Source organism: Laetiporus sulphureus (genome assembly GCF_001632365.1).
Source record: "Laetiporus sulphureus 93-53 unplaced genomic scaffold LAESUscaffold_19, whole genome shotgun sequence".
Taxonomy (NCBI): Eukaryota; Fungi; Basidiomycota; class Agaricomycetes; order Polyporales; family Laetiporaceae; genus Laetiporus; species Laetiporus sulphureus.
The window spans coordinates 502,180-552,686 of NW_024468528.1; the positions used below are offsets into that span (position 1 = coordinate 502,180).

At 49.7% G+C, this 50,507-nt stretch overlaps 10 protein-coding genes across 10 annotated transcripts; 5 read left to right on the forward strand and 5 right to left on the reverse strand.

Annotated features, from left to right (window-relative positions):
- Positions 1-17,630: 17,630 nt before the first annotated feature.
- LAESUDRAFT_759235 (uncharacterized protein) lies at positions 17,631-18,073 on the reverse strand (the record flags this gene model as incomplete). The annotated part of the gene is made up of 2 exons (XM_040912570.1): positions 17,631-17,843; positions 17,897-18,073. The coding sequence occupies 2 exons, from the start codon at positions 18,071-18,073 to the stop codon at positions 17,631-17,633; spliced, it is 390 nt and encodes a 129-aa protein (XP_040764479.1).
- A 3,599-nt stretch (positions 18,074-21,672) lies between these two features.
- LAESUDRAFT_700121 (VHS-domain-containing protein) lies at positions 21,673-23,640 on the forward strand (the record flags this gene model as incomplete). The annotated part of the gene is made up of 5 exons (XM_040906401.1): positions 21,673-21,932; positions 21,979-22,342; positions 22,405-22,683; positions 22,737-22,821; positions 22,880-23,640. The coding sequence occupies exons 1-5, from the start codon at positions 21,787-21,789 to the stop codon at positions 23,638-23,640; spliced, it is 1,635 nt and encodes a 544-aa protein (XP_040764480.1). The 5' UTR covers positions 21,673-21,786.
- Positions 23,641-23,933: 293 nt separating this feature from the next.
- Positions 23,934-25,119, forward strand: LAESUDRAFT_679265 (ATPase V1/A1 complex subunit E; the record flags this gene model as incomplete). Its single annotated transcript, XM_040905698.1, has 6 exons — positions 23,934-23,987; positions 24,055-24,135; positions 24,193-24,275; positions 24,329-24,643; positions 24,708-24,795; positions 24,846-25,119. The coding sequence occupies 6 exons, from the start codon at positions 23,934-23,936 to the stop codon at positions 24,906-24,908; spliced, it is 684 nt and encodes a 227-aa protein (XP_040764481.1). The 3' UTR covers positions 24,909-25,119.
- Positions 25,120-26,810: 1,691 nt separating this feature from the next.
- LAESUDRAFT_653104 (glycoside hydrolase family 95 protein) lies at positions 26,811-30,419 on the reverse strand (the record flags this gene model as incomplete). Its single annotated transcript, XM_040904390.1, has 17 exons — positions 26,811-27,092; positions 27,150-27,266; positions 27,330-27,610; positions 27,660-27,725; positions 27,785-27,880; positions 27,931-28,039; positions 28,097-28,174; positions 28,237-28,253; positions 28,309-28,369; positions 28,487-28,564; positions 28,620-28,705; positions 28,833-29,518; positions 29,575-29,710; positions 29,766-29,801; positions 29,849-29,954; positions 30,112-30,194; positions 30,248-30,419. 17 exons carry the CDS (start codon positions 30,417-30,419, stop codon positions 26,811-26,813), a joined length of 2,490 nt encoding a protein of 829 aa, XP_040764482.1.
- Positions 30,420-31,662: 1,243 nt separating this feature from the next.
- On the forward strand, positions 31,663-33,521 carry LAESUDRAFT_725828 (uncharacterized protein). The gene is made up of 7 exons (XM_040908897.1): positions 31,663-32,036; positions 32,093-32,272; positions 32,324-32,452; positions 32,507-32,752; positions 32,804-32,914; positions 32,981-33,076; positions 33,135-33,521. Exons 1-7 carry the CDS (start codon positions 32,028-32,030, stop codon positions 33,144-33,146), a joined length of 783 nt encoding a protein of 260 aa, XP_040764483.1. The 5' UTR covers positions 31,663-32,027; the 3' UTR covers positions 33,147-33,521.
- Positions 33,522-34,671: 1,150 nt separating this feature from the next.
- LAESUDRAFT_725829 (uncharacterized protein) lies at positions 34,672-35,266 on the reverse strand. Its single transcript, XM_040908898.1, has one exon. The coding sequence runs from the start codon at positions 35,227-35,229 to the stop codon at positions 35,029-35,031; it is 201 nt and encodes a 66-aa protein (XP_040764484.1). The 5' UTR covers positions 35,230-35,266; the 3' UTR covers positions 34,672-35,028.
- A 2,598-nt stretch (positions 35,267-37,864) lies between these two features.
- LAESUDRAFT_653135 (glycoside hydrolase family 16 protein) lies at positions 37,865-40,331 on the reverse strand (the record flags this gene model as incomplete). Its single annotated transcript, XM_040904395.1, has 6 exons — positions 37,865-38,437; positions 38,494-38,706; positions 38,762-38,924; positions 39,269-39,523; positions 39,587-39,869; positions 40,124-40,331. The coding sequence occupies 6 exons, from the start codon at positions 40,329-40,331 to the stop codon at positions 37,865-37,867; spliced, it is 1,695 nt and encodes a 564-aa protein (XP_040764485.1).
- A 1,498-nt stretch (positions 40,332-41,829) lies between these two features.
- Positions 41,830-42,321, reverse strand: LAESUDRAFT_150504 (uncharacterized protein). Its single transcript, XM_040901362.1, has one exon. It carries the CDS (start codon positions 42,212-42,214, stop codon positions 41,960-41,962), a length of 255 nt encoding a protein of 84 aa, XP_040764486.1. The 5' UTR covers positions 42,215-42,321; the 3' UTR covers positions 41,830-41,959.
- A 6,330-nt stretch (positions 42,322-48,651) lies between these two features.
- On the forward strand, positions 48,652-49,110 carry LAESUDRAFT_759241 (uncharacterized protein; the record flags this gene model as incomplete). The annotated part of the gene is made up of 1 exon (XM_040912571.1): positions 48,652-49,110. The coding sequence occupies one exon, from the start codon at positions 48,652-48,654 to the stop codon at positions 49,108-49,110; it is 459 nt and encodes a 152-aa protein (XP_040764487.1).
- Positions 49,111-49,835: 725 nt separating this feature from the next.
- Positions 49,836-50,235, forward strand: LAESUDRAFT_759242 (uncharacterized protein; the record flags this gene model as incomplete). Its single annotated transcript, XM_040912572.1, has 3 exons — positions 49,836-49,901; positions 49,964-50,089; positions 50,143-50,235. 3 exons carry the CDS (start codon positions 49,836-49,838, stop codon positions 50,233-50,235), a joined length of 285 nt encoding a protein of 94 aa, XP_040764488.1.
- Positions 50,236-50,507: the final 272 nt, after the last annotated feature.

The window sequence follows — 50,507 nt, forward strand, 5'->3', positions numbered from 1 at the left end:
ATGGAAGGAAATGGGTGTGGAAGAAGCCAGGGGAGAGCCTCAGTGATAGGTTGGTGGAAGGGACCCAGAAGTTTAGAGGTGGATCCTTGATGATGTGGGGCTGTATGGGCTGGGATGGTGTGGGGTATGCCTGCAAGATTGATGGCAGGATGGATGCAGACCTTTATGTCAGCATTCTGGAGGATGAGCTGCAGAATAGCCTGGAGGATTGGGGCAAAACTGTGGAGGATGTGGTGTTTCAGCAAGACAATGACCCCAAGCACACCAGCAAGAAGGCCAAGGATTGGTTCAAAGACCATGATTTCAACACTATAATATGGCCCTCTCACTCCCCAGATCTCAATCCCATAGAGCATTTGTGGGGTCATCTCAAAAGGAAGCTTGCAGAGTATCAGGAGCCAACAAAGGGAATTACTGAGTTGTGGGAAAGGGTAGAGAAGGAATGGGAGGCTATTGGGAAGGAAGTGTGTCAGAATCTGATTGAAAGTATGCCAAGGAGGGTGCATGCAGTGGTGAAGGCAAAGGGAGGCTATACCAAGTACTGAAAGTACAAGTTTTGTAGAACCTGGATATGTGCCACAAAACTGTTGATAAGAGTGACCCTCAAAGATTAGTAGATATCTTGGGATCAAAATATGGTAAAAATATGATTAAGACTGCATTAGAAAGCCATGATAATACGCGTTCCAATGAGTGCTTATACAATGTAGTTGACCTATTGATTGAGGAGATATTTACTATACAAGTCGAAGTGAGCAATCTTATCAACAGTTTTGTGGGTCACTGTACATGGGACTGCCAAAGGTTAGTATGGGCAAAACAGTGGAGAGGTAGAGAAGGTGGGCTTGGGCGACAGAGATTCCACACTAGGTGTTGGTGAGCTGGTGTCACGGTACCACTGGACAAGAGATCAAAAAGACTAAAAAGGAACAGTCACATGGAATGTGCTGCCCTGATCCCCCTGATCCCAAAGAATCCCCCTGAACCCTATGTGGTGCAAGAGCCTATGACTTACTTAGTCGATGTGGCAGGCGCAGGAATGGGTGAGAGATATATGGGGGAGCTGGTAAGCTCAGTGGGTGCTACAGGTAGTAGACGAGGAGAAACAATCTGAGGTTTCATCCCCTACATGGCTGGTCTTATATACATGTACAGCGGGCTATCTTACCTAAGCTACCTATCTACGGGTATAAGCAAATGGCCGTACATGAAACAATGGGATGTCCAGATGTAGAACAATAAGTGGGAAGATCGATGGTTGCCGCAGTAACGTGTGCGAACATTGTGCCTATCTTGGTTTCCCTTTTGTTCTCCGGTGTGAACATTGTGCCTATCTGGGCTTCTGGCTAAACTAATAGGAAGCGAAAGGCCAACGCATAACAATAGTCCTTGTTCCCTTTGTTCCCAAATGGGTGCCTCTATTGTATCCTGGAATAGATAGGTCTGACCGTATCATCCATGGGTCTGGACCATAACATGTGATGTGGACTATCACCTGATCTTTACGCATCGCGTCTGTGGCTGAGTGGCATGAGATATTGGTGAAGCACGTGATCTGTGGCATGGGAAAAGTCACGTGTGGACTTTGTGGCAAAAATCTGTGACACTATCCCCCTCTCAAGGCTCATTGTCCCGAGGAGCCAAAACCTTTATTTCCCCTTCTAGTTGCACGCAACGGTTGGTAACTTCAGGAGGGAAGCCCTTCAGCATAGTACTCAAAGATTAGCTGGGCTATCCTATCCCCTGGTTTGACCGAAAAGATAAAATTCGTTGTGTTAATCAGTACGACCTTGAGTTCTCCAGTGTAATCAGGGTCAACGACTCCTGTGCCCACGTCAATTCCTCATACAGCTAGTCCGCTGCATGGAGCTATTCATGTATAGGTGTGTTTGGGAGGGTCAATTGTGACTCCTGTTCCTACCACAGCTCGTGAATGCGGAGGAATTTTGTGCATTTCTGCTGCATAAATATCCCATCCTGCTGCTTCATTTGAGGATTTTTTCAGTGATTTGACGAGATCTGTCATTTTATGATACAGGAAGAACTCGTCCAGATGGTCGGACATATTGATTCTGTGTGTGGAGATTGGTGCAACTTCATATGAGGATAGTTCGAAGCATTTTTCACTGAATGTAACAACCCTGATTGGTGCTTTGGCTGCATCTGGGTGTTATTGGTGGAATTCTTGAAGAAGCTCATCGGCGTTGGTGAGATTTGTTCGGGTTCCCATGTATCATCAAAATGGTCATAGCCTTTCCATTTGACAAGGTATTGGACCCTTTCCCTCATGACCTTCGAGTCTAATATTTTTTCAACTTCGAATTCTGGTTCTCCTTCGATTTCTATAGCTGGGGGCTTTGGGGGTTCGCAATGTGCAACCGTGTCTTGATGGTACATGATCAACTTGCTGGCATGGAAGACCGGGTGGACCTTCATTTGCTTGGGCAGTTCCAGTTTGAACGTGACTGGGCCTAGCTTCTGAAGTACTTTGTAAGGTCTGAAGTTTTGTGTGCCTAGCTTCGCAGATTTGACTTTTACTCTGAGGTCTTTTCCCTTGAGTAGTACACTAGATCTCCAACTTTGAATGGGACTTCTCCCTTTTTCTCGTCGAAGTACCATTTCATCCATGAAGCTGAAACTTCTAATGCTGCCTTTGCCTGTTCTTGTGCCTCGGATCGGTGGGTGAATAGGTGTTCCAATGAGGGATGACATATTGATTCGTGTATGTCTGGTGCCATTTTTGAATGTCAGCGGTATTCGACAAAGAATGGGGAAAGTGCGGTGGACTCATGGGTCTGGTTGTTATATGAAAATTCTGCCGTTGGCAGGTAATAGACCCAATTGTTCTGTCTGTGGTTACAGTACATGCGTAGGTACTGTTTCAATACCTGGTTAACCCTTTCTGTTTGGCCGTCCATCTGGGGATGGTATGCTGTAGACATTGTTGACTTTATACTGAGCTTCTGACAGAACTCCTGGAATAGTTTGCTCGCAAATTGAGTACCTCTATCTGAGATAATCTGGCGTGGCAATCCGTGGAGTTTGAAGTCTTTGTTATAGAATACGTTAGCGACTTGCGATGATGTGACTGTGTCATCTGTTGCGTAAAAGTGCGCTCGCTTCGTGAGTCTGTCTATGACGACAAGTATTGCCGTCTTCTTTTCTCCCCTAAAGTCCATGGCTGGAGGAAGTTGTGTGATGAGATCGACTGTAACGATCTCCCATGGTCCTCCTGGTACCTCATTTGGTTGTAATAGTCTGTATGGTTTTTCCCTAGAGTACTTGTTGCATTGACAACTATCGCAACCTTGTATGTATTGCTTAACCATTACAGACATTCCTGGCCACCAATAGTTCTGAGTAATAAGCTCCAATGTTTTGAACCTGCCTGGGTGTCCAGCTGGTAATGTGTCATGATGGAGCTTTATTAGGTCAAGGCGTAGCTGTTGATCTTTGGGGACATAAACCTTTCCGCGATGGAGTAGCAGTCCGTGCTCAAAGTTCCATTCTGCAAGGTTTTTCCCAAATTTGTGCTGTCCTGTAGTCAGAAGTGCACGATAATCTTTGATCATCATGTCGTCTGTGAGTGCCTTCTTGATCCTTTCCAGCAGTTGAGCATCATCAACTTCAGATGCGTGAGCGGGTCGAATCACATTGATAGCGAAAAATTCAGGTTTTAACAGCATTTGGTTCGAATTATCGCTGTCTACCCCCCTCTCATGGTCTGGCCTCCTGGACAGAGGATCGGCACGTAGCATTGTCTTTCCAGGTCGGTGACTGAGTACAAAATTGAATCGTGTGAGGAATAATGACCAGCGTGCTTGGTGCCGGGATAATTTCTGTGCCTGACGGAAGTATGTAAGGTTGAGATGGTCTGACCAAATCTCAATGGGTTCTGGGTGTCCTTCTAAGTAGTGCCAGTATTCTTCTAGTGCCCGAATGATTGCAAGCATTTCCTTGTCGTAAATCTCATAGTTTCGCTCATGTTCATTGAGTGACTTTGAGTAGTATGCGACCGGATGCCATAGCTTGTCTTCTCCCAGTTGTTCGAGTACCGCACCAGTTGCGTAGTCTGAGGAGTCAGTTTCTAGATGGTATGGTGCAGTATCGTTGAGGAGTTGTAAGATCGAGGCTGAGGTGAACGCTGTTTTGAGTGCACTGAAGGCTTGGTCTTGCTCTTCCTTCCATTGCCAGGGCACGTCCTTACAAGTGAGAAGCGTTAAGGGTCATGCGAGTTTCGCAAAGTCCTTGATGAATCGCCTGTAGAAATTCACGAATCCTAAAAATGCCTGTACTTGTTTGACCTTAGTAGGTGCGGGCCAGCCAAGTACACCTTCGACTTTAGCAGGGTCCATCTGTACCAAATTCTTGCTAATGATCATGCCAAGATATTCAATTGAGGACTGTTCAAAAAAGCATTTCTCCAGTTTGGTATATAAGTCATTGTCCCGGAGGCGCTGTAGAACTGCTTTTACTAGTCGTCGGTGTTTTTCGAGATCGTCCGTGAAAATGAGGATGTCGTCCAAATAGACTACTACCTTTCCAGTGTGAATTAAGTTCTCTAAGACTGTATTCATCATTGTCTAAAAAGTGCTGGGAGCATTGCAGAAACTGAAGTACATTACTGTGAGTTCAAAGAGGCCACGATGTGTGATAAAGGCAGCTTTTTCTTCATCTCCCTCCCTAATCCTTATGTTATTGAACCCCCATCTCAGGTTAAGCTTAGTAAATATACTAGCATGTGAGAGCCTGTCAATGAGGTCTGAAATGTGGGAGATTGGAAACTTGTTCTTCTTTGTGACTGCATTGAGGTTCCTGTAATCTTGGACTAGTCTCAGTGATCCATCTTTCTTTTTGACGAAGAAGACGGGTGCTGCTGTTAGACTCCTTGATCTCTTGATGTAACCTTTGGCCAACTCTTGGTCTATCCACGTGTCGAGTGAATTTCTTTCCTGTAAGTTCATAGGATATAACTTTGCCGGGCGTTGTAACAATGCCTCTGGAACAAGTTCGATTGGATGATCGTAGGGCTTTCTTGTGGACATTCGTTCTGACTGCTTCTTGGAGAACACATCGCCATACTCGTGGAAGTGTTTGGGGACATAGGCTGACCAGTAGTCTTTGTCCTGTTCTCCTTTTTGCGGTGCTCTATCCTGATTCCTTTTGGTGTCAAGACCCATAATGAGTGACACTACGGCTTGTGCATCAGGGTCTTTCGATAGTGACACTCATCTAATGAAGCTGTCCATGTCGTTCCACTTGTCACCTAACTCCTGGCAACCGATGAACTCCATCAGGTCTTCGATGTGGGGGATGTTTGTGTCTTCCAGGTTCTTCTCCTGGATTGCTACCTGTGAGGGTGCGCATCTGTGTGGGCACCGGGTGAAATCGACCATGAGTTTTCCCCAATCCACTTCAGGATTGTGCTCCTTAAGGAAACTCATGCCTAGTATAATGTCCTTGTGACCTATATCGGTAACCAGAAGACTTTGTTTGCTTGTATGATTTTGATAGTTATACTTAGAAGAACCCGTTTCTTAATGGTTCCACCCTTGTTGTGAGATGCGTCTGCATTATAAACCCTGATCTCCTTTTCAAGAGAGATCGTAGCAAGATTCAACTGATCAACCAGCCGCGGGTTGATGTAGCAAGAATATGCTCCTGAATCAAGGAGCGCCTCAGTCTGGACTTCCCTTACTCCCTGTTTGAGGTGTACAGGTAAATCGATCACATGTTTTGATGAACCAGTAGATGCAATGTATAACAAATCTGATACTGGTACATGTGAGATCGAGTAGGTACTGTTACATTGTCTATGGGAACTCTCGCCAGACCTCAGAGAACCCGTCGAAGAAAATCCTCATCATCTTCTACCTCCATGATCCTAGCTGCTTCGACAGTTGGCTCTGATTCTCCTTCCTTTTTTTTTCCCTTAGCATCATAGCTGGCGATGAAAGCGTGGACTGCTTCCTCTCTTGCCTTGCTGTCATCGGAGCTGGTTGCAGATGCCATTGTCGATATTGCCCTTGTTGCTTGCCCCCACTTTGGCATCTCGAATTTGCCTTTATACTTGGGGTCTGGGCACCACTGTTTAAAAACGAAGGGGTGTTTCCCACATCGTACACACAGCTTCTTTTCCAGCCATCCTTCCTGCTCCTTGGTAAGTGTGGATACTCAATCCATGACCATCACGTTGGGGTCTTTCAGGGCCCATGGTACTGAAGATGATGATGTTGTTGTCATTCCATGCTGGTCTGCCTTGTCGGCTCTGAACTTGGACTCCAATTGAAGACATAGGTCGAGGTATTCTGGCCATGTGATGGGGTCAGAAATTTCTAGACTGTCCCGTGTTACCATTGCTTGGTGTACGTCCTTGCTTCGATGTTCAGCGATATAACCGATGAGTGCAGTGTGCCCTAAGTTGGTCTTAGTGGCCTATTGACAGAACTGTTCTGCGAAGGATACCATTGTGGGATACGTTTTGCTGCAGATGTCCTTCAAATGCTGCTGTGCATCCTTGTCCGGGTCGAGGGTCCTGTAGTTAACTTTGAGAATGTCGACGAAGTCTGTCCATGTGCCAAGTGGTTGCCATGTCGCTGCCCTGGTTGCATATTCTGACATGTAGGTGAATGCACCGCCTTCTAAGTGCAGCAGAGCCGTGGTAATCTTATGTTCGTCATCATTAATCTCATTCTACCGCATCCATATACTGAGTTATTGGAGCCAGTCCTTCAGACTTCTTTTGCCGGAGTAGTGTGGAGGTTCAGCAATTTTGACGTGTGGCTTGTTCGAGTGGACCGTGCCAGATGTTTGACCTTGCATCACCGTGATGCTGCTTGCTTTGAGCGAAGCTAGCTTCTGTGACAAGGACTCACACTCCATGGACCAGCATCGCAATGCCTGCAGTGCGTGCGCACTTGAAAACAGCCCGAGTACTGTCCCATGCCCTCCCACTCATTTCTTCTGCTGAGTCTGTGGACACCACAGCGAGCATCATGCTGCTGACCCTTCTTGCACTGCTCGTGTGCAATACCACATTCCTTCACTTCCCATTGTCATTGCTTAATGATTCTTACAACCACACAACTGAATGTGGCCCACTCTAACCCACAGCTACATGGCCTTCTGGCCAACACACATTTTGATCTTTATTTTATCCAAGAATCTTGGTGGGGGCGCATCAGCTCAGACACCCCTCATGGAACTGAGTCCGGTGCCCCCATTTTTGGCACTCTCAATGCTGCTCCTTTCAACCTTGTAACCTTCCATCTCCCTCATTCCAAGCCCACCCCCAGGCCACAAGTCAGCTGCCTGGTGAGGAAACACCTTTTTGATTCCTTTTATATTACGCTCCGTTCAGATCTGTCCTCTCATCCTGACATCCTCATTCTCTCTTTCGTGTCCCGCTCATCTCCTGCTGACCAATTTCTGGCCGTTAACATCTACAATGACAGGCTTACAACTGGCCAATTCGGCCTTCATCACTTACTTTCTATCTCACTCACCCCTTCTACCCCAATTCTCCTGTGCAGAGACTTTAACATGCACCACCCTCTCTGGGCATGGGAGCACCACTTTTTCCACTCCACTATTAAAGGGGCAGAGGACCTAGTCCAATGAATGGTCGATCACTGTCTCGAGCTCGTCACTGAGCCTCACGTTCCCACTCACACCATCAGGGAAAACCCCTTCACGGGCACCGTCATCAATTTGGTGTGGGCTTCGATCAACCCCCGCTTCACTCTTTCTCAATATCCTGTCAAGGACTCCCCGTGGGCCTCTGACCATTCGCTCTTTACCTACATACACCATCTGCACCGAGGCTACCTCTAAGGAAGTTAATCTTGGCTTCTGCATGGATCCCTCCCTTTGCAATGAGTGGCTTGACACCCTTGATCGTGCACTCATGACTAATCCTCCCCCTCACAGCTACTCCTCTGCCCCTGACCTTGATCGGGGTGCAGCAGTTCTCCTGTGTGCCATCGACACTGCAAACATTACCACCTTTCCACCATGCACTCGTGCTCATCGACCATCCCAACTATGGTGGAATGACAGGTGTGATTTTATCCGACGACGTGTCCAAGAGGCCTCCAACCTAGAACAACGAGGATCCACCAAGCGCGAACTCCAACAAGCCATTCACACTGCATGGAAAGAATGGGCCATCACAGCCACCTCACGTTTGCAGCACACAAATCCCTGGCACCCAAGGGGCTGCACACCCTGGTGTCATCTATCATTTGCGCTCACAATGACATGCTCAGCCTGCCTGATGATATCGAACGGGCCCTCACTACTCATTACTTTCCTCCCTCTCCTTCTCTACCCCCTTTGCACCCCATTGTCTCCCCTCCCTATCCTGCTTTGCAGACATCCCACCCGCTCCTTGAAAGTGAGGTGTCTGCGACACTCTCTTCCACTTCTCTTCTTTCCACCCTGGGCCCCTCCGGCATGTCCTGGAGGCTCGTCTGATGGCTTTGGCTATCTAGCGTGTGTTCCGCTCTCTTTGATTTTCTGACCACATCCCTTGCAATCGGTCATCTTCTCTCTTCACTGAAGGTTGCCGCTCTGGTGTTCATCCCCAAATCCAGGAAGCTGGACTATATGACGTCGAGCACATACAGACTCATCGCGTTGCTGGAAACCCTAAGTAAGCTGTTGGAAAAAGTGGTCACCATGCACCTTAACTGACAAATTGGTGCCCTTAACCTCATTCCTGGCACTCAGTTTGGGGGCTGATCTCAGCACTCCATCATTGACGTGGGCATTTATTTAACTCACACCATTCACGCCACTTGGGCGAATGAGTTTTCTGCCTCCCTTCTCTGCATGGACATCGAGGGCTACTACAACAACATTTGCCACGATGTTCTGCATTCCATTCTTTTATCGCTAGGTTTTCCCACCAACAAGGTCTGCTGGATCTCCTCCTTCCTTTCTGACTGCTCTGTCTCCCCCAAACTTCAGGGGGAGATCAGCTCTTCCTATTCTGTCGCCACTCTCGGCATATCCCAGGATTCACCCCTTTCACCTGTGCTCTCTACCATTTATTCCTTCCCCCTTTACTGTGCCTTGGATCCTTTCCTCTATCCCCAGCAAACCATCGAGGGCTATGTTGACAATTTCACTTTTCTTATTGTCTCCCCCTCGCTGCGCGATAACGTGAAGCTTTTGGGTGATACCCTTCCCATCATATCAGACTCTCTAGACATGCTAGGCCTTATGGTCGGCATGCCCAAAAATGAACTCATTCATTTCTGCCCCTCTACCAGGGGACTAGCCTCTAACCCTCCCTTAATTTTTCAGTGAAAAGGTCGTCAGGAGTGCCTTGAGCCTAAACCGTACCTCTGGTGGCTCGGCCTGTGGCTTGACTGCACCCTCTCCTTCAAGCATCACATTCGTGTCATGGCAGCATGTGCACAATCCTGGGTCATGGCACTGCACCAGCTGTCACAGATTTTTGCCACAAAGTCCGCACGTGACTTTTCTCACACCACGGATCACGTGCTTCACCAATATCTCATGCCACTCAGCCACAGATGCGGCACATAAAGATCAGGTGATAGTCCACATCACATGTTATGGTCCAGACCCGCAGATGATATGGTCGGACCTGTCTATTCCAGGATACAATAGAGGCATCCATTTGGGAACAAAGGGAACAAGGACTATTGTTATGTGTCGACCTTCCACTTCCTATTAGTTTAGCCAGAAGCCCAGATAGGCACAATGTTCACACACGTTACTGCAGCAACCATCGATCTTCCCACTTATTGTTCTACATCCGGACATCCCATTGTTTCATGTACGGCCATTTGCTTATACCCGTAGATAGGTAGCTTAGGTAAGATAGCCCGCTGTACATGTATATAAGACCAGCCATGTAGGGGATGAAACCTCAGATTGTTTTTCCTCGTCTACTACCTGTAGCATCCACTGAGCTTACCAGCTCCCCCATATATCTCTCACCCATTCCTGCGCCTGCCACATCAACTAAGTAAGTCATAGGCTCTTGCACTACATAGGGTTCAGGGGGATTCTTTGGGATCAGGGGGATCAGGGCAGCACGTTCCACATGACTGTTCCTTTTTAGTCTTTTTGATCTCTTGTCCGGTGGTACCGTGACATTAGAAACAATCTGACAATTTTCTGTGCCCCTGCTTAGTGTCTAACACAAGCGGCCATGTATTTTCAGAGCAAGCAGTTTCAGCTGTAGCGCGCTGCTTTTTTGACAAACATTCCAATCTGATCTCTATTCGGCATGAGCCTCAGCAAGACTCTGAGCTGCCCAAGGCACCAAAGTGCAAGGCCACCCCCAGGATCGATCTCGATGCTCGCTACAAGCATCAGGAAACCAACAAGGAGCGAGAAAGGCTCCTCACACTCACGTCACTAGGCGCATCATCCATAGACAGGCAGCGTGCAGCAGCCAGGGTCGTCGATACTATACACATCATAAAGCACGGAATCATCCGCAAGCCTCACGATCGCACCCCACCACTCGAACGCTACAAGCCCAAATGTGGATGTCTCACCACAGGTAGTCGCAAGCCAGCGCCACCTCCAGAGCTCATTATCTCGAATGCAGTACCTCCCCCCGTCATCGCTCCCATCCCAGTCTGGCCACTGCTGAACTTTATAAAGACAAACACCGTCGCTCGTCCCATCTGCCCACTCCCTTCTAGAGTCAGGCCAATGATCCACATTGAGACCCTTATGAAGCAGCTAGACGCTACACGCTTCAGGCTCCAGCCTATACTAGGAGCATTCTCGTATCGTCTCAAGGACGAGCACCAAGGACCTATTTACAGCCTAGCCACAGAACTCGACAAGGTCTGCGCCAACCTACATACTGGAACACACATCTACATGTTCATCGAGAAGCAGGTCATCAATACGGTCTGTTTGGAGATAGGAAGCATCAGTTTCAAGCAGATAGGGAAAGAGGAAAGGCTGCAGGAAATCGCCAAGACTCTGGTCTTTATCTCAAAGAAGAGATACCTGCATTTTTTGTATTAGTCTACATATCCTTATATCACAATAGAGGGAGCCGATCATGTGTACGCATCCATGTTCAGGCAAAGAATGGACGATATACTCTGCACGAATGTTGAGGCAGCACATGATGGAAGTACTCCGCGTGCCTCACAACGCAATTCACCCGAGCCTGGGCTAGGACCTCAGGACTCTGCATCGCAAGTCAGAGGACCCATGTCTCTGACACCATCACTATTACCCACCTATGTTCCTCCCATTTGGGAGTTCGATGGCCATCAATTCGAGCATCTCGAAGATGCCCTAAGACAGTCAACTCTGGAAGAAGTCCCTGACCACATTCGTGAATGGGTCATTGTTGCAATGAAGCTCATGGTCAGTACCGAAGTCACCAAGGTCTATAACGTGCTCAGCAACAAGATGTACGAGCACAAGAAAGCCTTCGAATTGTTGATCCAAAATAGGAGAAGAACGAGCACCGGTTAAAGGAGGCAGTCCTCCAAATTGAAAACGGCAAGCTCCAAGACAGGATCACGGCACAAGATGCACATATAACGGTGCTCAACGATGAGCTCACAGGGACACAAGCAGCAATGCTTGACATAGAAAAGGAAATGATGGAAATCAAGTCCGCAAACATCAAGCTGCGGCACGAGCTAGCTTCACTCAAAGCAAGCGACATCATGGTGATGCAAGGTCAAACATCCGGCATGGTCCACTCGAACAAGCCACACGTCAAAATTGCTGAACCTCCACACTACTCGGGCAAAGGAAGTCTGGAGAACTGGCTCCAACAACTCGGTATATGGATGCGGTAGAACGAGATTAATGACGATGAACATAAGATTACCACAGCTCTGCTGCACTTAGAAGGTGGCGCATTCACCTACATGTCAGAATACGCAACCAGGGCAGCAACACGGCAACCACTTGGCACATGGACAGACTTCGTCGACATTCTCAAAGTTAACTACAGGACCCTCGACCCAGACAAGGATGCACAGCAGCATTTGAAGGACATCTGCAGCAAAACGCATCCCACAATGGTATCCTTCGCAGAACAGTTCTGTCAATGGGCCACTAAGACCAACTTAGGGCACACTGCACTCATCGGTTATATTGCTGAACATCGAAGCAAGGATGTACACCAAGCAATGGTAACACGGGACAGTCTAGAAATTTCTGACCCCATCATATGGCCGGAATAGCTCGACCTATGTCTTCAATTGGAGTCCAAGTTCAGAGCCGACAAGGCAGAACAGCGCGGAACGACAACAACATCATCATCTTCAATACCATGGGCCCCGAAAGACCCCAACATGATGGTCATGGATCGAGTATCCACACTTATCAAGGAGCAGGAAGGATGGCTGGAAAAGAAGCTGTGTGTACGATGTGGGAAACACCCCTTCATTTTTAAACAGCGGTGCCCAGATCCCAAGTATAAAGGCAAATTCGAGATGCCAAAGTGGAGGCAAGCAACAAGGGCAATATCGACAATGGCATCTGCAACCAGCTCCGATGACAGCAAGGCAAGAGAGGAAGCAGTCCGTGCTCTCATCACCAGCTATGACCCTAAGGGAAAAGAAAAGGAAGGAGAATCAGAGCCAGCTGTCAAAGCAGCTAGGATCATGGAGGTAGAAGATGATGAGGATTTTCTTCGACGGGTTCTCTGAGGTCTGGCGAGAGTTCCCATAGACAATGTAACAGTACCTACTCGATCTCGCATGTACCAGTATCAGATTTTTTATACATTGCATCTACTGGTTCATCAAAACATGTGATCGATTTACCTATACACCTCAAACAGGGAGTAAGGGAAGTCCAGACTGAGGCGCTCCTTGATTCAGGAGCATATTCTTGCTACATCAACCCGCGGCTGGTTAATCAGTTGAATCTTGCTACGATCTCTCTTGAAAAGAAGATCAGGGTTTATAATGCAGATGCATCTCACAACAAGGGTGGAACCATTAAGAAACGGGTTCTTCTAAGTATAACTATCAGAAATCATACAAGCAGACAAAGTCTTCTGGTTACCGATATAGGTCACAAGGACATTATACTAGGCATGAGTTTCCTCAAGGAGCACAATCTTGAAGTGAATTGGGGAAAATTCATGGTCGATTTCACCCGGTGCCCACACAGATGCGCACCCTCACAGGTAGCAATCCAGGAGGAGAACCTGGAAGACACAAACATCCCCCACATCAAAGACCTGATGGAGTTCATCAGTTCCCAGGAGTTAGGTGACAAGTGGAACGACATGGACAGCTTCATTAGATGGGTGTCACTATCAGAAGACCCTGATGCACAAGCCGTAGTGTCACTCATTATGGGTCTTGACACCAAAAGGAATCAGGATAGAGCGCCGCAAAAAGGAGAACAGGACAAAGACTACTGGTCAGCCTATGTCCCCAAACACTTCCACGAGTATGGCAATGTGTTCTCCAAGAAGCAGTCGGAACGAATGCCCACAAGAAAGCCCTACAATCATCCAATTGAACTTGTTCCAGAGGCATTGTTACCACATCCGGCAAAGTTATATCCTATGAACTTACAGGAAAGAAATTCACTCGACACGTGGATAGACCAAGAGTTGGCCAAAGGTTACATCAAGAGATCAAGGAGTCTAACAGCAGCACCCGTCTTCTTCGTCAAAAAGAAAGATGGATCACTGAGACTAGTCCAAGATTACAAGAACCTCAATGCAGTCACAAAGAAGAACAAGTCGTCGGGTAAAATCACACGTGTCATTCCACCATAGTTGGGATGGTTGATGAGCACGAGTGCATGGTGGAAAGGTGGTGATGTTTGCAGTGTCGATGGCACACAGGAGAACTGCTGCACCCCGATCAAGGTCAGGGGCAGAGGAGTAGCTGTGAGGGGGAGAATTAGTCATGAGTGCATGATCAAGGGTGTCAAGCCACTCATTGCAAAGGGAGGGATCCATGTGGAAGCCGAGATTAACCTCCTTGGAGGTAGCCTCAGTGCAGATGGTGTATGCAGGTAAGGAGCGAATGGTCAGAGGCCCACGGGGAGTCCTTGACAGGATATTGAGAAAGAGTGAAGCGGGGGTTGATCGAAGCCCACACCAAATTGATGACGGTGCCCGTGAAGGGGTTTTCCCTGATGGTGTGAGTGGGAACGTGAGGCTCAGTGACGAGCTCGAGACAGTGATCGACCATTCATTGGACTAGGTCCTCTGCCCCTTTAATAGTGGAGTGGAAAAAGTGGTGCTCCCATGCCCAGAGAGGGTGGTGCATGTTAAAGTCTCTGCACAGGAGAATTGGGGTAGAAGGGGTGAGTGAGATAGAAAGTAAGTGATGAAGGCCGAATTGGCCAGTTGTAAGCCTGTCATTGTAGATGTTAACGGCCAGAAATTGGTCAGCAGGAGATGAGCGGGACACGAAAGAGAGAATGAGGATGTCAGGATGAGAGGACAGATCCGAACGGAGCGTAATATAAAAGGAATCAAAAAGGTGTTACCTCACCAGGCAGCTGACTCATGGCCTGGGGGTGGGCTTGAAATGAGGGAGATGGAAGGTTACAAGGTTGAAAGGAGCAGCATTGACAGTGCCAAAAATGGGGGCACCGGACTCAGTTCCATGAGGGGTGTCTGAGCTGATGCGCCCCCACCAAGATTCTTGGATAAAATAAAGATCAAAATGTGTGTTGGCCAGAAGGCCATGCAGCTGTGGGTTAGAGTGGGCCACATTCAGTTGTGTGGTTGTAAGAATCATTAAGCAATGACAATGGGAAGTGAAGGAATGTGGTATTGCGCACGAGCAGTGCAAGAAGGGTCAGCAGCATGATGCTCGCTGTGGTGTCCACAGACTCAGCAGAAAAAATGAGTGGGAGGGCATGGGACAGTACTCGGGCTGTTTTCAAGTGCGCACGCACTGCAGGCATTGCGATGCTGGTCCATGGAGTGTGAGTCCTTGTCACAAAAATGGTAAAGGGGAAGTTTGCACTTACAGAAGCGCTCAGTGTGGGTCAAAGCCCAGCATCAGTTGCATTGGCACAGGACTGGTTTGTCCTTGGAGTGCTTTATGAGGAGTCGAGCTCTCATGAACCAGACAGACATGGATGGTTCACCATGGTTATCATGGCCAATCAAGAAATGACTACAGAAGTCCCTCTTGGGATCTTCGATGGAGAAAATGAGGGGTGCTCGCTGATATGCTCAATCGTGTCCTGGCTGTGAGCAGTGCTCCTAATCAAATCCCTAACTGGTGGAAGGTGAATCAGGGCTCTGTCCATCTGCAGTCTCTTTGGGCTACGGTCGCAGGAAACTTCCGATGATAATGCAGCAATGGGCAGCTGCAAGTCGTTCAGCTGTGATGCTTGAAACGGATCAGATCTGTCATGACTTCTGGATCAGTGAGTGTCGGACTCAGCTGTATGGATGCCTCTGACTGAGAAACAGTCGAAAGCTGAAATGTGGGGGTGTGTGGGCATAGAATGTGATTGGCGACTTTCGTACTCGCGAACTGTGGTGGGTGATGGTCTGGGCTGTGGCATGAGGGCTTGCTATATCTGAAAAGTGCTGGTGAAGCACTGATGACGAGGCTCTAATTGCCTCTGAACTAGCTCAAGTGCCGATGAGCAACCGTTAATTGCCTCCGAACTGGAACAAGCACCGACGATGAAGCTCTAAGTGCTTCTGACTGGAACAAGTGCCAACAATGAACCCCTGAGTGTCTTCAAACTGGATCGAGCACCGACGATGAACTCCTGGGCACTAGTGAGGCTACGGGGTACGATGGAGATGGAATCCTGGTTGAGACTCGTGACTGGTGGCGCGAGATACGAGAACGCGATAACGTGACTTATCTGGCTGAAACCTGAGTCGAGCTAGAGGCCACTGCTGAGAGTGCTGCCTCTCTCAGTGTTGAGAATCCCAGAGACGGAAAATGTGATCGCAATAGATGTAGACCTGGTCAGGCACAATGCCCTAGCGTAGACAAAATGAAAACTGAGTACTGCTGCGTGGGGAACTCCATGTCAAACTCTCTTATTATTCCTATGTACAGTGTAGATTATATAGCAGATCAAAAATGAGCCAGCTGGGTCACTGAAACATGTTTCCGATTCATTGAAACCTGTCGCAAAGCTCGTCCCTGCCCCCTCTCTATATCATACAGTCAGGGAACTGGAAGTCCGGCCCTGTCAGGGTCCATCAGTCTGCTACCCTATCTTCCATTCAGTTAGTGCACTTGTTCATTTTCAAGTTGCCTAACTGGTCACATTTTGCTCTCGTGCTGCACCTCATAATCGGCTATGCTTCCTCGTGGCTCGCTCGTCATTTTCGCGCCTCATGTTCACCTTCTGACCCCTTTATGCAGTTCCGTGTTCTCAGGCTGTCAGTAAAGTCTTCTTTGCCCACTCTGGACTGCTTCAGCTCAGTGTTTGTCTTTCCGGATCGTGGCGACTCGCTATCTGATTGTGCGATAGTCGGACGCAGTTTCTGGCATTTTCCGATCGCAGAATATCTCGGTGCATATCATTGCTCTTGCATGTCCTCCAGTCTCACAAAAGTAATAAAGGCAGGTATGCCATTGAAATAAGTGTGATTGAAGACTGGGTTAGTACAGAGTTCCACCATAATCTCTTCCCCGGTGAGCAGAGAGCCGCTCACTGGGTGGCATCTCAGGCATGCCAGAACAAAGAGTTTAACAGTGGGTAGCACAGGGCAGAAGCCCTGGAGCAGCATGACAGTGTATGCACCCATCAGGACTGGGGAAGCAGCATGAGGCTCAAGGTCTAGGATGACGCAGATGGCCCGCAGAGCATCTCATATGAGAGTATCCGGAGAGTCAAAAGAGAAAGTAAGGAGCACCTTGTTGGGTGCAAGGCGCATACCACAGAAAGTTACCTTGGACCAGGCATCAGCCTCCTGGATGCGTTGAGTGATGCGCTGGTACCAAATCACGGGTGCAGTTTCGCAAATGCATGTGACCTGCTCCAGCGTGAGTATGGTATGATAGGTTTTGTCTGTTGGTGGTGGTGGTGGCGGCGATGCTGTGGAAGGTTGGCAGCCTTGGCAGTAGGCTTGGTTGTGGCGGCATCCTTGCGCATGCTTCAGGTGGTGTCAGAAAAGGTCTTGTTGGCCTGCTTGCATGGACCTGCGAGGGGGCCCAGGGGTGTCAGCAGTGGGTGAGAACGGGCCAGAGTGGCTTCTATGATTAATAGGCATGCATCGATGGTGACGGTTGCCATGCGGATGCCTGTCTCAATGCCTTTCACTATGACGAACTGAATGTGGGCAGGCTCAGGGTTAGTATAGGCAGATGCACCCAAGGGGTCCAGTTCACTAGCACACTGGTGAATGACAGCGGTGAAGATGGTGAATGCCCCCTTGCCCATGTCAGAGTGCTGTGAGGTGGCGTTCTGGGCTGCCCCCACACAGAATGAGTTCTCTCAGGTCAAGTACATGACGCGGATGAGCAGGGGTCAGAACAAGTTCCCTCAAGCAGGCTACAGGCACGGTCTGTATGGGACAGGTACATGGCATGTCAGGCTTAGGGCAGAGTACGCAGTACGGGGAAGCTGCTCATTTCTATGCTACAGAATGGGTACACAATACGTGAGGCCCATCCAGGGTGAACCAATACACATCCGGGTACCTCATATCAGAACTGTCCACCAAAGTCCTCGGGGCACAGCGTGCAGTCAGAATCGTCCTCCAGAGTGACAGCGGGGTGAGTCCTGCTGGTTGGAGCACCACCGGGGGTTGGTAAAGAGTCGACAAGCATGCGCAGTTCATGGACCCATGGGTAGGAGTCAATCGAGTGAACGTGCAAACTGGACTCCACAAGGTCCGAATGAGCAGAAGCCGCCCAGTGCTACAAGAGGACCTTAGAGCAGCGCGTGCACGAGAGCATGTCGGTAGACATACCAAAAGTGACTGAACAGCAGTGTGCCAGTGATACCACTCAACCACAGCGGGATGCAACCCAGACGGGATATGGGTGTGCTCGAATGCCAGCACTTCAAGCAAGAGAAGGTAGCGACAGAGCCAGGTGGTGCAGGTAACGACCATAGAATCAAGCCGAGCTTGTGTGGTGTGAGACATGGCTGAGTGGGAGAAGAGATGGGAATGAGGGGCAAGGATGGGTAGAGATCCGGATGCAGACAGAGTCTCAGGGTGGGTCCTCGGACTCTAGGGGGTGAAGCCGATGGGAGGTCGTTGGAGGGAGCACCCAGTCTCGGACAGAGGGGTGAGGTCAGATTGGGGCAGCAGTGAACCATCATGATGGCAAGGCAAGTGAATGAGAATGCAGTTACGAGGTTGCGGGGGAAGTCAGCAGGACTTGATGTAGTGGAGGCTGAGTGTTGGGGTGGCGAACCAGGAGCTGGAATGAGCAGGTCTCTACTCAAATGAATAGCAAAACACAGGTTTGGAACATGATGTGATGGAGTGGTCGGCAGCAGCGGGCCCTCTGAGAGAACAAGAAATAGCAGAATGAGTCAATGGGTTAGGGGCCAAGCGTGGTCAGATACGGGAGCGAGGACCGAGGTGAGCACGTCCCAGAATTGCGATATTTAAAGAACGCGTAGATAGACAACAAGGGGACTGCTTTTCTGACCGTGTACCTACAAGACTTAGAATGCGAAGCGGCTTGCGCAGCAGCGGACAACAACAGGGACAGTGGTCTCAGTTCACCTCTCAGGCTTCAGCTCTACTATGCATCAGAGCTCTCCTCTTTGCTCTCACTGTCAAATATGCCTCACAAGCCAGGAGAATGCAGCAGCAGATACGGTACGCCCTCATTCTGAGATCCCTGTATTCTGTCCGGAGGCCATTAGACCTGCCCTGGAACCGTTTTACTGTGTGTACTTTACGTACATCACCTCAGGCCACATCCTCTATGCCCTTGCTGTCCTCTTGGGCATTGCTTTGGTTCATTTCTCCACCATCTTCTACATTTGGCTTCTGCATCGCCTCTAGACACAAACCTTCCATGCACTGTTCCCCCTTCATCCCGCTCAGTTATTTGCTGTCATTTCACAGCTAGCCGAGTTCTTGCAATCACAGCGCATGAGCTTCTCATTGTTGAGGAGCTTGTGGTGGATCTCAGCAAAGGTTTCCGTGAGGCTGTCAACTACATCGGTAACCCATCCACGATGTCCTCACCGATGACTGGATCTAAGGCCAGATGAGCCATGTGGTGGAGCCATCGGAGCAGCTGCTCCATGTCAGCAACAAATCCGTGCAAGCTAGTATCAGTTATTGGGATCGAAGTACTGTTGCTGGCCATAGGAGACTCCCCTGGGGGGGTTCGCTCTACAGTGGCGACCTCCATTTTGACGTCAGTTTGTTGTGCTGGTTGGGCGCTTGACAAGGACATGGTGGTCAAGAGACAAGAAGGGTTGCTGCTCTTGCTGAGGAGACAGGAGTAACATGCTGATACAATGCACGGTGCACGATGCACATTGTGATGGCTCATGACGGCTGCATCGTTGCACCAGTGAACTTCAGATCAAGAATATGAAAATATAGAGACATGCAGATATGTGCTGCATTTACATCAGGGGCATAAAAAGACAAGAAAAATGTGGACCTTAACATATGAGCAGTTTGACATGCAACACACCTGCAATTACTTCTGCAAGTTTATAATCTTCTGATGGACCTCAATGCATGAAAAATAGACAAACACCTTCAAGCTTGAGAGTCAGCTCAAGCTAAGTTGGGCACTAGTAGCATTGTCAATAAGAATGACCTGGCATAATTCCAAGAGTGGTACATGACACTTTGCAACATCAGCAATGACCTTTTAACTAATCATGCAACAGGACCTCTTTGATGCAGCTGCCAGTGGCAATATTGTGATATCTGCTATAGTGAGCATCTCTCCATCTAAGGTGTTTTTGTATGGCATGAATGGTGAATATATATAGTTAGGTCATTGACTTTGTCAGACTCATATATCTAGGCTTTTGCACCTCATCTAGTGTGGGCACGAGCTGAGCTAAGCCAAGCTGAGGTCACCAGACTCGCTATCAACTTGATGCTCTTGGGACGAGTCTCAAGTTGACTTGTGAATCCACCATATATAAAATGGAAGTCAGCTGGAGCAAAATGGACTGGAGTCTGACCCAATATGTGCAGTTGTAGGATCTCAATGAGAATAGCTAACCATGTGACAGTTCAAAATTCAACAACAATTATGAAATTTGATGTGTCACATTATGCTGAGCATTAGTTCCATGATGGTTTTTCTTACAGCAATCAACGGAATGCAGCCATCATGCATAATAATATAATGCCATCAGATGAGTCAGTGAGCTGTTTGAGTTCAGAACTCAGCTCGTCGCCCACACTGACCTCACCAATTTCAAAATAAATCAATAAAGGTGTTATTAGCCAAATGTGACATTGCTAGTACTGTCAACAATGAACTAATAATCATACATGCAATGCTATGTATGTTATGTCCACCTCAATGGTCCCTGGGGTACTCATCAATTGGCCGCATGAGATAACAAACAAAGTGGTGATCATTGAGCAGGCCAGTCCCTGTTGCCATATATGATATACTAACACCGGCCCTCTAATGCAACTTTTTGACCTTTTGAGTTCCTGTGGTCCATGAACTTATTCAATTGACTCCGGAACTATTTCACTAAATAGCTATGCTTCTCATGGACTTCATCATTTTTTTTCCATACTGCATATTTGTGATGTTCATAATACCGGAAGGCAACAATGACTGCAACAGCAGTGCAACAATTTTCTGAGGTGATGTAATGCAATCAGTCATGTTGCTGCAATGCTGTATTTCACATTCTGCCCGGCATGCTGATTCGACGAGCGCAGATTGTGGCACATGAGTGCCGAGAAGGGTGGCTGCCACGTGCTGGCACCCAGCGGAGTTCAGATCTCATGATCCTCTGTGGCGACTTTGTCACGCTGATGCTCACCTCTGCTGTTCTTTCTCTCCAGATATCCATCCGGGGGCTCAAAGGCCTCGAAAATTTAATGTACTATCTTTGACCATATATCACACTATGACTAACTCACTAAAGTGATCGGACATGAACTGCAGTGAGCCGAAGCCTGATTAAGCCCGCATTTTGAGCATGCAGGTCATGATCTACCTAGCATTCATCCAATCCTCAACTGAATGACACAGAACTCGGTAGACATAGTCATCATGTTTACAACCATATATAGTGAATTTTCCAGATTTTCGTGGGATGAGGAAAGCTCTGGAGAATGTGAATTGCATTACTGTCACAGTTGCATTGCAGGGCCACTGATAGTAGTACTCTCAGATTTCAGGATACCAAACTGGATTAAACAAAATTACAGATATATATGCATCAAATTACCTGATTTTACACCCAATTAGCCAAGCATGAACCCTAATTTTCATTGTCTCGAGTGCAATATACTTTTGTCTGCCTGGGCATGCCGAATGTAGGCTCTCAGTGTAAGACTCCTGTGCCTAGAATACATACTTTCATATGTCTTTGCAGCTTCTGATTAAGAGCTAGCAGAAGCTTCAAAATGGTCGCATTCAGCAGATATCTGATGACAATGTACTCCTTCTAGCTGTTAACTGTCGACAGAAGCTGATGATGTCCAACGCAACATAATTAGAAAAAGCACATCGTGAACGGGAGGCAGAGACGAGCATCGATCATGGATGCTAGCATTAAGAGAGGCACGGCGCTTCCGCGTCTTTGATTCCGCCAACTACGAAGGCACACGTTCGCTCTCTCGGAAACCTGCTCAAAGTCTCATCGACCATCCCGCAGGCTGCCAGTTGACCAAACGACATGCTCTCATCGTCCCCGGGGTGGTCATCAAATGTTAGCCCTGTCGAGTTCATCGTCACTCGGGCCTGCAGCCCCTCATTGCCGGAGCCGAACTATGCGCTTCATCTCGAGGTTGCGGAGTACATCAACCAGAAGAAGGCTAACACGTATGTTGTTCTTTTATTCAACGTAATCACTGCTCACGCTAGGTAGGCCACGAGAGGCGGCGATGACTATAGCGCGTCTGGTCAATCATCGGAACCCGCACATTGCCATGCTCGCCCTCGCTCTCCTCGAGACCCTCGTACAATCATGTGGATATCCCTTTCACTTGCAGATTTCCACTAAGGAGTTCCTGAATGAACTTGTTCGCCGATTCCCCGAACGCCCGCCACCATTTCCTGGGCCCGTCATGTCCAGAATCCTCGATCTCATCAACGACTGGAAGGAGGGAATCGCAACTGAGTCCAGGTGGAAGGAGGATTTGGGGAATATAAGGGACATGCATCGTCTGTTGACCTTCAAAGGATACCGCTTTCGGGACCGACCACGACAGCCTCCCATAGCGTCTGCTTCGGTGCGTCTCCCATTGCTATCTGCTAATCAATTCACACTTTCTTATGTCCGCCCTCTCTATAGAATCTCAAATCGGCGGATGAACTCGAAGCAGAAGATCGCGAGGCGCAGGAGGCGAAGCTGCAGGAGCTGATCCGACGCGGAACGCCGCGCGACCTCGCCGCAGCGCAAGAGCTCATGAAGACGCTGGCCGGTGCGAACCCCGACGCGAAGCCAGATTACCGCACTCAGGCACTGACGGAGCTGAACAAGCTCGAGAGCAAGGTCATCTTGTTAAACGAGATCCTGGACAACGTGGACACGGCGCGGGGCGAGAAGTTCGTGCAGGGCGACGTGTATGATGTGAGCGCCGTCCGTGCTGGAGTCGAGGCTGATGCGCTGATGATGCCCCGCAGCAAGTCGCGTCCATTCTCACTGCGGCCCGTCCGAAGATTCAAGGCTGGATATCGAACGCGGAGACAGACGATCCCGAGTCGCTCAGTGCGTTCGCCCTCTGGCTACCCTCTGAACGGGCGTACTGATCTGAATCTGTGCATAGACACCTTTTTGCAGATCAACGACCAACTCAACTCCGTATTATATCGATATGAGTGCTACAAGAAGGGCGACTACGCACAAGCATCGAACCCAGTGCCGCCTGAGCTGGGCGGCGGGCCTAACGAGCTGTCACTCATCGACTTTGACGACTCGGCACCATCAGCAAGCACCGGGGATGGCGCAACAGCATCGCGTTCGGGCTCAAATGTCACACCAATAGACGAACTCGCAAGTCTATTCGGACCGTCTCCTGCAGCATCCAGCGCCATAGCGCAGCCACCAGTGATGGGCATTGGAGCAGGCTCGGGCTCAAACATAGGAATGAGCACGGGTACCGCACAGCTAACGAGCATTTTTGGGAGAACGAACATGGCCGCACCAACACCATCAAATGGATATAACCTCGGAATGGGTATGGGGATGACTTCACTACCAATCCAATCCACGCGTCCGGGCGCAATCTCGCCATCATCTGGTCAGCAGTTGGGCTCAATCCGGCTGGGCACGCCTCAACAAAACATGTCTGCATCAAGTTCGTCCGCACCTCTGCCGATGCCAAATTACTTTGCGGATAATACCCGGGTGATGGGCACAGAGACGGGCATGGGTGGTCAGACGGGAATGCAGCCGCTGCAGCCTCAGCATATGCGGCAGCAGCAGGCACAACAGCAGCGGCCTGCGAGTACTGCGGGGGGTGTCCCGACAGGCCAGACACAAACACAAGCAAAGGACCCGTTTGCTGACCTGGTCGGGTTATTCTAAGTCGCGATATTGTTGTATCTTTTGAATTGTTCGGGTGGCGAAGTTCTACACGGACCTCTTGAATTGAGAAGTGTGGATTGTGTGGATGTAGCCTAGTAAACTGCGTGCTTTACAATCACTGGTTTCGTTAACAACGGTTCGTGATCAAGCCTTACAAGCGGTGGTACGGCCGTTCAATTGGCTTTTAGGCTGATGACTTCACTGTCACATCATGGGCGCTCGTTGAGTTATCACTGTACCACCTCCGAAATACTCTCGACTGTGCTATACCCCAATCTTGCCTTGCCTTCACCATGTCCTCACGACCGCTCAGCGAAGATGAAGTGATAACGGAGATGAATAAGATGGTCCGCACGTTGCGAGATTACCATGGGCCCCCGAAACGACCCTGACATTGCAGATTATATGCTGTAGGTTGCGTTTATTAAGCAGGAGGCGATGGAGAAGGCGCGGGAGATTAAGGTGAAGGCAGACGAGGAGTTTGCTATTGAGAAGGTACGCTTCTCCATTCAGGACCGGCCATACCGCGCAGCTGCATGCCCGCTCCCGCAGGCGAAACTGGTCAAGCAAGAGCAGCAAGCCATTGATGCTCAGTACGAGAAGAAACGCAAGGGCGCGGAGGTCGCCCAGAAGATGTACGCTTGTCGTTCTTTACCCCACGTTCCTCCCATCCTCACGTCGCCGCCAGCGCACAATCGACCTTGACGAACAAGTCGCGCCTGCGGCTGCTTCAGCAGCGTGAGGAACACCTCCAGGACCTTTTTTACTCCGCTCGTGAGATGATTCTTGACCTGGCGCGCGACAAGGCTCGCTACGTACAGTTCCTTGAGGGCGTAATCGTGCAGGGCTTCCTGCAGCTGCTCGAGGAGGAGGTCACTGTGCATGCACGCGAAGCGGACGTCGAACTCGTGAAGCGTGCCACAGAAATGGCAGAGAAACACTACACGGATATCAGCGGCCGGCACGTCACTGCGATTGTTCAGGCGACTCTGAACAAGGACCTGTAGGTGTCCTCGTCTCATGCTGTGTGATGGTGTTGACCATTCATGGATTCGTTGGTCGCTCAGTGCTGGCGGTGTCAAGCTCATGAGCGGAAATCAGCGCATCACACTAGACAACACATTGGACGAACGACTTCGATTGCTGGAGGATAGGGTGCGTTTCTGCATCAGAGGGCTACCGAATGTCGCTCACTGCATGCACAGATGCTTCCGGAGATCAGAAGCGATCTCTTTGGTCCCAATTTAAACCGCAAATTCTACTCATGATCGCTTACTGGTCATTGCCACCTGTTCAGTGTGTACCTACTCAAGGACTTGCAGCTTACACACACAAGTATATGTATGTACAGAATACCATTATTGCGGATAAAATAGCCGGTTGCGACACATATGTTCGCGCTGCTTATAGCACAAGACCCTATGCTCTCTGCTAGCATGATGGCATGGCAAACGTCACGGTATTGATTGGCAGTTTACGGTAAGTGTGCCCTTCGTTCAAGTTTTACTTTATAAAAAAATACTGATAGTCTTCGGACGGGAGGCAGATGCGTAGATGCTATGGATGTCGCTAGCATGCTGCCAGTCATGCACACATTGACCCTCACACTTTCAAAAGCGAGTACATACGATCGGCTGATTGTCTTCGAGGGCACATGCTGTCGATTCTCTGAACTGGAAAGGATACAAGTAACGCAGGTACCTGAGCGAGATGCGGCGAGTCTACCAAAGTCCACGGTCTGACATAAGCAGCGTTGCCATGCATTTGCAAGCCCACGTATCAGACTCTCAGGGACTGGGATCGATGATATGTTTTCGACATACGAACTAGACAAATCATTGGCTCGCGCCACAAGGACTAGACGTGATGCGACATAAGTTGGGAGTGTCTTCCTTTAGTCCTCTCGCGGCGGGCACGTCGCTATGGATTGTCTTCAGTTCTTAGTAGTACGTCCGCCTCACTGCTTCTCAGGATTTGCGCATTTTCTCCTAGATGGAGGCTCTCCATTTATACTACTCGGTCACAGGACTCGACAATACTGAATAGATGGAAAGCTGACGCAGTTTCATGCTTTGGGGCATGGAAAACTCTCCTCTTGTTGAGTATCATATCGGACCGCTCGTAACATACACTGATGACTTCAGATCGCATGCTTTTGGTATGCCTTCATGAGAAATATTGAGGACTTTGGCATGTACTGCCGTTGACCGGGGCTTAGAAACAAGTGTCGCCTCTTGATGTTCGCCTGGTCATCATCTGCTTCAGATCCGCGGTGGTCCTCTATCATACTGTCATATGTCAATGGTGAGCCGTCTTCAATTTAGTACGATTGACCAGAATTCTAGGCCTATTGTGCGGAGCTGAAGCTAAAAGTCGCAATCACGAAACTCACTGGCCCTTCGTAGGCCATTTACAGTACAGCAGACACGTGGTTCCCTTTGACAAAGAACATCCTCAGGAGGAACTTGAGCGGCTTTCCCGCAGCCACTCTCAAGGCATACCTTTCACTAAGTTATCCTGCTATTGTTCTTTGCTAAACTTGTTCTCTACTTGACGATGAACTATGTCAACTGAGTTACCATTGGCCTTCCTGGACACATCAGTGGATATATGTACTAGCCGTTCTTTCTCTTGAAGACAACAGCATGCTTTCACCTTGCCTCTCATTGCTCTGACGCCATCAGACTATCAGTTGCGCCAAGTATTTTTAGTCAAATGAACGCAAGCGAAGGCACAGGTCCCTGTGCTTCCTGGTGCCTTTTCCAAGCTGTGAATTGGCGCAGGCTTCGCGATTGGAGCAGTCTGTTGCCTCGCGGGTGCGCCAGTCAGCGGTGCCTTGCCCGGGAGTAATCGCACGTTGTACTAGATGGTCATCATGTTCAATAGTCTACTGGATTCACGCCGCGACCCCAACTTCATTTCAGAAATAAGAATGTCAGTGCCTGTGTGCTGGCCTGATGCCAAGTGTTACTCTCCAAGCGCGCAGATACGCGGTATTTCTCGATGTCTCCTTAAGATGACCCCTTGGATGACGATTTCGATGCACATTCGAATAATTACAATGACTTGAACGGCCTAAGATGAATTTGAATACTACGTGCCTGCTGAGGTCGAACTCGCTAGAGAATATGTCCTCAACAACGGTCCGTGCAGTGACTAAACCCAAAGGATTATAAGTTCAAAGTCTGTGTTAAGCCGCCAAAGGTAGTAAAGGAGCAAATTACGCTGCCATCATAAACGAGCTCGACTGGCCGCGAAACTATGTTCTGATCGACCTTGACGGCTACCGAAGTAAGCCTCGAATCAGCCCATTCTATATCTAGAGTCATGCCTCCCCTGATGCGTGCACCCTTGATGGAGCCCGAAGGCCAAACGCCTGGCAGCGCGGGCAGAATGGTCACGACCAAGGGAATAGAATATGATGCGACATCCGGCGCTTGTAGCAGGCCATTCTGATTGTGACAGGCGGTCATTCAACGCACGTCGCAGAAATGCTGTGGATGACGTACCAGGAGGGCAGCAGGGTAACCGAGGTTTGCGTCTATTTGAAATATTCCGTCGAGTACACCATCGGCGGGGGTGTAAATGCTGAAGAGGTTGTTCGCAATGTTTCGTTCAACTGCGTACTGACGAACACAATTTGTTTAGTTCTCAGAATGAGAGCAGGAGACGGCATAAATGATGCCCACAGAGAGCTCAAAGTAGAATCCACTGGCATTAGCCAGCTGCGCCCAGCATGCTGCTCGCCAAACTTTCTCCCAGCCTGCGTCAGCATCAGGACCTGTACCGTTTCCACGGTGGAATAGGCTGGTCTGCGCTGCGGCCAGCACGTCACTCTTGCTGTATCCCGTAGTGCTTCCATTCTGGATGGACTCGTTGTAGGATGTGATTGCATAGCCGGGATATAGACCGATAAGGTGGGATAGATGACGGTGAGTATCAGTCGGGGAGTCCATATCGACCTTCCATTCTGTGCTGTCGTGAGTGAAAACAAGGTATCATAGAGAAGATGAGCCGACCTTGAAGCTGTCCCCACCAGCCAATGTGTATGCCCTTGTCCATCTGTGCCCGCTTCGCTCGTACCTCTGAGGAACATCGCGCATCTCAATCGGGCGATCCTCATTTTGAGACGAGCACAGCTTACCTTCCAGGAATTCCACGTCATCATCTCCAGACGCGACATAGCCCTTCTCGACGGCATTGAAGAGCTGCCAGATGACCTGCTGGGCATGTGGGCAGCCTGGAAGCATCTTAGCGCAGAGCAATAACGAACAGCATGGACAAGCGTACCGAAAGTGATGGGGACTTGCTCAGGAGAATTGCACGGATTTGTTACTAAGGTCGCGTCGTTGAAGTGCAGATCCGGGATGAGCTTGTCCAGATGGAATTGTGCGACACCCTGGAAGGTGATGTTATACGACTGCGCTTTCTCGCATTAAAGAATGTTAAGCCATACCTTTAGAAGAGGCCACCCTTGGGACTTGAACCATTCTACATCATTGGTGTAGTCAAAGTGATCCCAGACATGGATCATCTGTGGATATCAAATGAGATCACTGAGGTCAATGTACATTGGCGCGCTCTATTTGCACTGACCATCCACACGGCGGATTCTGAATATCGAACGTTCAGTACGCTATGGAGGAAATGATCTACCTATGAACTCACCAGGATAATCAGCCCATTGTGCAGAGTTACTTTCCAACTTCATACCCGTATGACCAAATATCTGCCAAAGTAACAGATCGCAGGAATATCCCAAACTTTTGCAGAACACGTACGTTCATCTGACATGAGAAATGCACCGGTGTCAGATTCCACGAGTTGGAAAGCCCTCATAGCGCACCTCGTCATGAGTAACCCAACCACGAGAGATATTATACAGGATTTGTGCTGTTTCCGCACCTCGCGGCACCCAAGTTTGCTAATAGTACAGGACACAGTTTAGAAAGGCACCAAAAAGAGGACAACAAACTGACCTCTATATAATCAAACAATGGTATCACGACGTCCATATTGGTCATCTCGGCGAACCAATGGTTCATCTGTATATTGATGTTCGAGTCTAACGGATGACTGAGATTTGATAACGTTCATGTAGAGCAAAACTCTACATCTTACGATAATCTGTAACGTAAAGAACGTCAAGTCCAGTCCATATACCATGAGGCATGCGGATGAGCATAACACACCTGCACCCCAAGCGTTACTCCAAGTCTCCACCCATTTGCCCTGCAGATTCGGTGGCAATGTGCCACGAGCACTGCTTGCAAGCATGTATCTCCCAAAGTTAAAGAGGACCCATTCCAGATACGGATTTCCGACATTGTACTGGTAAGCATCCTTCAGCTGATCGGTGGGTGTCGCGAAATCAGGCGTCTGCCCCAGTGACAGGGAGAAGGACGACATGACTGAAGTGTAGTCTGCAACATGCGCCGCAAGCAGGTCGGCATACGTGCTATCAGAGGCATTTGTGCCAGAGAGCAGCGCGAGAAGGGCATCATGCGGATCTGGACCAGCGAACGAAAACCCATTCGCGGCATTGCCAGCGTACATGTCATAGTTCGTCCCGCCAACCCAAAAGATCCAGGCCTCGCTTGCATTCTCGACACTGATTGTTGCATTTGCTCCAGACGCGGTGCACGAGACAGTGGCGGAAGGAGATGCATACACGCGTGCGAGGACCTCGTAGGTCATGCCGGGATCGTTCACCAAACCCCTAACCATGAGCGTGGACTGATCGTAGCATGTTACGTTAGGCACAGGGAGCCCTGCGTCTAAGGCGATCGAGAAAGCATAAGTGAGTTCGGGTAGCGAATCGGCACTCGTGTTGAGATACTGAATGCACGCTTCGGCCGGATTAGAGCAAAATTGCTCTCTGGAAGTACAGAGAATTTCAGGACCGTCAACGTGGCAGTATCTACCGCCGCTCACCTAAAGTATGACGCGTTTCCTTGTGACCACTGAGTGCGTGCCACAGCAAGGTCAAGATCCAGCCACCGAAAGTAACCAGTCACATCGCCAGCCACGTCCAACGTGGTCAATAACGATGGAGCTGCAGCATATGAGCCTATTCGTGGCCTTCAGAAGGAATGATGGAGATATCAAAGTTATCTGATTCGCACCATATGCCCCGGCTAGAGTCATCAACTCTTCGATGTCTGCGAAGAGTTAGACATGTGGATCGCTCTGATATGTTGCTACCTACTGTTGATCGTGCCGTTTTCGCTTTCAAAAATTGCCGCACGATAGGCCTCCATATCCGCAGCCATTGCCGCTTGCTGCCAAGGAAGTTTGTTGCCACCGTTGTAAGACTGTCGACAGAGAGAAACGAAGTGTCATCAGCTACCTGTCATTCATTCTCGTAAACCACTAAAAAAGGATCCAGGCCTTCCAATACGCTGTAAATGGTCATATAGCGGCGCATATACCCGGACCAAAGGTTAGGTTAAGTACGAATCATGCGCTTACCGAGTTCTCCATAGGCCCACCAGACCAAAGAGATTCGATATTCACGTGCATTGTCTCCTGCACGGTCTCTCCCGGCACAGTGGCTAAGGTTCTATGATGAGGATCACAGCTAGAACTTTCCACAAAAAGTCCTTACCTGCAAGGTATCCATTGCCAATAGGCAGCCATTCACTCGACCACGCGTCACTTTGACCTGGAGATGTGTACCATAGCCCGTTCCCAGAACTCGGGAAGACAGCAGGTGCTGCCGCAGCAAGAGAACCGAGACACAGGTATATCAGGGCTGTCTTAAATGATGCGGATAGCATGACGCTGCACCTTGGACAATGGGCTGTGAAAGTGGGGAGAGCAACCCAGCGATTTCTAAGGGCACCTGGCTCATGGTCCTATAATCCCTGAGGCTTAAACGGACAATGAATAGGGCTTCAGTGCCTGAGCTCTTCCTTTGCCGTTGAGTGACGCCTCACATGACGATGAGCATACGTTATTACGTACAATATGTGGCCCGAAGCAACTCGATCGCACCCTGTGTCCTCGAGGAGTCGAGAACCAGCAAAGCGAAGCCTGTATACCCTCGAGACGACTGGACAGGTGGTGTCAGTGCCGGCCGAACCCATCAATGTCACTGCAAAGGCACCGGGGATGTATACTGTCGGGAGGCGACTTCCCGCGTAGATGCTGTCATCCCCATGTGAGTACATCGCGAATGAAGTGTCAAGTGACCCAGGTGAGAAGATGGTGGCCCGCGGACACCTTATATGCGACTCACATGAGTAGTTTTGCGGCGAATGCGAGCTGTTCAGATAGAACCACCGCTATGAACTTCCGACCACACGGGTCGTTATCGTCTGAACATCCCGCGAGGGTTAGATATCTAGGCTCAACAGATTATCAATGAAACTGCAAGCCTGACGTTGTTCGCGAGTCTGGACGCAGCACAACAACGATCAAGACCACCTGAAAGGTTAATCGTTCTGGTGAAATGAGCGTTTGACCCTGAGAGTCGGTTAGGAGAATCATTCAAGAAAGGCGCCACTATTGGCTGCTTAGTCGCCCATCAGGCAGATCGGGCCGCTGCATCCTGCAATGACCTGCATCTATTCCTGCGCAATTTCTTTTGAGTTCATTTCGCGAGAACTCCATGAGTTTAGTGGAAAGAATGATGCTGAACAACTAATTGTTTGGTACTGACAACTGGCAGAGACAACGAGTAGAAAGCGACCGTGGACAATAGAGACAGTCTTCACTATATCATGGAGAATCCACTGACAATTGGAGGAATAGGAGCTGGTATCCGTGATGGTAAGAAGATATCGTCCACAAGCTGCAGGCGAGCCGACGGTTATTCGACCTGCGGGAACCGGCACACCGCGTGAACAATCGGAACGCCCGTTAGACATTTCCTTGTTCAGCGCTGCGGTGATGCACAATAGAAGGTTCCTGGGAGCGCTGGAGGTTCGATCCTTGTTATTGATGCCCAGGCTGCATTACTGTACTGACCTGCATGTCTGCGACACAGAGCCATTGGTCGCCAAAGACTCGAAACGGAGTCTCGACCTTTTCCATGAAGCAGTGGATGAGTGCCGGAACGCTCTGCATTGAGAATTTTGTCCCCCTTCACGTCCTTAAAGACACCATTCCATTCAGACTCGTGAAAACACACGATTCGGGGTGCAGGGGCCTTCGCCGATCTAGAACATCACCTAATGATCACTTCTGATCGAATTCGAGACTGAGATTGTTCCCGCGGCGACACGAAAGCTCGGTCGAGCTGCATGCTTTAAGCGGCATGGTCGTCCCAACATTCAGAATGGTAAAATTTCAGCTGCCTGAAATCCTCCTGCGAGGACTCTATTTCTACTCTACGCCACTAGCTAGGACTTGTCATTCTCTATTGTCGCACCCCATAACAAATCATGGCCAACGTCTGTGCCGTTTGCAATTGTCTCTCCGCAAACCGAGACTGACGAGCTATGCATAGGAGACGATCGAACGCACTGGACTGCCAGACTTTCCAGAGACCAAGCCCCCTCATGCAGTGGACCGAGAGGTAGCTTCCGAAGGTTGTGTCGGTGATGTAGGGAACCTCAAGCTCATTGTATATCGGGTCGGATTTCAAGTCCAACGCGAGCTGCGCAACGACTTTGAACCATGGCTAAGAGTATGGGTAGCTTCCTTCGCATCTCTGTCACGACTCACTTTGTTATTTCAGTACTACAAGGCCAAGGTCGAAACCGCAGACTGGGGCAAGAGGGTCGCCCAATTCTCTTATCGGCTCATCAACGGCAACTTCGTCGAAGACTATCAGGAAGACCTACAGATGTCCGAACAGGGCGGTCAGGTACAGGATCTTCACTTTAACCGCATACTCTCTCACTAGCGACCTCTCACACAGGAGCTGGAAGAGATCGGCGGCCTGCTCTTCGACAAGCGCGGTGCTCTCCAAACACGTTGGCTCAACGGCCAAGAAGCCGGCACGAAAGCCTTTGGCCCTGAGATCAGCACTACTGGCGTGAAGATCGCAGTATTGAGCTGCACGGATAGCCCCAAGGGCGATTTTCTCATTGTCGACCAGCCCTTCCGTCACCGTGGCGTCGCCTCTTGGGCGCTTCAAACGCTCTTCCATATGTTGCATGAAGAGGTATGTCCGTCATGTCGCAGTTATTCACACATCAAACTCATGAACAAGCAGGGCGTCAAGTTCATACTGACCCGACCGTCGGTTCCTCTGATATCTTCGAACCTACAGGGTTCTTCCGCAGAAGCCCAACTGCTGAGGCGCAACCTTGCATTCGTCCGCAAGGTACCAACACCTCGCCCGCTCTTTTGCCGCAGTACGAGATGACTCACTCTCTCCTGCTTCGTACAGGCTGGCTTCCGCCGAGTCGGCACTTCGCCGATCTTCGGATACTTCCTTCAGGACGACGCCCATCCCTCCCGCAGCCTTCCTGCAGAAGCTGACGTCGTAAGCATCACCGCGTTTTCGGCCGAATGCCCCTGGCTGATTCACGTGTGACACACAGGACCCCGCGTAGCTCACCTCACGTCACCTAGAACGATCAGAAGGCGAGAACGAGACTGTCATTCCATCCAATTCCATTCATGAAAATAGATATGTCTCCTTACGACCCTCATGACCAGAGGATGATCGATACCACGCAGTCTGTTTGATGTATACCTGCCTCGAGCCACTCAATCCAACAATCTGTCCTTCCTGCGGCGCTAGCTCTCCCTGAGAGGCGCTTTTACTTACGTACCATCGTGCTCAATCGCCGAGATGACTCAGCCTTCGCTGTTCTGTAGATTAGCCGATGAGCAGCCCCGCGCTACGAACTGCCTGGGTGTATGTGATGGCGGTAAGGCCTCGTCCAGGCTTTCACAAATTGTTATGTATTGTGGGTCCCCTCGTCACCCTTCACCGTTGTCGCGCCAGGAAGCAGGTTCTACCGGTACACAGCCCGCAACAAATTCCCCCTCGTTTGTATGGTCGGCATCTGTGGTAGGCCGATATGCTGCATGAAAACGAACCGTAGGCGTGGCGAAGCGCGATTCTGAAGGTAAATTCTTTCTGTAACTGACCGGCTATGAACTCTACGTGACATATGTTCCATTTCGATGCAAGCTGAGCCCATTTAAAAGCCGCCACGCGTGCGTTTCCATACTGCATCACACCCTACTCCGCTGCTGGCTCATGGCCGATTTGTGAAGGATAGGCTCACGGATCCACTTTTCAAGTGATCGCGTAATGTGTTTCAGGACCGACCGTGATACATCGCTATGCCAATGCCCGCGTGAATTATCGAGACGCCGACTTTTTGGAAGCTTCTGGGGCCCAGCATGCGTGACCCGGGCCCCTTGCGCTACTTCATCGATTAATATTCTTCAACGTTCGAAACTCCTTTCGCTCGGACGCGCGTGTGGCACTTCACATTTAACATTTGGGTTTTAATACCCAATGGATAGGTTTATGTTGAACTGCGCTTGCGAGGGTACATGCCATTCCTTACCTCTCCGGTCTACTGCCATAACTTTGCTTAATGCGGATCGGACAGTGTGCTTCATGATGCTAGAAAACAATAAAATTAGCGACCATTAACTGAGTAGACAATTTAGAGATGTGAGAGGAGATTACTGTGAGGGTGAACACTCGATGATCACAAAACATCGTGGCATGATGATAGTCCGTGCTTTAAATGGACTCCGACGCGCTTCTGTGATTTTCTTTGTGCATATCCCATCACGCAGATGTTTATCTTCAACTTCATATGTTTTGATTACAGAAATACTAATATACTAGTCTTAGGGCTGAGAACCGGGCAGAATCAACCCAGCAGCATTTAATTACAGTGCCACCTGATAATCGCTTCTTCAGCGCCTTGGACGCGACGCGACGCGTTCCGTCACGTGGGCGCGTCAGTGGATGGCGCCGTCATTGGACCCGTCCAAACTCCCCTCTCTTTCATTTGTTGCTCATTGCTTGGGGATTTTCGCTGGTTGGCCACCGAACTGTTGCTCTATTATGGATGCTGTAGGAACATCTATGACTCACAGCTAAGTGTGCTTAAAATATCCGAAGGGATACTTTCTCGAAAGACTCTAATAGCTGCATACGCCATACATTTAAGAGTCACATGGTGCTGTTAACTCTATTCCTGCTCTAGCAGTGACTTGGAATACTGCTATTGAGAAGTTCATCTCATTCGTTGCGCATCTTAATGCCTCCTGTGGGCACCTTAGAACGAAATCTTCTGTTCATAGCATAAGTGCACGCACAGGGAAGTCATGTCTCCGTCTACTCAACGGCTTTCTCAGCCTTCATTAATTCTACGATCAGTGGGTATTTCTCCGTATGGACGCATTCCTAACGCCAAATCATCCATCTGCATCCTGCCTTGGACCTTGGACGGAAGTCTCAACTCATCCGAAAGATTTCAATGAGCGCGTTTTTCTCGTGCCTCCCTCATGCCTCTTTGTCGAGTCCCTTGTCCTCTCGTAGGATCCGACCAAGTATTCAGGAATAACTTTGCGCACGAACGTTCTCTTTCCGATACTCTTCAAGTTGCCTATGAGGTGACCTTCTGCAAGCAGATGTAAGATTCCGTACACTGAGTCATCCATCTCGCACCCAATCCACCTCTCATCCGATGGTCCGTCCACGCCTCGACCATATGGTGTTGTAAATGTTGTTGAATTGTCCATAGATAAAATGTGCACGATTCTAGGATCTACAGAACGTGTTTCTTGGCGACAACGAACGCTTTGGCCTGACTGACGAGTTATGAGGAACAATTCCTCTGGACGCGCCTAAATCAAAGTCTTCTTGGTGCTGCGTTGAGCTCTGAAGTTTCCGCGACCTCATTGATATTCTCAACGCATTCTGATAGTGCGAAATGTGACCTCCGGCTTAGCAGCCATCGATGTGGTAATTCGCCGTGAGTGATGTATCGCGACGCACCGTCGGGTCGGTGTCCACATCCGGTGGTTGCGATACGCCCCGCCCGTAAGACGGTACCTGCGGTCTCGACACTATCTTGCGGGCCTTGGGCGATGGTCCATCGTCTGCAGTCTAAATTAAAGAAGCGAAGGCGCGTACAAAGATCGGCCTTCATTCTCTCATTCATGCTCCCATTGCTTCATCGTGCTGAACTCCCTGCACCTCTATCGTTTCATCTAGGTGAGACACGCGGTGTTGTATGTATGACAGCGCGCGCGTCCGAACTAGACGGCAGAACCTTGTGTTGGCCGGATTGCGACCGATGGAACAACCCGGTGAGTGTTGCGCGGGTCTGCGAGCGATCCCCCGAGGACCATCTACGGGGATTTGTGTCCAATTGGCGACATGGTTACTGCATGTGAATTGCCTCCAGACGAGGCAATATGTCGGGCTTCCTCATGCTTCAAGGGAGAACACGCGGGCTTCAATAGCCCTCATGGGATTCTGATATGCTTACATAGATGGAAATGGAAAGGATACGCATTCATGCCGCGGCGAACCATTACCTTACTCATCTCGTCGAGTCTTACAAGCTTTTCCCATGCAATGTGATAGTTCCTGAGATCCTGGGAGAGAACGCCCTGACTTCAGCTATGTCGGAGGAGGCGAACACTGCGGATGATGGAATAGCTGACATTTACGGGCTCGTCCATGGTTGACTTCGTTGCCGTAAACACAACTCAACAATTACCAGTTCATTACACAGATTGAAGCACGTCAGTGCGATGCTGATCGCGTCCAAGCTGCATATTCTTCCGGTTGCCTTTCTCTTGCAACGACTCCTGCGGTCAGGTTGCTCCTGCAGTCAGGTTGCTCCTGCACTGCATGTGAAATTAAACGGTATCCAGCAGTGCAAGATGCTGTGGTCTTGGTGCTAATGTTGGGATCTCGTTACGGTTCCTGATCACTTCATTCCTTGACATTGATTACTAACGTACATTCGACTCGTGCGACGTCGCCACGAAAAAGGCCACAACTTCGCGACCCCGCGTTCATGCTGTCACCATTGCATGGCAGGGCATTCAATATTCATTCTCCGGCCTCCGCAATCCAAGGAGATTCTGTCATCTGCCGGGACATGCCAGGTGCTTACTCCATTTGCGAGGCACATATGATGTAACTCCCCTCACTCACCACTCGAACCGCTTCTCCTATCCATCCTGCATCATACCAAGCCCAAGCTCAACCGAGGAACGCGCTGTGGAACCGTTCTCCTCTCATACGTAGCGAATCTCGAACCAATCGACAACGGCCGTGCAGCGTGCGCTTAAGCGTCCGCCCGCCGCCATCTGGGCGGCGACCTGCCCCTCCGGGACATGAGGGCTCGTGCCTTTACGAAAACGGCACGCTTCACGCTTTTGTGAAAACCAGGAACGAGGGTGGTGTTTTCCGGAGCGGAGCGCGGGACGCGCGATGGCAGCTTGCACGCAACTTGGAGACATGCACGCATGCAGCCCTGCCAGAACAATCTGCCGTGCCCCTTCTCCGAGCTCTATCGGCCTTAATGCGCCTCCTTGCACACAGCCCGGCGCTGCGTGCCTCCGAGCTGCACAAAGGTTAGCACGCAAAATCCACGCTGGCGAATGCACACCGCTCGCCATGATGCATGAGCTGTAAGCATTGTCTATTCGTTCCTTGCACAAGCACCGACCAACAACCGACTAATGAAAAAAAAACGCAATGTTAAGCTAAATGTACTGGAAACAAACAGGAGAGAAGAGTGGATCAGCGAAGCGGCGAGGCGAAATAAACGCAGCGAGCGTGTGTTCAAGTGTGTGCATCAAAAAAGAGCGGAACGGTCTTTCGACGGCACCACGGCCAGCGTCGCCGAAAGACCAGGGAGCACATGCGCTACGCAACGCAGCAAGTGAAGGGTACGTAGCATATGGTAAACGAGAGTCAGAGCCAAACGAGAGACGAGACACAGAACACAGCGCTACACCGACTCTACGCGCACGCGATACCATACTGGTCGCTAGCTAAGCAGTTCAAAGACGAGTCCGCGAGCTTTGTATACGTATATGGTTATTGTCAAAAATTCAATCAGAAAGTCCGTCGATACGACCAGGTGGGCAGGTTTTCGTCCTGTGTCCAGTCGGTCGATCCAGGTCCGCATGTATGTGGCAGCCCGAGGGTATCGAGTGAGGAGGCAGGAACAGAGGCGGCGTGAGCGTAGAGAGCGTAACGTGAGCGAAGGAAAAGGGGCGTGCGCAGCAGCATCAGGAGAAACGATGAGGATGAGGAGAGCCGCGAAAGCGTCTAGCAAAGCTTCCACATCTTCACTGAGGATACCCGGAACGCGCGATCCGCAGCGTCGCTCGGCCACGACGCAGCCCAAGTGCTCTGTGCCTCCGCGAACTCTCGCATCGCCGTATCCGATCCGTCGTACCACGGCTTGTCGCCCTCGCTGTCGGGGAACCACCCGTTCGTGCCACCCGCTGCAACGTCCAGAATTAGATAGAACTCCTGGTCGAACGGAGCATTTGGTCCGCCGCCGGCCTGCTCCCAGATATTCTCCACGACGACCTCGCTTGACCCGTTCTGCGTCGTCGTCGGGTAGTCGCCGCGGTCGAAGAAGCTCTTTCCGCCACGTCCTTGGATCTTCGACTCCACCATCGCGTGCAGCCGCGAGTCGACATAGATACGCATCCAGTCCGCTGTCCATTCGAGCGAATACGTGTGGAAGCCCTCGCTATAGGGCGTCATCTTGCTGTCCCACCATCCATAGAGCGTTGTCTGGAGCGACGCCATCACACCGTATATAAGCTGGCCTCGGACATAGTCTACTCCCTGCGCGGGGTACGAAGACGGATTTCCACGAGCCATCATGATCTACTCAGGCTCATAAACGAAGAACACCAACAGAGAGAGGCAGAGAAGGTACATACGTCAATTTCACCGCTCATCGGCCACGCACCGTACGTGTTGTTGACGGGCAACATCCAGATAGCCGGCCAGAGCCAGTCACCGGACGGGATCTTCGCGACGACCTCGACACGACCGTATTGGATGCTGTACTTGCCCTGAGTGCTGATACGCGCGGACATGACCGGGTTGACAACTGCGCCAGTGCTGTTCGACGACGAGACCTCACAAGCAGTCTGCCGCGCAACGACAATCAGCACTTGTCAGTACTGCAACCTACAAAGTACTCACGGTGTTCGTGGTCGAGCAATCCGGCACCTTAAACGTGTAACCGTCAAAGATTTTAGACGTGCTGTCAATGTAGTCACTCGTGAGTGTCGGCATGATGTACAATTCGTTGTCCGACACATAGAGGTTCTGGCTGAGCTGTGTTGTTGCCTGGAACTCGCCGTGGCTGCAAGAAGCATACTCGTTAGCACCACGTTCTCAATACCTCGACGCAAAAGGTGGACAGCAAAGATCGAACAGGTCATGCGTCGTGGCCAAGCGTACATGATCAAGCGTACATGATCGACATGTGCACCGCCAAAGGGATACCGCCGCCAGATGGGGCGGTGCGCGGATCTTCCGTAAGAGGAAACTGGCGGGAAGATGGCGAGCCCAGCGCTACCGCTCATTAGCGCAGGGGAATGTGCCCCTGTTCTGGCCCACATCCTTCATCACACCACCACCAGCAACGAGCACCATGCATGACTTGACGCCATCTTCAAATCAAATTGCACAAAATGCAACACTCACTCGAAGCCACCAAGCTCGTTGTCTGCGACCCACGTGCTCGAGAGGTCCAATCCACCACTCCAGTCCTCCGAGAGGACGGAGCACAGTTGGCTGTCGGTGAGGTAGAACTGGCCGGTGTAGTTGTACCAGATAAGCACGCCGGCGACACCACAGCCTATGATCATGCCCATGATCGTCAGCCAGTAGCCGACGCGCTCCCGCCTGCTTCTTGTCGCCAGCCATGGCTTGTCCTCTACAGTCAGCTTCTGCGTAATCCTATCGATAGTCAAGGTGAGCCGTTCAATTCTTCCCCTTATCAGCCAACATTTGGGCACGCACCTGGAGCTGGGCATGATTGGCTTGCTCTTCCTGAGCTGCGACTGGATGTCCTGGTATGAAGGATACTGGCCTGGATATAGGTAGCCCGAGCCACCGCCAAAGCTGCCGGCGCCGGCATAGTTGTTCAGCGCGGTCGAAGATCCGCTCGCAGGCGCATATCCATACGGATAGCTCGGCGGAGCCCATAGACTGCTCCCTGGGCGCGACGCAGGACTGAGGAACGGGGCGCGCATGTTGATAGTTGGGACCGAGCTCGTGCGTGGGAGACCCGGCCCACCAATATCTGATGGTTGCGAAGGCGGTTGCGATGCCAGCGAAGGGTATGCGTTGGAATTCGCGTATGGCCGTGAGGACACAGGGAAGGAATTCCGTGGTGGAAAGGTGGGAGGGGTTGAGGCAGAGGCGGCAAACGTCGAGGAAAACGCGGGCGTGAGAACAATGTTGGGCGTTTTTGGCGTCGAGGGCGCAGAGGGAGGAGCGGAAGTGGGCACAGCGGCTGACGGTCAGCTCAACGCCAGCAGTACGCTAAGGAAAGACGGTACGTACCATAGGCACCGGGGCCGCCGCGCATAGGACTTGGGGGCGTCTGAGAGCGATCAGTTGCGTCGGCCATGTATGGCGCATATGGGCGGCCGAGATCGTCGACCTCGCCAGCGCCGATGGGGCCGTATCCGCCAGCACCGCCGGAAGGGTAGGCAGTGCCCGTGCCAGTTGGCGAGAGCGGATTGTTGGCGTTCGCACTCATGGGGGCGTTGAGGGCGTGGGGCTGGCCGCTAGCGACGTAGGCCGCGTAAGTGGAATGGCCGCTGTTGGATGGCGAGCGGGCATCGTCACGAAGGCTCTCTAGCGAGTTTCGTCTGTCCATGGTCCTGCGAGGAACGGGGTCGGGGTTGCCTGCGTGGCTCTGGAAGGGGTATGCGGACGGAGGGTTGCGCTGGGCGCCGTTCTTCTCTGGGACAGCAGGAGGTGCGTTGGGATTATTGGAGGCGTAGTAGGAATTACGGGGAGACTCTGTGGGCGAGCCAAAGGGGTTGGGACCCAAGGAGTGGATGGAGGAGTGGCCGTGGGAGGAGGGGGAGAGCGGCTCGTCGTGGTCGTGGTCGCTGTTCATGTTCGATGCGCGCCGCTGCGCCCGGGCCCGGCCGCCCCTTTGCGCAGCGCCCGGCGTCCCCGGTCCCGGCACCGGCTGCGTCGCCGACCGCACGTGAGGCGTCCGCATGGAAACTCGCTGCACGTGTACTCCGCCGGCTGCCCCCGTCCGTCCCGCCGCACCTACGCCGGCATTGTTCCCGCCCGCCGCGCCGACCCCGGCGAACCCTGCGCCAGCCTGAGAGTCTGAGTCGCTCGCCCCGTCGAGCTCGCTGCTCGACCACGACCGCCGGTCGTCTCCTGCGATGAATTGCGGTCGTGGCGGGCTCAGCGGCATCGCCTCCTCCTGTGACTCGCGTCGGCGTGCTCGGGAGCCTGAGCGCGCACGAGAGGTAGGTTGCGGGGCGGTGGATGCTGAGTGCGGGGAGGTTAGGTGTGCATACATTTCCGAAAATGTGGCCATTCGCGTACTGTTAGGTACCGCACGGTATGCATCTGCACTCGAGTAGCCACCTTGTTGCGAGTTGTCCCGCCTGCGGTAGGCCATGCTGTGGTTGTGGTGGTAGTAATTGAAGAAGTTGCGGTGAGTGCGTTCGTCCCTCTCGTCTGTTTAGGCAGGTGCTATGGAAGCAGTAAATGTATGCTCAGATGAAGCTCAACTGGTACTAAATGAAGTGGGCTTGGAGAACAGCAGGCGATAAGGATCGAATGTAGTGAAGCAGTGTAAAAATGGACGAGAAGACAGCGAATGAAGATTACCTGTCGTTGTGAAGCACTGCCCCGAAGTACGTGTGTTCCCGCGACGAGAAAAGAGCGAACTCTGCGCGAGAGGCGGTGGAGAAGGAGAGAAAGACAACGGAGCACGCCTCGAGGCCAATTCGTGTCATTGCCTCGCCATCTCCACTTGCCTCGTGCATGCGCTCTCCGGGGGCCCCCCGAAGATTCCCCTCCACATCGCGCTCATTCCCGCCCCAGGGCCACAACTAGCCAGCGTACTCTCAGCCACCACCGCGTCCCCGGCTAACGGCTCTTCACATTTCACCCGACGCCTCTTGGACGAAAACGTTGCCGACTTTCCTTCTTGGGTAGCGGCTACTCGGCTCCCACGGACCCTTGCACTGGCACTCGCTGGTAACAGCTGGTAACGCTCCCAATATACCGAAGGCAGTGCCATACTAGTTGATCGTTGACAGTGCCTGAACATTGCCGTACAGGTCTAGTTCTTACTCTTTCGTCAACGCTCTCGCCCGCACAAGCACTCTCAGAAGTTCCATTTCCAAATGTCTACACCTGGGCTTCTCGTCTCCTCTGTGCGGCCGCTCGACAACTCGTATCTGTGATCATCTCGTTATCTACATTCCACACTCGGTTCCCATTCGTGATGCGGGTTTGTTTTAGGTAAATCCGGTTTGATACAATGAATTCGTTGCCAAAAAGAGGAGTACTAAGCCCAATCATACTACACAGGCCCATGTCCAGGGTGCTATATGCCGAGTACACATACTTGTACCTCGCAGAGAAGAAAGTACTGATTCTCATTGTAGGAAGATTTTATCAACCTTTGCCATCAAATCAACAGTTTTGAAGAAAGCCTTGCAAATTCCATTTTCTGGGTTACGATCTGTGCCAAACTGCCTTTACTAACTAACTCACAAAAATGGAAGGATGCCACAGAAAGGAAAAGTCAAAGGAAATTTGCCGCGTTTTTTCACACCTTTTGGAATCAGTCGTGACTGAGAATTGAAGGTGTTCCCTCACCAATGGCTGATGATTGCATTGCCGACATGACAGTAAGCTGTTCTCGATTTCTTCAACCATGAACCCTTTGCATTTACAAAAATCTGAGAAACTCTCCAGACGGTTGGCTTCCTATCCATGAAATCTCCAGGCGATTTCGGCCACTATGTGGTGAGCACATATCAAAGTTGCATTACAGGCTAATGTCAGCACTCATACTCATACTATGACATCAGCGGCCCGTCGGCTCATACAACAGACGTAATTGACCCGGCCGGCGTGCGAGCAAAACTGAATTTCAGAAATGGGCCACCGGATGCCGGACACTGGGTGAAAAATGCGATAGTTCACATCATATAATTGAGATAATGTACGAAAAAGAGTTCAAATTATGTAAGGGCATTCTCGGTTGAATAAATTGAGAATTATTGAAGATATGCTTTCCACAATCAGCAATGTATAAAGCAAAGGACATTGTTAATGTCTCGTACAAACTATTCAAAATATCATTTTCAATCTTTTTCTAGTCCTGCACGGTGATGATTAGGAACAATATTCAAGAAATTGTCAAAGTTTCATGAGTTACAAGATGATGGAGTTATGATGAGATCATTGAGAAAAATCATGAAAATATGACTTCACTAATTTTAAGCCAAATATTCTGTAAGTATTGTGACCATGTCACAACTTGATGGGCTTCATGTTATGATTCTAATTTACAATAGAACATTATGAGAATCAGAATCATTATGCACTATGAGCCTGCCTCTGATCACAATATGCCCATCAAGTTATCTATATTATTAAAATGTTAATTGATATTATATGTCTGTGTTATATTTTTAAAGTTTAGAGTTAAGTTGCATTGACATGCACCAATTTGTGCTAATGATGGTTAGTATAAAGTGCAAGCAAATACTAGCGTAATCACATAATACTAGCTAATACTAGCCTGCACTATATTGTTCTAGCTTGTACTACATTGTACAAGCAAAGCAACAGCCAGTACTAGCTTGTACAACAATGTACAAGCAAAGCAACAGCCAGTACTAGCTTGTACTACATTGTACAAGCCAAGCATTGTCTGATTACTGTATCCTTTTGACCATAGGCTCATAGGGTGTGATGTGATGCCTTGAATTGGGCTGGACCCTAGTTTAAGATCTTCTGTGATATGAGACAAAATCTCAGTTCAGTTCAGATGCAAATTCATCTGTATGGTGTGCATATGCACTGAAATGTTCTGCAATCAAAAAATGACAAAAAATGTGTTCGACTCTCATGCTATCAGATAACAAGTCACTGCAATCCAAAGGAGTTGACTTATGAGCTGAAAGAGTCTAGAGTAGTGATGTGCTCAGCCCAGCTCAGCTCAAAAGCCTCAGCTTCAGCTCAGCTTCAGCAGGCTCAGCCTATCACCAATGCACGCCGGGCCTGAGAAAACCAGCTCAGGCTCAGCTCAGCTCAGGCCCGGTGATATGCTCAATTGTGTTCTGACCGTGAGCAGCACTCCTAACCAATCCTACTTGGAAGGTGAACTGAGGCTCTCCGTCTGCGGTGCCTTTGAACTATGGTTGCAGAAAATTTCAGATGATAATGCAGCGATGGGTGGCTGTGAGTCATTCGGCTGTGTTGCGTGAAATGGGTCAGTTCGCAAACTCAGATCAGTGAGTGTCAGACTCAACCAGAGTGGGGTGTCCAACTGAGAAGCAGTTGAAAGCTAGATGGTGGGTATGTGTATGTCTGACAGTTTTTAGAAACCACCTGAGAAATGATAAGCTCACATGATTCAGCACAATATGATGTATAATTGACCTTCATCCCAGCTCATCAGCAGACTCTTTGAGCTGAGCTTCTGCTCCAACCTCACATGCTGGTGGTGGAACTTGCACTGGCCTCAATCTGTCCGGTCTGTCTGTTGATCGACTGCATTGTTACTTTCAGAGATGAGCTTTTTGCACATCTGGTAAATGCATGGATCATCTGAGGGGAGGAAGAAGGCATCGAGCATGGATGACATAGGTCACTGAAGCTTGTTGAGAAGCCTCTTCCAATCACCTGGAAGATCTGAATTTTTCTGGTCCACAGCGAGGAGGTATACATGAGTTCAAGTATGAGGTATAAAAGTTCTTGATATGAACTCGCAAGAAGTCAGCACTGTGCTTATTTTTCTCAAGATACTCAAAGATGTGCTCTCAAGGTGTCGAGCATACGTTCTCCAAGATGACAAGGGGCAGCCGGTTACTCTTCTCCCAGGACGTCATTCCTCAAAAGGTCCTTCCAGACTCTCCATTCACATCGATGTCTTGCTTCTCACTGTTGAGATTGGAATAATCGATGCAGGAGGTACTCGTGATGAGAATGTGGACATTTCCAGAGATGCATGTTAGGGACCTGTAAGCTGTTGTTCTTCATTGCAAACATTAGATCATATGTGATCGAATGAGAAATGACTGCAATATGTACACGTGCTTGTCCCCAAGCACACATACATCATCGAACAGCAGAGAGTGGCTAGAAGTTTCACTATGAGGTGGTGTTCCAGGTCACCCTCATATAGAATGAGTTCTCTTGGGTCAAGTGCATGATGCAGGTGAATAGGGGTTCAGAATGAGTTATCTCAGACAGGCTACACATGTGGTCTCTACGGGACAGGTACAGGGCATGTCAGGCCTTGGGCAGAGTATGCAATGTGGGGCAGCTACTAGCTTTAGATTGGTGAGGTCTCGAGATGGTACGATACATCCTTACGCTACGGGACGGGTACATGATGTGCGATGCCTATCCGGGGTGGACCAGGACACAAGTTCTAAGGCTTCAACATTTCTATCTATATACTATATTACATAGTTTTAACTGTTTACTATATCTGTTTATTTACAGTTGGGCCTGTACATAGTAAATAGATGTATATATATAGTATAAATAGTTTCATGATGATATAGGGCTATTGAGTGCACAATTGCTAGATTTGACAGTGCAATAGTGAGCCAATTAAAAGTCATAGTGTTTGACAGAAGCCACCACTAACAGTTGATCATCATATAGACTCATGAACATGAGTTTCTTGTCATTTCTTGTATGACATGTGATTTCCTTGTCATTCCTGATGCAAGTGTTGACATGAATGCTTGTTTTCTGCTTACTATCATGTGCGTGCTGATGCAACAGCTTCTTAAAGGCCTTAACAATCGCAGAGGCTGCTCACAGTTGAGTAGAACTCCACCAAAAGATGAAATCAAAAAAACTATATAAACTTTATATAAACTGTTTATATGACATATGGACAACTATTTACTATATACTAATTATTTACATCTCAGGAGTGTAAATACTATAAATAGTTGGAGCCTTAGACACAACCCAGGTATCTCATATCAGAACGGTCCACCAAAGCCCTCGGAGTGCAGCGTGCAGTCAGAATCATCCTCTGGAGTGATGGTGGGGCAGGTTCTACTGGTTGGAGTACTATCAGGGGTAGGCAGAGAGTCGACGAGCATGCGTGGTTTGCAGACCCATAAGTAGAAGTCAATCAAGTGAATGTACAAACCAGACTCCACAAAATCTGAATGAGCAGAAGCTGCCCAGTGCTACAAGAGGACCTCAGATTGGCACGTGCAATAAAGTATAATGATGGACATACCAAAGTGATCAGACGGCAGGTCTCAGGCTTCCTCTATCATGTCTACCTACACACACAGTCAACATGCCAACATGCCTTGCTGCTCATTTGCATTCTCTGTCCTGTGCTGCCGATGTCATCACAGTTGATGTCATTGCAGTTCAAGCTCCAACCTCCGTTTATTGCATATTGGGTGAGAAGTCATATATACAGTGTGTCTTTTATATATCTTTGGTATTTATCCTAACCAGCTTGAAGGTTGACTAAGGCTTGCTGTCAGGCCTCATCACTAACCGGAGCACCCGTCACTGCTCATGGGCTGTCGATCACTTTATTCGTGATGTGAATAACTGCAGAAGAATGTGTGATGGCATGTTCATGGTGCATTAAAGCTCAACAAAGAGATTAGCAAGCTGGAGAGGTTCATTGAGTTGAAGGTACATCATGCATCTTATCTTCCAAGGATCATGCTGATTGCAACACTCTTCAAATCTACTGGAAAATATGTACTAGCTCTCGCCATCCATCTTTGATGATGCATACTGATCACTTATACAGAAAGAGTCTGAGATTGAGAAGCTCAAGGACAAGCTTGCACGCTTGCAGAAGAAGACATCTCGCTTCTCGAGTTTTTCATCGTGGCTCCCCTCTTCTGAGTGAGCGATTCATGTATTCGGGCTCAGCAACAAGTATGTGCATTGAAACCAGTGATATGCTCAACTGCATCCTGGCCATGAGCAGCACTCCTAACCAATCCCTATTGGTGGAAGGCAAACTGAGGCTTCTCCATCTGTGGTCTCTTTAGGCTACAGTCACAGGAAACTTCAGATGATAATGTAGCGATGGACAGCCATGAGTCGTTCGGCTGTTTTTCTTGAAATGAAGTCAGTTTTGTCAAAACTCGTGATCAGTGAGTGTCGAACTTGACTATGTGGATGCCTCCGACTGAGAAACAGTTGAAAGCCTGAGCGTGGGGGTGTGCATGTGTAGAATGTGATTGGTGACTTCTGCACTCGCGAACTGTGGTGGCTGAAGGCCTGAGCTGTGGCACGAGGGCTTGCTATATCTGGAAAGTGCTGGTCAAGCACTGACGATGAGACCCTAACTGCCTCCGAACTAGATCAAGTGCTGATGAAGAAGCCCTGGGCATCTGAAAAACTGGGCCAAGCGATGACGACGAAGCCCTGAGCGCTTCTGACTGAAACGAGTGCCGACGACAAACTCCTGGGTGTCTCTAACTGGATCGAGCACCGACAATGAACTTCTGAGCACTAGCAAGGCTATGGAGTCTGATGGGGATGGAATCCTGGTTTGAGACTCGTGACTGGTGGCGTGCGAACAAAATGCGATGGCGTGAGATGCAAAAACGTGATAATGTGACTTATCTGGCTGATACTCGAGTCGAGCTAGAGGCCATTGCTGAGAGTGCTGCCCCTCTCGGTGTCAAGAATCCCAAAGACATAGAACGTGATCACAATAGATGTAGATGTAGTCAAGCACGATGCCCTAGCATAGATGAGATGAGAACTGAGCACTACTTCCATGTGAAAACTCCATGAAAGCTTGTTTTTTTATTCCTATGTACAGTGTGGATCATATAATGGGTCAGAAATGAGCCAGCTGAGTCACTGAAATGTGTTTCTGATCATACATTGTGTTTCCGATCCATTGAAACATGTCGCAAAGCTCGCCCCTGCCCCCTCTTCATATCATACAGTCATAGAACTGAGAAGTCCGGCCCTGCTAGGGTCCATCAGTTCGCTACCCTGTCTTCTATTCAGTTTGTGCACTTGCTCATTTCCGAGTTGCCTAACTGGTCACGTTCCACTCTCCTGCTGCACCTCGTAATTGGCTATGCTTCCTTGTGGCTCACTTATCATTTCCGCACCTCACGTTCACCTTCTGACCCCTTCACATAGTTCCATATTCCCAGGCTGTTGGTAAAGTCTTCTTTGCCCACTCTGAACTGTTTTGACCCTGATTTGTATGCTCCCGGATCATGGCGACTTGCTATCTGATTGTGCAATAGGCGGATGTGTTGTCTGGTGTTTTTTGATCATAAAATATCTCAGTGCATATCATCTCTCCCATTCTGGAATCTGAACCATCCCTGGTCTGTCGTGCATATTTTAGGTAGGGCAACCTGTCTTCATGTTCTTTAGTCTCTCACCACCATGTCCCACATCAATGGTATCTTCAGTCTCACCACCCGTGCTCGCGGGGTTTACCCTGTTGATGGTGCCTGCATCCTGTTGCTTCAGCAACTGGATAATCTCATCAGTACATCACCTGCTCCCAACACTCCTGAATGGGCCTGGCAGAGCTGGGCCACATCGTTTTCTGCTTACGAGATGAGTTCTTCGTGTTGCAATCCATCGTATGGCGGTTGATATTGAGGCGTTCAGTCCCAGCTGATATGCAATTACCCTATCTGCGCCTCGTCACTCTTTTACGAAGTTAACTCGGTATATAACTGGTTCATGCTGAATGCAAGCATTGACTTCGACTGGTTCCTAACAGTTGTCCCTCCTTCGCTGATGGGTTATTCAGCTGCTTGCATGACCGCTGACCCAGTCGCACTCCTGCTGAATTGTCTGAGATCATGCAGGAGATCATCATGACTGCTGATCATGGTGACTTTGACAAGCTCTCCGAAGGTCGCACTTACACTTGTAATCATTTCTTGATGGCTTATGTCGAAGACGACCTCTTTGTGGATGGGCGTGACCGGGCGTTCCTTGGGCAGACTCATCCGATCAAGAACTGGTGGGCCGAACATGACCTAAAGTGCATCCCTTCACCCTCTGCTGCCTTCGTCATGATCGCAGAGATTCTGCAGAGTATGGTCAAGCACGAAGTGATTGTGGTTGTGAGTCCTTCGAAGGTGCCGTCACATTCAGTGTCCATTGTGAGTACAGTGTCTTCCGTGGTTACCCCCAAGTCTTCCGAGTCAGATATGCTGCGTGAGTACTACACCGCTGTCCACGCTCTCCTAAAGCATGTGCAGGTCACGTTCTTGAGCTTCAGCAAGCCGTGGCTGCATACCAAGGTGCATCCAGTCACTTTTTCATATTGAGCTCGTTGCTTACATTTCGGCCACCAGTGCTCCAAGTGCTTGGTGGACAGCGACTGCATAATCATGCCCTCTGACCATGGTGGACAGGCTTGCATTTACTGCCAAGTGTCACACTTCAAGTGCTCGTTTGTTCAGGCTCCCTCTAGTATGCCCCTCTTCTCTTCGATCGCAAATACTGCCATACTGACTTCGTTCATTTTGTGATTGCAGATGCTAAATCACTTGCAGAGACTGAGTGAATTCTTAGTGAGGTTCATGAACTGGCCATCCCTAATGCCCTGTTGGTCAAGATCTATACACAGGAGCACACGTGACTGATTGTGGAGGCAACTCACATTAGCGAGCATCTCCAGTTCTTGATGACCTTCCTGGCTGTGAATGAGAAAGCTGCATAGCCTAGAACCCTCTCAATTTGTCCTTTGTGTACTCCGCTTTCTCATGTACAGTAGTTTGACTATGTTTGTCTTGGCTCTCATGCTGTAAATCCCTTGTTTTGGTAGCCTCAATTGGATTGGCCTGATTTTGGTCCCGCATGAGAAGTTCTGTCCGAGTCATTTGAACTGGCTTCCTGAGAAAGCTGACTGACTCTATCACGTGGTAGAGGACAATTCTGTGAGGTTTTAATGACATGTTCACGTGTCCGTGCCTGGCTAGTTCAACATTTTCTTCAGTGTCCGATGGTGCCTAACTCTCCTCTCCCTCTACCTCATTCTCTCAGCTCAACGATGGATGACCCCGCTACTCCATCATCATCTCAGCGTTCTGCAACTCCAGTCACCTCTCCTTGCAAGGTGCGCCTGTTTCCCAATTCCTTGGTTTGTTGCTGTTGCTAACCTCCATTCTTGACACATAGGTGGCAGACCCAAAGGATGCCATCATGGGCACCATTTACTCTGCTTGGGAGAGGTTATGCAAGGCTGAGCCTCTCGGTCTGGCCGTCGATTTCGAGTTGCTTATACACGAGTTCCTTTCTGCCCTGGTAAGTGACCACTCCGTTGTACTCACAACTGGTTAACACTCTCCCTTTCTTAGCACAATCTTCGTGCCTTTTCGGACTTGATGTCACAAACACACTACACCCAGTTTTGCCAAAAGGTCCAGGCACATCTCGATGCCTTTGTATAACTGTCATGGCTATCGTGGTGTGAGGAGTTGATCTTGCCTGTATGAGCTGCCACCTTCACAGTGAATAAGGTGCATGCATCAAACTGTGGTCCCTTATCTGCCTTCTAATGTGATTCTCCGGCCCTCCTAGGAGCTGAGTTAACCTCCAGTGACTGAGGCTTCCACATGCACACCCTCTGATACTGGGGAGGTCATGGCTTCCAACTCTCCGACCACTTCTACTGGTGCTGATGACTCCCTTCCTGCTGCTGCTCCATCCTCTTCTTCTGCAG

Excerpts from the sequence above, each read along its gene's own strand:
- LAESUDRAFT_725829 (XM_040908898.1), bottom strand. The coding sequence starts at position 35,229 with ATGGATGACTCAGTGTACGGAATCTTACATCTGCTTGCAGAAGGTCAC.
- LAESUDRAFT_150504 (XM_040901362.1), bottom strand. The coding sequence starts at position 42,214 with ATGAGAATCAGTACTTTCTTCTCTGCGAGGTACAAGTATGTGTACTCG.
- LAESUDRAFT_725828 (XM_040908897.1), top strand. Across the intron at positions 32,273-32,323 it reads ACTTTGAACCATGGCTAAGA|TACTACAAGGCCAAGGTCGA; the intron begins GTATGGGTAGCT and ends TTGTTATTTCAG. Across the intron at positions 32,453-32,506 it reads TGTCCGAACAGGGCGGTCAG|GAGCTGGAAGAGATCGGCGG; the intron begins GTACAGGATCTT and ends CCTCTCACACAG.